The following is a 72089-nucleotide window of genomic DNA, read 5'->3' as shown; positions in this document are numbered from 1 at the left end:
AACAACGACAACCAAATTATTTTTCAGAGAAATTGTCCGTTTACATGGGGTACCTAAGACCATCATGTCGGACCGAGATACCGGGTTCCTAAGTCATTTTTGGATGACCTAATGGAGACTATTTGACTCATCCTTGAATTTCAGCAGTACAACTCATTTGCAGACTGATGGACAGACAGAAGTGGTAAATCGAACTCTGGGTAACCTGATCCGGAGCATTTGCAGAGAAAAGCCGAAGCAGTGGGACTTTGCCATAGCGCAAGCAGAGTTTGCCTACAACAACGCAGTTCATAGCTCTACAGGTAGATCCCCATTTTCTATTGTTTATATGAAGGTATCTAACCATGCGTTGGACTTGGTAAAGCTACGCAGGGTACTAGGCCTTAGTACAAAAGCAGAGCAGTTAGCAGGACAGATCCAATCAATACAAGAGGAAGTACAACAGAAACTTCAGAGGACCAATTCAAAATATAATCTTGCAGCTGATAGGCATCGCAGGTACCGGGTGTTTGACGCCGGTGATGACGTCATGGTGTTCTTAAGGAAGGAACGCATATCCATTGGGAAGCATAGCAAGTTGCAGCCGCGGAAATACGACCCATACAAGATCCTTAAGAAGATCAATGACAATGCTTACGTAGTGGATTTACCAGATCACATTGGTATTTCCAAAACCTTTAATGTTACTGATCTTCATCGTTATTTACCGGACGCGACACTTGCATATCCCGATCATGACTCAGGGTCGAGTTCTTTTCAAGTGGGGGAGAATGATGGAGGACCAGCTCAACAACCGACGACAGTCCACTTCTCTCACGCCTAGAGAGTCCTTACATGATCCAACAAGCCCAGGATAATGTCGACAGCTCACATATCCAACCTGCATTGGATGATGGTGGCTATCGGGCGGTGGACGCCAAGTCCAATTCCTAGTTGTTTTAGTTGTTTTACTTTCCTAGTTATTCTACAAGACTACCAGTATGTATTATAAATAGTTATGTTATGAGTTTAATGAGACACACAAGAATTTCTTTATTCTCTTCTCTCTCTTCTAAGGTTCTACGCCTAGTTCTTTTCGTGAGGCTTCAAGTCCGAAGCCGATTCGATCGTCCGGGTGCTTGTATAGTTAGCCCGGTCGAATGCGTCACGCTGCGTCACAAGGCAATAGCTGGGACGTTTAGCTTTGGCTGTGGAGCCAATAATGACGTCGCATATTGGGGCCACAGAGTGAGAGAGGTCGAATAGAGTTTGCATTCCTTATCACAATTCAACCACCCAATGAAAAACAAATAATCCAGCATTTATAATAAATTCAACTATTTTTTTCTTTATTTTATTTAAAACGCATTTGTGTTCGCATTTTATTGGAGGGTGGATGAATTATTCTAATATTTTAGCAATTTATTCCCAATTCACGGCGGGAATGGTGTTTATGGGAATGGAGTGGGAGGTGGACAGAACTCTTAAAAAGCCTAAATTATGTGCCCATTTGGGAGGGTGAAGTATAGTGGCTTCTGTTTTTCTGTTGTGGCTTCCATATAAAGAATCTATAAGCTCTGTTTGGTGGAATATAGCTCATTGAAAAATCTATAGAGAGCTTAGATTCGTTGTTACTCAATAATTTGAACTTCAAATGGCTGTCTGCTTCAGCTCTTGGAATAGCTTATCGGCACAACTCCAAAGCAACTGAACCAGCTAAGCTGAATCTTCAGCTCAACCCCTCAAATGAGTCATATGATGATCATTGGTAAAAAATCTTGGAGAGTCTAAATTGACCGTTAGTCAACCATTTGAAGGGCTAAGGTGGCACTTGATAAATCTAAACTCTCAAGTTTCAAAAAGTAAAAAATAAACTTTGAAAGTAATTCGCAGAAAGTTTGCCTTTATTGTTCCGCAATGTGAATGTTCTGTCATCTAAAAAATGTATAATGTTATAAAAATTATTAAAATTTTACAATGCTATAAAAAATTATAAAGTAACAAAAAGATTGAATATTATGAAATAATAAAATTAAAAAAAAATTATAAATTATAAATAAGATTAAAAATACTCATAAAAATATTAAAAAATTAAAATTATAATAATGCTATTTGTTACTTTTTAATTTGTCTTCCGAATATTAATAGTATAAAATAACTTTAATATTAACGTTAATTTAAAATATTAATATTAAATGTTAATATAAATAAGATTTATGAAATACTAATACTATTAATATTGTAGAAATGACCAAATGAGAAATTGTGTTCAACCTCTCGCACAACTGCACCACCACCGAACCGCAACAGTAGTTATTTTGCCTCTCTCTCTCTCTCTCCTTATTCATTTTTTTATTGTTGATTCGCCCTCTTTCCTCTTCCGCTGCCAACTAAACTAGAAATAGAGATACCGTCCCCTGTCTTTCCCCCTCTCTTCTTCTTATGCTTTTTCATTCATGGCTGCAGGAACCACCAGATTCTTCATCCAACCTCTGTTCACACATTGATTCTTCAGCCGAATTTGAAACACCCCTGTGCAAGCTAGCCTAAACCAATACCTCTGCTATCGACTCTCCATCACCATCACCAGCTCCATCAAACGTGCTGTTGAGGAGCATCGAACAAGTTACAACAGTGTTGAATACTTTTGGTTTTTCAACTTTATAAAGGGGTATTGGTGAAAAGCAAATTTCGTGTACTACATCCGAATGTGCTCGGAAGTAGTTCCATGTCTGAAAAAGCTCTAATATTTTCAACGTTCAGATGTCTGTTCAGCTATCGAAGTGCTTGGAAGCAGCCACCCAACTTAGCTGAATTTCAGCTCGCATTTCGGGATCCAATTCCAAACAACTTTCTACGGACCTAAAATCCAACACGCCAAAACCAAAATATGCAATTAGTGGCTTTTTTGTATGCGCTTATAAATATCCACCGTTCACTACATAGTACATACCATACCACACGTCTGCTAAACAATAACCGTCAGTACAATTGGGTCCCACATATTTGATAACAATACTTCCGATGAACGGTATAAGATGTATTTATTTTATAATGCAATGCTTAAAAGAAAGATTTGTGTTTTCGTTCTTGTGCTGGAAAACAACGAGTTTATGCTACTCTGGAATTCTTCGCTTTCCCGACAACGACAAGGTGGGATCTAGTCTACAAAAAGAGAACCATCATAAAAATGAGACCTATCTATTATGTATGAGATGTGGGAAGTTTGGAACGTTTTTTTTATTGGCAGGTGATCTCGATTCCTACCAAAAGCAATTAGGATCTTCTCTTCATATAGGGCGTTTCACAACAACTTCATAGATACATTTCACTGGAGACGGGGATCTGTTCCTCACAGAGAGCGTTTCACACGCACATCCTACCATGTATTGGAAACATCTCCCTTACTTTTAGGTTATTATTTACGGGAGATGTTTCCAATGCATGGTGGATGTGCATGCGAGGAGCAGATCCTCTCATTTAACTGTGTATTAAAATTATATATTTCAAATAAATTGTAAATCAGTGTGAGGCACCCCATACATGAGGAACAGATCTGATCTCTACCAATGGAATCTGCTCTCACAAATGGGTGCCTCACAGCCACATCCACCATGCATTGAGAACATCTTCCATGAATAATAATTAATAAGTACGAGAGATGTTCTCGGTGCATGATAGGATGTACATGTAAGAAGAAGATCCGGTCTCAAAGGCATTTCTATATGTTTCTTTCTTGGATCCGACCATGTTTGTAGGGCAAAGAACCCAGAGAATAGAGACTGGATCTCTTGCCCACGCTACATTATCCTCCGTGAATTAAGAATATCTCCCCCTTCATAAAATATGTAGAGGATGAGATATATATATAATTTCAATAAACGTTGACAAGACTCTCGTGGACAGCTCTACGTTAAGCTATTTTACTCACGTCCGGATCGGTTAAGATCCAACTTCCTAAAGTCTTAGGCTTACGGATACAGTTCTGTTGGGCTACCTCCCATTATTCATATAATCGGATCGGGCGGTTTAGGCAGCAATGGAGGAAGAATAAACTACTATTACATCAGTCAATAGTCGTAAGTCTGAAAATAGAATATAATAATGGTGGGAAAGTGGTCCCCCTCAAAATTATGCGGTGGGACCTACAACTTCCGTAGCGAGGCGGCAAACGGTATCGTTAACGAAGACGAGGGGGGCCCCACACGTTACTTTAATTTGGTTTTTATCCTATGGACTCATGGTTCCCTGATTCCAAGGGAAAGCGACATCTAATCAGAAATATCAAAAAAGAAAAAGAAAAAGAAAAAAACCGAAAATGGGGCCTCCTCCTTATTCCTTAAACTAGTAGTACGAGTGCTTGGCTGCTTGCTCGTGCCGTGGAATCGGATCGGATGGGTCATGGGGTGGTCTTTATTACAAGGTTGCTCCAACGCTAAAAGGGAAACAAACGGCTCACACTCATTTGCAACGTGGCAGCACTTTGGCCTCTTGACAAGTCTACCTTGAAAAGTCTTCGTCTAGACTCTAGAAGAGCTCTCTTCGTGAACATAATATGATAATAATGCAACTGAATGATACAGCGCCACCTACGACAGCCACGCGTGTGGCAGTTTTCACCTATCACCCTTTGGTCGACTCACACACTCTCTCTCGCTCTCTCTTTGTCATCTATTTATTATTTATTTATCTTTTTAGATGGTCTTTCAGATTTAATTATCTGACTTTTGCTCTTTTCTTATGTTATACACTTATACTGAAACTAATTTTCTCATTTATTAGCAAAGGTGAATCAGATACAAGTTCTGCGTGGTTTACTTTTGGTCAGGTGTGTCTGTCTATATCTCCATCCAATCTGTACAGGTGGAGTGGAGTTTCTTTGGTCCAAACCCTCTCAACTGGAAAAGCTGAGCTTGCAGCGGATGCATGCTTATTTTTGCTGCAACGACATTTTAGCCCAAGTGTCTTGTTTAAGTGTTTTTTTTTTTGCATGTTCATAGGGAAGGAAAGCAGATCTGTTACTCAATTAGGGGCCGGGTCTAAATGAATCTGGGTTTTTCATTGATGATGAGTATATCCATCCTGGATACATTCTCTTGTGGCCCAAGACTCGAATAGACCCCTAAATTAGTGTTTTATTGTTTGTTTTGTTCTCTTTCATCTGTTAAATCTATTTTTATTTATCAAACAGAAAAAATGTGCTGGGAACTTTTTTATTAACCCATATTTTAATGGTTACGAAACCTGTTTGTTTTGTTTTTTTAACTTCTGATCGAGAAGAGATAAATTTCATTGTAATCTTGTGATCATTTCCATTTTCCTACGAGTTTCTTAGAAATATATCATTTACTAAAAAGAAATATAACTTCATTTACAATCTGTAGCTTCCAACTATTTGTATTTGTATTTGTAGTCTTCCCTCAGTCTGGGAAGAAGACGAATACAAATATATACAATGTAAATAGATGGTTTAGAAATTTTGTACTGAACATATTCGTATTGCTACTCTTACCAAAGGGGAATAGTACAAATACAAATACATATTCAATGAAGCCAAAAGAATCAAATAGGGCCATCACTGATGAGGGATAATTTGGCCTGTCCAATGATATGATGATATGTGGAGCGACGGAATGATGTGGTGACACTTCAGCGATCCCAGCTACCTCGGGCACCTTGGGTAATCCAGTTAGACTGAGGCTCGGGTAGTTCAGCTATATGCATTGACTTGCCGAGGTGCCACGTAACCTCCTTCTAGAAGCAAGCCACTTGTCTCCGATCTCTTCAAGATCACGACATACGTTAACAGATCTTATCTTTCCCCCGCACGATTTGGTCGGACCTGGAATCAGCTTACATGAAGCCCATCTTCGGGTGCAAAAACTAACTCCGAACTAGATGGGCCAACAATATCACACATGCATCATGAGGCCTATGGCAACTTGCCTATATAAAGGCCTCGCCTCCAGCCTCACAAGGTACGCACGATTTAGCTATTGAATTCCCTTACAATTACACTCTCGGCTCTTTGAAATCCCCAAATCGCTAACTTAAGCATCAGAGTGCCCACATAGGATAAAGCACCCTAGATACTCTCATAGCCTTATTTTGCAGCTCGACTAGGCGACATCACTAGTCTGACGTCTGAGCTGTCCTCCAGTAGAGAGCTATCAAATCACGCTACATCAATTGGTGTTGTCTGTGGAAACACGCAACAAAAAGTCATATTCTCACTCTACTCTATTACTACAGATTTAATGGAATCATCAAGCAACCAACCCACCACCACCACCACCACCACCAACAACCAGGTCACAGGGGGGCAAGACAAGCCTGTAGCACATCTTGAAGTCCCCTCTATAACCATTGGGCAGTTCATAGTGCCCCTGACCTTGCTAGGCGTACCAGTAATGCCGAATCCAACCTTTCCCCTACACCAAGTGAATGCGCCTCTCCCACCAATCGAGCCATCCATGGTTCCTGCTGGGATTGATATGCGCCAGTTCAACGGATTGGTGTAGTACGTGCATGGCATGAACTTGCAGAAGAGGATGTGGGAGGAGAGATTTGCCGCCCTGGTAGGAATGCAACAACAACCACAACAACAACAACAACAGAATCAGAACTAGCAACCATGTAACCAACAATGCGACAACCAGAACTAGGACAAGGGTTCAGACCCTCCTCGTCACACTAACGACTGGAACGAAGTCCCAGTCGAAGAGCACAACCAATTCACGACACCTATCATAACTGAAGGAAATAGCTCAATCGAGGTGTCGAGGAGAAGGTGTCGCTAAAGTGTATGCCGCAACACTGGGAGAATCCACCTCTCTCCCACCAACAATGAGGAGGTAGAGAGAAAAGGAGAGGTGATCCAGGTCGCCGTCTAGCCAGCAGCATAGCAGGTGAACCGCACCTCCATGTTAGCACCTAAAATCCTTACGACCCCATGATCTAAGGACTTTAAAGCCCCGAGCCTAAAATCTTATGATGGAACCACATACCCAATCAACCACATAGACAGTTCCCAAGTCCTGATGCAGTTACATGGGGCGAATGACGTGAGCGTGTGTATGGCCTTCCCGACCATTTTCTGAAGTACAGCTCGGATGTGGTACTCGGGGTTGGCCATGGGCTCCATAAAAAGCTGGAACTAGTTCGCGAACCTCTTCACGACACACTTTGCCACCATCAAGAGATGTCTGAAGTTTGCGACCTGCCTTCTGAACGTGGTCCAACGACTAGATGAGACGCTCCAAGACTACATCAAGCGATTCAACTTGAAGTGCCTCCAGATCCCAAATCTCAACCCAACAGTTCAGCTCACTACAATAGTCAACGACATCGCCACCCCGACTTGCGTTGGGAAGTTGAGTTGAACCATCAATCTTCTATGGAAGAGTTCCTCCACTAGGCCGACAAGTTCACCAAGGTGGAGGAGGTGTCGGGGTCCCGGTTAGAGCAAAGTGGGAAGAAAAAACGAGTAGAAGAAGAAGCAGGGAGCAGCAAATAGAGGCGCAAGAGTAGGTCATTGAAGAAAAGCAGGTCACCCTACAATGGGCGAAGAAGGTCGCCTAGAAGGAGAAGCAGATCCCCTCACTGGAGTTCTAGATCGTCAAGATGGCGTTCAAGGACCCCTCCAATCCAAAACTAGAGTTATACCACCCTTAATGCAAAGAAAGGGGAAATAATGATGCACATCATGATGACCGAGTATGTTAAGTGGCCACCCAGGATGAGAGGCGACCCTGCCAACAGAAATCCAAACAATTATTGCCACTTCCATCGTGACATCGACCATGATACATAGAACTGTTGTAACCATAAGGATGAGATCGAAGAGCTAATCTGTCGTGGCTGCATAAAGCAGTTCGTTAAGCGGGATGATAAGAGCTAACCTGTTGACCAACCAAGAGAAGTGCCAAAGTCGAGTAGGAACCAGGATCGATATCAGCCACCTCAGGACCAACCACCATTAGAGCGGCCCATTCGCGGAGTAATCAATATGACCGCTAGAGGATTGATTGTGGTAGGATGCACCAGTGCGGCAGGGAAGAACTCAGTTTGGGCGCTTGAGGACGAGGACGAGAACCCACCAAAGTGCTCTCGTGTAGAGAAAATGCAGCTCAAGAGGAAGGATCTATAGCTAGCCAATGTCCCCTTCATCGGCTTCAGCGGAGATGTGCTGAGACCTCTAGGCCGGAATAAAGTCCCAGTCACAACAAACTCGGAGCTAAACTCAGTCCATTTTGAGCATAGCTTCCTAGTGGTCGCGATTCCGTCCCCCAACAATGCCATCTTAGGTCGGCCTATCCTACATGCACTTTGGGTGGTAGTGTCGACCTACTACTTGTCGATGAAATTCCCGACAAGGTACAAAGTAGGGGAAATACGAAGTGACCAACTACGTAATGGTGCTAATTTGAGAAGTAGACAAGGTGCAACGACCTATCTACTATATAAGAAAAATTTTGCATGTAGCTGAGACCAGGTACCTCGACATAGAAAAGCTGGCCTTTACCTTTGTATTGGCAGCTCGGAAGTTGCACCATACTTTCAAGCCCATACTGTCGTAGTCCTAACTGATCGACCTCTGAAGCGGAGAATGGGGCGTTAATAGTCGGGCTAACATTGACAAAGGAGGTCGGCGCAAAGCACCTCATGATATGCTGTGGTTCTCAACTAGTGGTGAACCGAGTGAATGGGCAGTATGAGGCCCGGGAGCTCACCATGTCGTCTTATTTGGACTAGGTGAGAGAGCTCCTGCCCAATTTCCATTCCTAGTATATTCAACAAATTCCAAGGATCGAGAACACAGAGGTCGACACTCTTTCAAAGCTAGCCAGTGCAACAAAAGTTACAAGAACGGTCTATGTTGAAGACCTGCAGCGACCTAGCTTAGAAAGGGCGATAGAAGAGGTTGCTCCTGTTCTGGTAGCAGAGCCAAGATGGATGGATCCCCTCATTGACTATTTGCTCCATAGGACCCTACCAATAGACTGCAACATAGCTCGAATGGTAGACTGGTAGTTAGCGCGCTACATCATTATCGACGAGTAGCTATACTATAGGTCTTTTACGGTCCCCTACCTACGTTGCTTGCATCCTACAAAGGTAAGCCAAGTGTTACATGAGATCCACAAGGGTCTCTGTGGAGGGCATATTGGGGGAGGGCACTTGCCTAGAAAGCGCTAAGGCAATGATACTACTGGCCTACGATGAAGGAAGATGCACTCGAGCTCATTCTGAGGTGTGATAACTGCCAGAGGCACGTAACATACCACACTAGCCCGTCATTGACCTATGGTACCTGACCAGCCCATGGCCGTTCGCTCAGTAGGGGATAGACATCCTCGGTCTTGGTCGTGGCAGTTGACTATTTCACAAAGTGGGTTGAAGCCAAGCAATTGGTGTCAATTATTGCCCAAAATGTACAAATTCTTTTTTGGAGGAATATAATTTGCAGATTTGTACTCCCCAAAGTGCTGATATCGGACAACAAGAAGTAGTTGGAGGACATCAAATTCCAGAATTGGTGTGCTAAGATGGGGATCTAATAGAATTTCTTCTCGGTAGCTCATCCCCAAGCAAACGGGCTGGCCGAGGTAATGAATAGGACAATCCTCCGTAGACTTAAAGCTCGGCTTTCCCGAGATAAGGCTTTGTGGGTAGACGAGCTGCCCAAGGTTCTTTGGGCCTAGCGGACTACAATCAAAATGGCAACTCGAGAGACCCTTTTAATTTGACATATGGAATAGAGGCTGTCATCCCTACCAAGATCGAGGTGCCCACCTTACGGTTTGAAGCATACGACGGGGAGACCAACGATGATGAGCTACGGACCTACCTCGACCTGGTAGAAGAAGTCCGTGACCTGGCCTATATCTGGACTATAATGCCTGAGTCAAGAGACACCACTTCCGACTTGGCGACCTAGTACTTTGGAATGTTATGGTACCTGAGCTCGGTGTAGGTAAGCTAGGACCGAACTAAGAAGTCCCTATAGAGTATAGGGTATTCTGTGAAGAAACGTACGAGCTCGAGACTTTGGAGGGGAGGCAGGTACCCCGTGCTTGGAACATGGATAATCTATGGAGATACTACATTTAAGCTCGGGAATTCAGCGTGTGCAACTTCAAAAGTTTTGCTATGTATAAAAAGAGACCACCCGCCTGGGCGACCTAGCTGAATCGACCTGCACTATGGAGCATATCGACTAAAATACATCTAAAAGGGGACGTTAAGTCACTCTCAGCCTAAAGGCCCCCTGTTCCGACCTGGTGATGACATTAGCAATTCGATATGCCTAGTCGCTTTGGCCCTAGGCACTTCGAGTCATTATCGCATACTATGCCTACTCGATTTGACACCTAGGAACCTCAGGTTATAATCTTATACTTAGTATATTTTTGTGAAGTTTCAGGTTTAAAAGAAGAAAAACATGAGATATGCAAAAGGGAAACTTCATTGAAGATAAACAATAGTTACGTCGTCATAAAAAAAGAGTTTTCTTAGACTGAGCACGAAGGCTTGGCACTTTACATATGTATAGTCCAAGAAAAGAGGCAAAGATGATTCATACGTCTCGGGGCTTCTCGCCCCCATCACCAACCACGTCGGCAACATCCACATTGGATCCAACTGTAGCTCCCTCGCCGACCTCATCTTCTTCGTCCTCAGAGTTAGGCTCCCGATCGACCCAATCTGTCATCTCATTTGTATAGGCCGAGGACTTGATTGGAGAAAGATTGAGCTCGGGGTACACCGACCCCACCAACATTTGGCAGAGTTTGAATCCTTGACGGAAAGCGCCGGTGCCAAACTCCTCCCTCTCCTATAGGAAGTCTGGCAAAACTTTGAATTCCTCGACAACTCAGACCTTGGAAGCCTAGACTTCGTTGGGGAGTTGTGCCTTGTGTTCGGCAAAGTGAGTGTCCTTCTCCTGCAGTTCTTGCTTGAGCTTCTTGACGTGAAGCTCCAACTCGTCGTTTCAGTTCCGCTCAGTGACCAACTTGTCTTTTAGCTCGTCGATGAAAGCCGCGACCCGTTCAACTTGAGACTGGTACTCGCTTGCCGCCGCCTTGACAGTTTTATCCCTCGCTAGATTCCGCTCAGATTGGTTGACAAGGGAGTGGGTTACGATGTTCGCCTACAAAGGAAAGCAAGAGCTAAATATAGAACATAGATCGGGAATAGCATGACGAAGAGATTGGGAACTTACTATCATGAGGAAGCAGATGATCTTACCACCAAGCTCGCTAGTATACGACTTAGAAAGATCAGCGACCTCATCAGGGAAGATGACCTCCTTGCTCTTGATGAGGGAGGTTCAAAAGTCTATGATGGTCTGCCTTCCCTTAAGGATGTCCTCCGCACCCGAACTACCGGTCATCGGGGCCCTGGGTGGTAGATGATGTAACTCGGATGTCCAGGCTGCCTGGGTCTCTAGTGAGGTCCTCTTCGCTTGATCTTCACCGACCAGGTCGACCACATGGACCTCCTTGGTGGCAGCTGGTGCTGTAAGCTCAGGAGTTGGTGTTCGAGGTGCCTCCTCGTGGACTACCTTTCTTTTATTCCTATTCCTCATGCTTTGAAGAAATCCGGTAGTTGGAATACTCGACATGTCTCCTACACAAGAAGCCCGATATTTATTTAAATTAAAACAAAGTAAAGAAAGAAAACACCCGAACCAGAGGCGACCTACCCGGAGGACTCAGCTCGGCCTAGATTAGCTTTTCCTTGGCCAAGAAGTCACTCAGCATCAGCTGCCAGTCCACAAGATTCCACACTCTGGCCTGCACTTGCTCATTCAGATCTTCCCTAATGTCTTTCACCCCCTCTCTCTAGTGCGTTGGGAAGGGCAACCACCGGACAACTCAAGGAAGAAGTACTAACTCTTCCAGGCCGAGACTTTAGAAGGAAAGCCATCCAAGAGCTTGTACCCGGGTCGGTAAGATAGATAGTAGCTAACCTTGCCCAAGGTGCTAGCAGGGTTTTGCTTTATTTGGCAGAGGCCAACAAAGGTCTTAATATCTAAAGGAAGACCTGTACGGAAGCAAAGGGGATTGTATCGACCAAGGTACAGATGGAGTTCAGGTGCAACTGATCAAGGTTGACATTATAGTATTTCAAGACCTCGGGAATGAAAGGATGGAGTGGGAATTGGAGACCTGCCTTCAGAGCTTTCTCAAAGACGGCAACCTCGTCCTCGTCATGCTCCCAAGGGGACCCCCAATAGGAAAGGAGTTGCCAAAGTGGTCAGGAATCCTATATCTTACCACGAGACCGTGGATCTCATCGGCAGTAAGTTCAGAAGAACCAAAGTGGTTTGACACTCTAGCCCTAGGTGGTCATCGGGAAGACGGAGCCCCTTTGTGGGAACCTCGTCAGTCTTGGACCGAGGACCCCTCCTTGGCTTGACCTAGCTACACTCTCTCCTCTCCGGACTCACTACTCGACATAATTGAAAAGAAGGGAAAAAGCAAAGGAAGACAACTCACCTAAGGGACAAAATGACTGACCTCGCCAACCTTATTGAAGACACCAATGACATCGTGCTCCATAACCTCAATATGCACTAAAGCTTAGAAGGGACAAAGGAAATGGGTCCCCAAGGGCCCTATTTATAACCACCTAAGTTGAGCATGGATGATCCAAATCTAACAGATCCGACAATTCCCAGAGGTGTGACTGTTTGTATTTCGAGGCAAAAATAGTTGAGTGTGTTTTTTACGTCCGTGGAAGTTAATCTTTGCGTGACGTTTGTGCGTGCCCGAGACGCGATCTTACCCCCCATGGTAAAGCTAGTTGAGTTGATCAAGTCTGAACCGTTGGTTGAATCATGAATGAACCCAAGACGTGGCCAAATCTATTCAGCACGACGATACTCCCAACCCGAGTTGACCACGTCGGGCTTTAGAGTGGGGGGCAATTGATGAGGGATAATTTGGCCCGTGCAATGATTTAATGACACATTGAGCGTCGGAATGATGTGGTAACACCTTAGCATCCTTGAACACCTCAGTGATCCCAATCACCTCGGGCACCTTGAGTAACCCAGTTAGACTGAGGCCCAGGTAATTTAGCTACATGCACCGACCTGTCGAGGTGCCACGTAACCTCCTAGAATCACGTCAGTTGTCTTCGATCTCCTCAGCATCACGACATACGTCAATGGATCTTATCTTTCCCCTGCCCAATTCAGATGGACCTTGATAAGCCTTATCAACTTATACGGAATCAATGTTCGGGTGCGAAACTAACTCTGGACTAGACAGGCCGACGATCTCGGACTTGCATCGTGAGGCCCATGGCAACTTGCCTATATAAAGGCCTTGCCTCCAACCTCACAAGGTATGTGCGATTTAGCTCTTAAATTCCCTTATAATTACACTCTCGGCTCTCTCAAATCTCCACATTGCAAACTTAAGTATTGGAGTGCCTACACCGGGTAAAGCACCCCAAATACTCTGACAGCCTTGTTTTGCAGGTCGACCAGGCAACATCACTGGCCCAATGCCCGAGCTATCCTCTAGCAAAAAGCTACCAGATTGCGCTACATCAGAAACAAAAGCTGTACAAATACAAAACTGTGCGGTGCAAATACATATAAAATACAAGGTTTTACACTTATACTCCTTCCAAACTGAGCGAAAGAGTCATACTAATTGGGCCTGGGTTGAACCACCTTGTGGAAGTCCGGTGAAGTGGCAGTTGGTCAAGTAGAGGACAGCATTGCATGTGTAGAGCCGGATGAGCCTGTGAACGATGTGGCGCGACTCCATATGGCTTGAGGGAGAATGTTGGTATATGCCACAACACTCGAACGAAGTGGTGATACGTGGCAAACACTGGAGGAAGTTATCCACGCCACCGAGGTCGGCACCAAAGCCGTTGAGTTCCTTGTGTGGAATGTATGGTGGACACCCCACGGACCTCAGTAGTTTACCGCTTCAAAAGCTAACGCATGTCGTATTCGCGAGGAGCACAACTCCCCAATAAGGCAATGGGTATTTATTATTCAAGGCAATGCTGCCCAAGATAATTTTATTCCTTTGGAGTTTTCTTCTCTCGGCTACCATCAACTCATCTTAAATAACTTGAATGTTAGAGTGCTTCTCCTTCTCCTTCTGTCAGTGTGCATATATCATCGGATCCAATCTAGCTAGTCAAATTCATTTGCTGCTCGTACTTGGACATCATCATATGTAAAACATCAAAGATAGGCCTAAGCCACTCATGCCCCCAATCAAAAGAAACAAAGGTATGAAAAACCAATACTAACTAGCTTGAATGAGAATGGACAAGGTCCTCAACATCATCATTTAATTTAATTGGTCCTAATTTTTAGTATTGTGGTTATCATCAATAGCCAAGTTATTGTAATTTTTTAACTGTAGTTGTTCCCAAGAGCAAAGCATAATATCGATAAGAATGTCCATACATCGAAGCTACATGACATGGATGACAGATCATGGTCAACAACATGCATGCCAATCCAAAATGTTGTGGTTGTGAATGGAGAATTATATTAAGACATCATACATCACACAAAATGGACTTAACAATAAGGGAATGCTGATTTGAAAATATGTAAACTAATTGATCAGTGGCACGTGCAATAAGAGAAGAGAGAATATAATAGAGACGAAAATAAATGGACCAAAGTAATTGTGGTCTAGATGTGATCGATGCCAAGGCAAAGCCAAGTATAGCTAACCTAGCTAGCAGCTTGTGTACAGTCTTTAGTTTGACAGGTCTTATCTAAGGTGTACATGGTACAGTCTTTAGGCGACATTGTCGCTATTACAATAACTGAGGATTTTCCTTGGTTGGCAATAAGTTAGGGTAGATTAATAATATATAAGAGACGAGTATTGATGCTGAGAACAATTTGATATTCTTGGTTTTTTTGGTATAATTTCTTTAGCGTATAAGTCTAATTAATAGTCCATCTGAAAATTGAAATTTCATTCATGTTCATGCCTAGCTTCTTATTCCTTCCATATTAACAATCCTTCCTTACCTTGTACTTATGATTCTGTCTGCAAAGAATAAAATACAAATATGTACAATCTAAATACAAAATTTAGAAATATCGTATACAAAACTGAGGATAGGGTTGTTCAGTTGTGATTGCCACCACGCCCAATCGTTTTCCATTGTAAACATATATAGCATTCATCATAAAGACGGGCATGGGTGATAGTGCTATGAACTGATATATGTTTCAATCTATAATAATTCCAATGTTTGTTTTTGCTTTATAGATGCTGCATTTGCTAGGGGTTTCAAGTCTGTTTGCTAAGAGAAAGAAAAAGAAACAGTAGTAATGCATGAGCACCCTTAAAAGAACCATGAAGGTTTCTGTGCTTTAATTTAGGCTCTATTTGGTATGTTTCTTTGTGCGGTCTGCCGGTTATTTACGAGCTTGGCAGACTGTATTTCTGTTTGGTTTGTAGTAGATCTAGCCACTAAAAGTCAATGTAAGAAGTATAAAATGGGCGATTTTCAGAAAGTTCCAAATGGAATTATTGCATTTTTTCTATTCATCTTCATGCGGAAAGACACACCTTAACCAAACTGACTTTAGGCTACTCAAATCTTAATGCAAAAGCTTAATGTGTCTTTTGACTGTCAGAACTATGAGAATATCTTCCCAAAAAGACTTGCCAAATGGCCCTTTAGTGAATACTACAATTCAAACCTATTTTAATTTGCTTCAAGTTAATCTGTGTTGCATTTTGCTATAAAGAATGGAGGGTTCCAGTTTTATTTCTTGTTAATTAACTAGTGATTCTCTTTTTTCCCAAAACTAAACTCCCTTGTTATGGTTGATTTCACTCATGAATGGAACCTAACCTATCCTAACAGTGCCGAGATTCTTAAAAGTTTCTATGATGTGATCCGTTTCAGTAGATCAATCCTATCTTTCCTTGAAATGAAGGACCATGAGCTCTTCATCTCAGTGCTGAAAGTAATTACCTTTAAAAAACACAATAATTCTTTTTTTTTCCAATTTTTGTGTCTTACCTTTTTTTTGTACAATTTCTTGTTTATCTTATTGGTCATTTCATAACTTAAAGCTGATAATGACGCGATGACTATGGTTCAACTAATCTTGATAATTTGTCATTAATATGTGAGGCTAATTTAATTGCATAAATGGTGAATAAAGTTAAATTGCAATTTGAAATAGTTATTCACTCGGAGCAATTTCGAAACCATGTGGATTGAAGTTATTTCATTTACATTTTTCCTAATATTAAATCTTAAATTCATCTACAATGGAATGTCTCTCTAAATATATATTAAGGCTATGTTTGGTTTGAAGGAAAAAATAGAGAAAGGACCTATATAAGGTATGTAAAGGTTTTCTTATCTTTTCTATCTTTTTCTTAATTTTTCCTTCAAACCAAATACAGTCTAAATATAAAATAAAACCAAGTCATTCTAGGATTTTAATAAATGAACTAGCGGAGGGGCCCTACTCCACAGGGGCTGGAATAAAACCATCGACCCGTTGATCCAATTCCTGACCAAAAACTGTTGAATCGGTTAACGATCCATTAATCTGAGCGGTTGACCCGTTGACCCGTTCAATGGTTTTTGACTGTTTTTTTTTTTTACTTTTTTTTTTAATTGGAAACCATCTAGGTAACTGGTTCCATTTTATCCTAATCTGGGTCCCTGGCAAAAAATCGTTGAATCGGTTAATGACCCATTGACCTGTTCAATGGTTTTTGGTCATTTTTTTTAATTTTTTAATTTTTGTTATCAAAACGGGCCATCCGTTCTAACTGAACAGTCGAACCATCGACCCAAAAACCGGTGGCCAAAATAGTTCCATTTTCAAGTTGTATGAGTCACACGCTCGAATGACATAATGCGTTTGGTACTGCTTAATGGACCACACACACTCAATTTTTTGTCTGTGCTTTTTTTTGTCAGAATGGGTCTTTCGTGTTTTTTTAATTAGGAACCGTCCAGGCAACCAGTTCCGTTTTACCCCAGTCTTGATCCCTGGCCAAAAACCGTTGAATCGATTAATGACCCATTGATCCAAGTGGTCGAACCGTTAACCCATTGACCCATTGAATGGTTTTTGGTCATTTTTTTTTTAATTTTTTTTGTTAGACGGGCCGCCCGTTCAAAACAGATGGTTGAACCGTAAACTCAAAAACCGGTGGTCAGAACGGTTCCTTTTTCGGGTCATATGAGTCACACGCTCGAATAACATAACACGTATGATACTGCTTATTATTGGACCTCACAGACTCGATTTTTTGCCTATAATTTTTGTTGACAGAATGGGTCATCCATTCGAATCGGACGATCGAACTGTCGACTAGAAAACCAGTGGTCAGAACAGTTCTGTAATTTTTTTGCTTCTGATTTTTTGTTGTCAGAATGGGTCGTCCGTTCGAACCAAACGGTCGAACCATCGACCCAAAAACTGGTGGCCAGAACAGTTTCATTTTCGGGTCGTATAAGTCACACACTCGAATGACATAACACGTATGATACTACTTAATGGACCTCACAAACTCAATTTTTTGCCTATAATTTTTGTTGTTATAACGGACTGTCCGTTCGAACCGGATGATCGGATCATCGACCCGAAAACCGGTGGCCAGAATGGTTCCATAATTTTTGCTTGTAATTTTTGTTGTCAGAACAGGCCATCCGTTCGAACCGAACAATCGAATCGTCAGTTGTTAGAACATTATTAACAACATTTATCAATAATAGTAAGTAACTATACTCTTTAATTAAATAATCATTAATGATAGTTTTAATAATATTATTTAGTTATTTTTAATATAACAGTAAATATTAAATTTATGAGTAGGATTTTATTAACAATAATCATTAAATTAATAATTACCAAAATTAAATTAAATTAATAGTATTTATCAGTAATAGTCAGTAATTATAATATTTTATTAAATAATCAATAACAATACTTTTAATAACATTTTTAATTATTTTTAATATAAAAATAATTACTAAATTTATTAATAACAATATTTATAATTTTAATTTAAAGTAAAATTAAAGTGAATATCTATTTATTAACAATATTTATAATAACATTAATTATTAATTATAATCACTAATTATATATTTATTAAATTAGTGTAATAATCAGTAATTTATTAACAGTACTTTTTAATAACAGTATTTATAATTTTAAAGTAAATATCTAGTTATTAACAATATTTATAATAACAGTAATTATTAATTATAATAACTAATTATATATTTATTAAATTACTGTAATAATCAGTAATTATTAAATTACAGTAATTTATAATAACTGTAATAATCAATAATTTATTAACAATAACAGTAATAATTATATTACAGTAATTAATTACTATAATAATCAGTAATTGCTGTTATTTATAAGGCAGTAATTACTGGATTGCTCTCACTATATATATATATATATAATGGATCTTAAATTTGTAAATTTTATTTGTAAGTTTACACATAATGGATCTTAAATTTTCAAGTATTAAGAGAAACTGGTATATACATATTTGTACATAATATGAAGCCTTCTTAACTTAGCCAAGCATTTTTCAAGCCAACTGAGTGGTGGCTCATGTAAAACAATTAAAAATGAAAATGATTAATTTTTTTACCATCTGGAAAAATTGATAGCAATATGGTGAATAAATCTTAAACTAACGAAAATAAACAATAATTCCACCAAAAGTCAAAGAGATTGGTCTACTAAAACTGAATAAAATTTTAAATCCTGTAAATCACATAGTAAAAGCCACATGTCTTATTTGCTAAACAAAAAGTGATTATTAAAGAATGGGTGGAGAGGGTTAACAACTACCAAAAAAATAAGACATGTATGATATGTTAGCATGGGTGTGGGGTGAAAGAGTAATTGTAGTCATCTTTTTTTATTTAAAAAAATTAAAAGAATTAAGTGGAGTAATGTGTCATGAGAAGGAAGCTTCAAAACTGCCCAAGCTGTTTTTTTTTTTTCAAACTATCAAGCATTTCTCATTATTTATTCTGAAACCTCCCCCATATATCTAAACTTGAACTAAGGTTATGTTTGTTTTGAAGAAATAAGGAAACCTATATAAGTTCCTTTAAACCAAACACAGCCTAAGGTGAAAAAACTCAACTACATAAATTCATAAACCAAAAAAGATAAATAAATAATAAGAAGTGACACGTGTACAACCGATTTTGCACGTGATAAGCGGATAAGATACTATATAGTAGGCAATGGCAGGCACAATATAATGTTATGACATGGGAAGATCATATAGTGGTCCTGTCCTATCGTGCGTGCGAGCGAGGGAGCGAGAGAGCGAGAGAGAGAGAGAGGGTGAGGTTCACGTGACATCACCAAAAAGGCGACAGATCAAAGAAGGTTGGGCTGTCAACTATCAATCCGGTTTGCAGTTGGGAAATTTTTATCTCTCCCTCAGTGAGTGGTATACAAGTATGAAGTTAATAGAGAGACATATTGAAGCACTTACAGAAACCAAAAAAAGGGGCGTACGGAGACCAGATCTATTCCTCACACAAGGCGCCTAATACGCGCCTTACAAGCACATCTTGTCATACATTGGGAATATCTCTCGTATTTTTAAATTATTATTTATGGGAGATGTTCCCAATCCATGGTGGATGTACATGTGAGGCGCCCGAGTGTGAGGAGCAAATTTCATCTCGTATTATTTTTAGGGGTATTTATTGTTGAAGAAAATAGCGCCTTAAATGGGTATGGACCAAAAACCCTAAAATTTTAATCAATGTCCAAAAGGCCCAAAACCCAGGAAACTAGTTACATTCTGAACCCGAAACATCAATTCAGAAGCGGTTTTAAGTGCCTTTCACAACTCACAGTCTCACTAATACCAAAAAAAAAAAGAAAAAAAGAAAAGCTCACAGTCTCACACAAGCCCAAACCAAACAGAGATTGCCTTCTCGAATATACTAACCCCATCTCCTGTGTATATTGATTTCTTCAATTTGTTGGTTTGATTACTTAAAAAAAAAAAAAAACCCTGAAAGAATCTGTGCATCATAATAAAATGTCAAAAATGACCACGTCAGTTACCTTTTATTAATATCTTCGATTCTTCTCCCTTGTGGTCTTCGGTGGTTTGATTCGATTGACATCTTAGCTGTTATAGAACTTGCCCCTTTCCCAATTTAAATTTTGCTAGTAGGTTGGTTAGTGAGTGAGGGGCATCTACAAAAACGCAATTTGTCGATGGCAGTTTGGCCATTTCCATATGATGGATGTTTGATTTCTAATTAATTCCTTAACCCAAATTAAAGGTAATAATAAATAGAAGAAGGTGACCATTGGTAGCTTTTGGCAAATTTTAAAGAGCAGTTGAGGTTGAGGGGCTTTATTTCAAAATTCTACTCGCACAAATGCCCTCCTTTTGTTCACATCTACATGACTTAGGTGGGGAATTTTCAGTCATTTACCACTTCATTTCTGTCATCCTTAGATAAAGCCAGGGACCTTATTTTTTTATTTTTTATTTTTTATTTTGGTGAATTGTCTTGGTTTATTTCTCTTTCTTCATCACTTTTTTCCCCTCCTCTCTGATATGTAATATATACATATACTGAAATAAATAATAAAATTTTAGTGTGTGATGATCAGGATTCAGGAAGTGGAAGAGGAAGAATATCGACCTTTTCTCTTCTCTTCTCTTCTCTTCTCTTCTCTCTCTTTCTCTTCTGGTTCCGCGTTGTCTGAGAGAGATCAATTCCGAGTCTGAATTTATTTTATATTTCTTATTTTCGTGATTCTTTCTTTTTTCTTTTCAGAAGCCGGTTATAAACCACTAACTGCAAAGAAAAACAAAGGGGGAAAAAGGAGGGAAAGAAAGAGAGCAGAATTCAGCAAGTATTCAATCCCACGGAAGGAAAGGAAAACGATGTCTGAGAGATTTGCATCGTTTCAATTCCTGCAACTCTAAGAGGTGAAATAAACAAACACTAAAAAATAGTGCCTGACTCCCTGTCTTTCTTCTTTCTGGTTCTTTTTTTTTCTCCCCCCACCCCCCTCTCTCTACTATTACTAGTACTACTACTACTACGACAACTACTCTTTAATTTAATCGTTGATTGCTTATATTTCATCTCCGTTCTCTCTGTGATTACACTTGTATCAACCTACTTATTCAAATCGATCTGTGGTAACAAGAGTAGCTAGCGGCGGCAACAGGAGAAAGCGGTACTGGTGGGCCGAAGAAGAAAGAGATGATGAAGAAGAACACACTGATATGGGAGTAGCAACACCACAGCCAGCGCCTCTCTTGTTTCACTTGAAGAATCACCTCCCAATTCTAGTTTCCAAGACTGCATCGGCCTCCCAAGACAAACCTAGTTGTGTAAATTCTATGTCCCAAAGCTTCCATCAGGGGATCTTTGGTTTCTCAAATGGTTTCGACAGATCGACGACGGCACAACAAGCGCAACACATCGCCCAGCAAAGCCGGAGGGATAAATTAAGGGTGCAAGGGTTCGAACCACCTTCGCCTTTAGTGGGCATAGAAGCGGAAGAGTCCGGGGGGCTGCCGGGTTATGAGACGGGCGGGATGTTGTCTGAGATGTTCAATTTCCAGCCGGATACCCCCGTGGCTGCGGAGCTCCTAGAAAATCAGATCGCGTCCAATTACCGACTGCCGCGACCACCGCCCACGGTGGCGGCATCGGCAGCGAATGAGTGGTACGGGAACAGACAAGGGATAGTGAGCGGGTTGGGTCATTGGGGAGATGCAAAGCACCCAAACAATAATAACCGTGACAGTCATGGAATAGGTGCTCAGCAGCATCAGATTTCAAGCATAAATGCGGACTCAGCAGCTGCCATGCAGCTTTTTCTTATGAACCCACAACCAAGGTCACCTTCTCCACCTTCTCCTCCTCCTCCTCCCCCATCGTCGTCTACTCCCCTTCATATGCTGCTTCCAAATCCAACTACTACAAGTACAAGCCATCTACAAGGATTTCACTCTTCGGGTTCCGGGGCTGCACCTGCAGCCGGAGTGGGCTTGGGTAGTAGCGCAATACATCCAGCTCAATTCACGTGGGTCCCAGGTAGCGGGGGAGGCGATAACACGGGCAAAATTGGGGGTATTGTGGAGAGTCAAGGGCTATCGTTGTCGTTGGCGTCGTCGTTGCAGCACTTGGAAGCGGCCAAGGCCGAGGAATTGAGGATGGGTGATGGTGGGATGTTCTATTACAGTAGTCATGGGGGAGGCGCTTCTTCGGCTGGTTCATACCCATGGAAGAATTTGGGGAGTCATCACCAACCGTTGCATTTACAAGGAGTGGGACAGAACCACCAGGTCCATGTTGGGTTCGGATCGTCCTTAGCGGCAGTGAATGTCTTGAGGCATTCCAAGTATGCCAAGGCTGCTCAAGAATTGTTGGAAGAGTTTTGCAGTGTCGGGAGGGGACAATTCAAGAATAACAGGCTTGGAAAGCATCATGGAACCAGCGCTAACCCTAATCACAGTAACAGTGCAGCTGGTGGTGGGTCTCCATCTTCTTCCAAGGAGCAACTTCCCTTATCAGCTACCGATAGGATTGATTACCAGAGGAGGAAGGTCAAGCTGATGTCCATGCTTGATGAGGCATGTAATCTCTCTCTCTCTCTCTCTCTCGTGCTGTGTGCCTGCTTTCATTTCTTTCTCTGATTCTCTCCTCTCCAAGCCTTTCTTTTCATTCAGTGTTCTCTCCCTCCGTGAGGCATGCATATCAGGCACGAACTATAAACACAGACCCGTCCCTTTTTTATCTTTTCTCCTGTCTGGAATTGATTTTTCAGACCACCGGAGAAAACAGAAATTCCGGCAAGTGTCTGGGATCTTTGAATTGTGGCTTCCAACGCTCCATGGAATAAGATGATTGAGTTTTGGAATTCTATGTTCTATTCTATTTTACTGATGAATTTGATTGATGGGTTGGGTGCTTCTGTACTTTGGACTTTTGTAATTGTAAGGAGAAAGAAAATGAAAGTTACTATTAAGGCGGATCTCTCCAATAAGAAAAGACATTCCTTGATTGGGAAGATCACCAATAGTCTATATAATACGTAGAAGTTGTTCAGAAGGCTTTTGCTCCAAGAGATCCATACCCATCATAGTAACTGCACAGAAAGCCATTGATTTCTTTCCCAGTTGACCTTAGATGATAAATTTTTTTCATCTTCTTTATTTTATTCCTCTTTAATTAGTATAAGAATACCCACCTATTGAAGATCGATAACAATCATTTTACTGTTTCAAGTTTTGATTCATCCATTCGTCAAGTCTATTTTTTGTCTTTCCATTAAGACAACAGCAAAGCTTCCGTTGCCCACTTTCCCCATTTTAAAATCTTGACTTCTTAAAGAAGAGAACCTCTCCTACCCTACATTGTCACCAACTTCTCTTTCTTCAGTTACCCACGCACCTTTTTATCAAAATTAAGATCAAATGCCATGATCCAAATTTTCTTTCTCTTCTTTCTTTTCCAAAAAAAAAAATCTTTCTTTTCTTTGTGTTGTCCATGTACTACATGGTTATTAGCTAAAATATGCTTGTGAGTTGTGAATATATATACTTTTTCTTTTTTTTTTCTCCTTCCCTCCTTTTGCTTCATTATCACCATCTTCTTATTCTTCTTCACCCAGTTCTTAGGGACAAAGAACCCCCTTTCACCATCTCTTACAGGCTACTTGTAGAATCATGATTATTGATCTCTTCTCTTCCTGTAATTCCATCTTTTGGTAATTTAACCTTGGACCTCGAACAGCGGAACAAACAAAAGTACTGCGGCTTTTCTATTTTACTATTCACATTTTTGACAGGCCTCGTGCACAAGGGTTTGATGAATTGGATTGAATAATTCTTCTAATACTTGTCCGTTATCAGGTTGATAGAAGATACAACCATTACTGCGAGCAAATGCAAATGGTCGTAAACTCCTTTGACTCAGTTATGGGTTTTGGGGCGGCAACTCCTTACACAGCGCTTGCCCAGAAAGCAATGTCGCGTCATTTCCGATGTTTAAAGGATGCAATAGCAGCACAATTGAAGCACATTTGTGAGCTACTGGGAGAGAAGGAAGCGGGGGCTTCAGGAATAACGAAAGGAGAGACTCCAAGACTTCGGTTGCTTGAACAAAGCCTCAGACAGCAAAGAGCCTTTCACCAGATGGGGATGATGGAGCAAGAAGCTTGGAGGCCTCAGAGGGGCTTGCCTGAACGCTCCGTCAACATTTTGAGATCTTGGCTTTTTGAGCATTTTCTTCACCCGTACGTTCTCTCTCTTGGTTGCATATTCATTTTCATATCTTCAACCAACAAAGATAAGCAGAAAGAAAAGACAACACTATTATTTATTACAAAATAATACTTTTATAATCCTTCACTCTCTGTGTCTCCCATAAATTATCAGATCTAATATATCTTGATCACCCTTTTCTGTTTTAGTGTTTAAGAAAACAGTAATGCAGTGTCCTTGTGTGTTGTCTCCACAGCAAAAAGCTGAAGAAAAGCTTCTTCCCATGCTCTTTTTGCATATTTTCTCTCTGAGACTTCACAGCTGAAAGTAGTCTCTCTCTCTCTATCTCTGACCTACCTGAAGTTAGTTATCAAATACATTGAAAAGAATTAACAAAAAGAAAGCCCATCTCCCTCTCTTTTTCTCATATTGATATTGTTTTAATCAATCAATACTCATTAAAAAAAGCAATACATGTAATAGGATAATAAAGCAGAGATCAGTAGGAGCAGTTTTTCTTCTGATGCTGCTTGTTCTGTTCTCCTCTCTTAGATTTCCACGCCTTAACAGGGAAAGAATCGTTCTATCCCATCTACCGGTACATAAAGCTCGCGGTCTCTTTATACGGTTTGGGTAGGGACGCTGATGTCATTTTCTGGTGTTTTCTGTCCAGGTACCCAAGTGATGCAGATAAGCATTTGTTGGCGCGGCAGACTGGTTTATCGAGAAATCAGGTTCGTCCTATTCTCTCTCGAATCCCCCATAAAACAGAAAGATGAACAGAAGAGGAAACAATGAAAGAGTCTTCATTTTTTGGGTCTCCATTCAAAAACCAGCAAGAGAATAGAAATCCCAGAAGACGAACAGCAAGTTCAGTTTTATGTGCATGGTTTAGGGTTTCATTTTTCACCTGCATTAACTTTTTATTATAAGTTAAAGGCCATTTCCTCCTTTTTCTCTTCCTTCCTTCCCGATAGAAATGGCAAAGGGGAAATAACTACTAAAATTACAGCAGAAACAAAGTACGGAAGAAATGGGACATGAGATACATTGCAGTTTTGAATTTATTTTCTTTCTTCTTTTTAGCTAAACTTCTCAGTTTGGTTACAACGTACAACACGGACACCGTGTTAAGAGCCTTACAATAGTAAATGCATTGTGTATTTATGCCTGGTCTTCATATTCCAAACTTAACATCTCTCTCTCTATCTCTCTATCTATCTATTTCTTTCATCTTCTTGATTAGAGAAGAGAACTATCCCAAGATTATGGACAACTTTAGTTTTGTATACTAGAATTTACTGGGTTATTTTTATTTCGAACTCTAACAGATCCACGTAACTTGAAAGCAAGAGAGAAGCAGAAGAAATATACATTACTTCTTTTGCATTAAGAAATGGAGTAGAGAACCGATGTAGGTTAGAAAAATACATTGAAGGGTAGGATAACTGCACCAAGCAAACAAAAAATAATAATAATAAAGGATATCAATTATATTTTTTGTATTCTTGTAATTTTATCATTTAACAGCCTTAACTGCAGCTTAATAGACACAATTAGTACTAACAATAATAGCATAGTGACAAAGAAGACTACAGTGCTTGCAGTAACGATCAAATTAATGCTTAAATAAAAGGAGGATTATGAAATGTGCATTAAATCAACCAATCAAATCAGTCAGAGAGATATGTAGATATATGTCTGGGCTTGTTTCTTTGCTTATTTTTTTCTTTCTCTGTGGAACGCAATGTCCACACAGATATTTAATATTTTATTGCTTCTATCCTTGTACAAGAGTCCAATCTAATCTTCTTACTTTTAACGTCTGTTTTATTTTTGTTTACGTTTCGAGCAGGTTTCGAACTGGTTCATTAATGCCAGGGTTCGATTGTGGAAACCCATGGTGGAAGAGATGTACCAACAAGAGGCCAAGGAAGAAGCAGAGGATAGAGATAAAGAAAGAAGCCAACAAGGCCAAAGTAGCGGCTCTGCACAAACACCAACGCCTACAACAGCAACAGCAGCAGCAGGTGCAGCAGCAGCTGCTGCAATAGCAACAACAACATCATCCCCAACAGCTACAACAGCAGGCAAAAGATCCGAAATCAATGCCATCGACAACGACCCCTCACTCAACGCAATCAATAGACAATGCTTCTCGGAAAACCAAGCAAGCCAATCCACCCAAACCATGGCCACCACCATCACCTCACACAACGATATGTCACCTCTCGTACCCCAACGTTTTCCGGCGACCCATGAACCCAATACGCATCACCGGTTGGCTGTTGATGACACGCGTCGATACAATGGTGGCATCATTTCTGCGGACTACGGGACCACCACTGCCAATACCAAATTAGGGGCCACACTTGTAAGGTTTGGGACCACCTCCGGCGACGTATCCCTCACACTGGGGCTTCAACACGCCGGAAACCTGCCAGAAAAGAGCCGGTTTTCCGTTAGAGACTTCGGGGGATGTTGAGATTTGAGGTTCCCATTCCTCACCCTCTCTGTCTCTCTTCTTTGTGTTTTTTTTTTTTTTCCTATTCTGATTTTTCTCGTTGAGAATATATATATATATATATATATATGCATGAGAAGCGTAGCGTGAAATTAGCTAGCTAGTTGTCCAAGATTAGTCTTAAACTTAATTGTATAGTAGATTGTTTTGCGTTTGCCTCATTTTCTTTCTTTTGTAAATTCAAGGTTTTGTACCTTATTACTCCTACCTTGTTAGAAAACTTGATATTTAAAAAGGAAGGAAAAGGGAGCAATAACACGAATATGATTTAATTGCGCTTGTTTACTTTTTTTTTTTTTTTGCATGATTCGCAGGAGAAGTCTATGGAACAACTATGTAACCCGTATGATCGCATATTAAAAACACCACTGAGACATAAGATAACACATTTTATGACATTCTCTTATTATGGCACATCCTACTAATAATGCAGAAAAACTGATCAATATATAACAGGTTCCAGCAAAAGGTTTGCTGCATGCTCTTAACACTGGTCTTGGACCTAACTGGGTGACACTGAAAACTGTTGCTTTTTACATAATACTAAAAATACAATTAAATATCATGTTGAATATGTTCTGCTCAGTAAGTATTTTACTTGTCAGGTTCTATTTGATGAAATGGTTAGTGCAGTGACATTTTAGCTGATTTATTGGGTGGATGGTGAAACATTGTTGTTATCCATGTTATATATATTCCATCGGTTTTATATGGTTTTTAATTAACCTCATACACCAATCTCTCTAGTGTTGCTTCAAGTCTAAAACAATATTGAGAAAGCCGTGTCGCTATCTTCCACCCAATTTTCTGCTTGAATTTGACAAAAAGAAAGAAAAAATTAAAATTGTAAGTTTGTGACCTACCAATAGAAGTGATACATTAAATTAAATTCTCTAAATGTAGAAAAGGTGTCCTACTTGTCAAACTTGTTTTACAACGTTTCAGTACAACTGTAGAAATAGAATTGGATGCTTGGGTCTTCCTTGATTACATGGTTTTACTCAGATTTTATTTCAGGAAGAAAATAAATAATACTATTATTAACGCTATTTTTGTTTCGATGTACAAGGGACTAAAAAATATTTGCTTTGAAATAATTTAGAATCTGTTTACCTTTAACGTTTATGAATACGGAGCCTAATTGAGTAGAAGGTAGATTTTCCTTTTTTTTTTATTTTTTTTACGAAGAAAAAAGTAGTGACAATATGTGGTATTGGTATTGACCCATTCTTGACATGGTAGTTCTTTTTTATGCTGTTTGCTGAATGCCACACCACAGGAAAGAAGAAAGATTCACAGCCACCAGAGAGAGAGAGAGAGAAATATAACAATTTCTTAGGAATAGAACTTTGAACTTTCTTGTTCCTCCTTGGAATATCAGCAGTTGCATGCATAATTAGGTTTTTGAGGACCAGACAAGTTGGAGAGTGAGTGTAAGCTAAGTAGGATGGAATGGGATTGTGAAATAATCCAAATTCCAAACTGGTTGTTTGGGTTTGCTTGCAACAATCTATAAGTAACAAATTAACAATACTGACGAGAAGAAACAAACAACAAAACCAACCAAAACGTCCTTCACCGCCATTTCACTGCGCTTAAACGCTTTAATAACGGGGGTGGAATTACTTTTCCTTGGTTTCCTCAACCTCTCTATGTGCTCTCACAACAGCGAGTGGCCCAGTCGTAGGTGGCTGTGGTTCCCACTTCCCACTCCCCACCTATTTGTTGAGGAAAGTCATCCCCGAAGTATACTCATATACTGTATGTCCGGGTCCGGCCGTTCTACCAAATATATAGCAGCTGCTCCGCCTTCACTGCTTATTGCCGGCCGGAGACGGGAGATCTCCTACCCTCCCTTTTGAGTTTTGTCCGGGTTTCTCCTGGGGGGTTCCACTGGGTCAAAGAATGGCCCAAGATGAGAGAATGAACTCCATATATGTTAATTGAACTGAACGAGGTTTTCCGGTTGAAATTGAGAAATAGTTTAAAAATAATCAAGAGAACCAAAAAGGCTTTTAGTTTCGTAGAGGCATTTAATTGTGTCGTAGACGAAATGGAGTTATACATCCTCAATTTCATTTACCATCGGTTAAATTTAAATCAACTTTGTAACGAATTGAATATTCTTCATTATTGATTTAATATGTATCTATTATATTTTGTAACATTTATTTTATGAATGCAGAGAGGTGTAATTTAAAACAAATATCAGGCAGATAAAGTGAAGGATGAGAAGATTAAGAAGAGTGACAAGAGTTGTTAAATGAGTACAGGTTCAGAACCTTTTTTTTTTTTTTTTTGTTTTTTGTTTTGGGGGGATGGGGTAATCAAGGATTCAAGGCTCAAAACTCTACTGAGGAAGAATTAGGTTGTTGAGTTAAAGAGTTTAAATACTATGCAAATTAACTTATTATGAAAAGTTGAAAACATGCAGGCAGTACTTATTAATAGAGCGATAAACATCGTGACACAGTAAAGAAGAAAAAGTGGGTAATTTGGCTCTATGATATGGGAATGAAAGCACTGAATCTGTTACTTACCGACATAGAGAAAACTTCTTTTGTTGGTGGGAACTGGGAAGGAAGGCGCTTACCAGTTACGCAGTTGGTTAGCAATCATTCGCCAAAGTGACTAGGTTTCCAGAGCAAATCTGCAACACTTTCATGGAAGACTGGGTCTGGGTCGGACTCGGACACGCTGATATCAAAATGACAAAATGGTCATCATTGGCAAAATCTTGATTGATGGGACTGAAGTACTAGGAGGAGATGCTTTATGTAATCAAAAGACTCAAAATATACTATATACTAGCAGAAGAAAATTTTTACTCTTTTCTCCATAAAGTTGGAGCGTTTCCAGTGGAGATGATAGAAGAACCCCTTTAATTATTACTCAAGTATTTTATGGCCTATGTCCTTCCTATGAATTCCAATTCCAATCTGCTGATTGTTAAACAAAACATACACCTACCTCATTAATTGTAGCTTTGTCTCTTCTAATTTCATATACGTTGCTTAACCCGAGTCCGGATTCAGTGATCCTTCCGTTTACGGGGCGCGTGAACCCTCGCACTATTCGGGGATTGTTATTTCTTATTCCGTTAATGTTGTCAGCCCGGTTCAACCGGTTAGATAAAAACAAAATCCGAGCCCTATCTTTTCCCCCTCATTCGTTTGAACTCTCTTTCCGCTGTTTCATTTTCACCAGAGCCCTAGCTCAGGAGCAAGAGGGTGGAGTGCAGCGATTTCAACGCCTGATGGCTTGGAGTCAACCGGCGGTAAACATCCATTCTCCTCATTTTCCTTCCAAACCTGTTATTCCTCTCCAATATAATATTCTTCCTTTCTACAAACTACTGATGGCGATTTCTCTATTTCATTGAGCTCTAACGGCATGGAATCAACCAGAGACAAGTGTAAACCAGCAGTTGGGTTGGAGCGTTTATCGCCGGCTATCCGACATCACAAGCTTTGACCCTATTGCATCCTTGTTTGGATCAATTTACGTGATGAACAACCCGCGCACAGCCACACCCAATATAAATTCAACCCTCATGGGGCGTGCTCAGGGGCTCTACGCCATGTCTTCACAACAGAACAAGTACTTCAGCCTTCTGATGACTCTCATCTATGTATTTGTCAGCTGACCAATCTTGAAATGAAGTAAGAGAGATGCCAATCATCGGAGGCACGGGAGTTTTCCGGATTGCATGCGGGTATTGCTTGGCAAAGACACACTCCACGGCAGTATTTGATGCAGTAATTAGATATAATGCGACCCTGATACATTAATTAATGGAGTTGTTATTTTTGTATTCACATTTTATTTGGATCGTCCGGCCTTCTATGAGATTTTCTATTGTGAATAAATAAAGAGTTTACTTTAATTACCCATGGAGTAATTTAGATGGTTTCTCTCTCTCTCTGAATCGGGAAACAATAATATAGTTTCGATTTCCAACTGTGTGTTAAGTTGTTCTTGCAATTCAAGTTCAAAGTTCCAACATACAGATTGCACTGGGATAGGAGTGGAAGTCTTGTGAGTTGTGAAGATGCCAGAATCAAATAACCCACATCTTGGGAAGAACAAGGTCCGATTTATGGGTCTTCACGTTGTCGTAGATTGATCAAAAGCTTGACATGTTCGGTCTATCTATCAAAACAAGTATTCCTATCCAATAATAGCTTCTTCTCTCAATTTTTTTTATCAAACGTTTTATCTTGGTGTTAAGGAAATACAGTTGAGACAAAAGTTATTAGATTTTCAATGTTAGAACTTATAACAATTAAGACTGACAGGTACAACCGGTTTACACTTGTTGCTGATTGATTTCACACGGTCGGAGCTCAGTGAAACAGAGAAATTTCCGCTAATGGTGGTCTGTACTCTGTAGAAAAGAAGAATATCATAGTAGGGAGGAATAACAGGTTTGAAAGGAAAATGAGGAGGGTGGATGCTTACCGCAGGTTGATTCTTTTCTACAGTGGTGGTCTGTATAAAAGAAGAATATCGCCGCTGGTGGCCTCTTGCTCTTGAGCTAGGGCTCGGGTGAAAATAAAACTAGGGAAAGAGAATTCAAACGAATGAGGGGGAAAGAAAGGGGCTCGGGTTTAATTTTTTCCTAACCGGTTGAACCGGACTGACAACCTTAACAGACTCATTACATTGATGCAATAGCAATCCCCGAATAGGGGCTAGGGCGACGTGCACGCCTCCTATCGGAGGGATTCACACGCCCGTGAACCGAAGGGTTCACTGAATCCGGACTCGTCTAACTAAGATCCGACCCAAAATGACTTCTCCTATTATGATATATATTTCAAACTCATAGACTGACCATGTGTCAAATTCAGACCAGCAGGGTACTTTCTAGCTAGCTAGACTGTTCGTGTGTTCAATGCCCTAGCTAGCTAGTACTAGATCTCCATTAGTTTTCAACTTCGCCTTGCAATATTGGTAATTAATATATAACATACAACCACTGAAATTTGATCCATGGAGAAAGCTTGAGTGGTTTACCAATTCATCTCAAGCCGGCCAGTTCAGCTGGATTGGGCTAGATGTGGTTGATTCTTTTTCCTTCTTTTTTGGTAATAATCAAGCTGATTCTCGGCTGGGTTTTAATTTCTTAATGTGAGAGGACTAATTTCTTGCAGCCATTGAAGGGGTTTAAAGAGGCAAGGAGATACAAATTAGAAAGCTAATTATTGAAGGAGATTCTGAAGTGGTGGTGAACTGGTTAAAAAAAAGAATTCAAAGATATGGAAGTACAGCAATGAAAAACGAAAATAAAGTGACTGGTTAAGGATATTGAAATTCAGTATAAATGGGTTAAGAGAATTGCAAACTTACTGGGAGATGGTTTAGCCAAGCAAGGGGGTTAATAGAAACCCTTTATTTTGGGCTTTATTGTAATTGTATTTGCTGCCCATAGACTGTTTTAATTCTTCTTAAATTTAATGAATACATTTCACAGTTACTGATAAATAAAAAAGAATGTGGGAGGACTAATACAATGTGTTGTGTAAGTTAGCAACTAACCAAATCTAAGAAAAAAAAAGTTGGAAGAAGAAAGTTTTATGTTGTGAAGGATAATATGATCATATTGGAGTATTATAGTTAATTTGTAAGACAACAACAAGTGCGCATATTGCTTTCGAAGGTTGTACTTGTAAGTAGTAACGTGATTAAAGCTGCAAGACGCCAATGCAGTTTCGTGAAACCACACCCCTCTATTTGCTGCAACTTTTTCTAGTCCACTGATTTTAAAGATCAGTGGAATATTGGAGCGAGGAGGAGGAGAAATTAATTAATCTACTAAACAACGAGTTTATGCAACTGTTAGCTGCAGAACCCCCTACAACCCCACCTCTCTCTCTCTCTCTCTCTCTGTCTGTCTGTCTGAAGCTCTGAATTGCAATATTATTAAAAAAAAAACTCGCTTAGTAGAGAAAAAGAGATATGTACTTTTCTGTAGTTAGAATTTAGAAATGCTCTTAACAAAGTTTGATCTCATTTGTTTATGCGACACTAGAGACTTCAGTGTACAGAAAGGGTGGGGCCAATGAAAGGACAGGGTACAAGATAAAGTTGGACATACATGTCTTTTAATGCATACCACCTTGTCTCCATGGCCAACAAATGGACGACGCGAGTTGCATATATTGAGACTCTTTTATTCGCCAGCACCCCTCCACTTTTTACTCAAGTCTAGAATTAGTTAATTCAATAAAAGGGGAACTAATGGGTCGGTTATTGGTTTATATTTGAACAAACTAATTTCAATTTAAACATATATAATTGCTTAAATTAGTTGATGAAGTCACTAAGACTTGTGAATTGCTTCTTTTGGGTCGATTCCCAAGTTGGATAGTAAAAATTAAGAACAAGGAATACTTTTATCAACCAATCAAATTAATATCCCTAGCTTGTATGAAGATCTGAAAAATCAAATAGAAAATTACCAAGGCTTACTCCCTAAATACCGAAACCACCAATAACTATTTCAAAATTAATGATCCGCTACAATAAGTATTTCAAAATCCTTAGTCAATAACGGTGATTGAGTGATTTTCCAAGGTGATCCACATAAATCTCATCTCCCTATTCTCTACAACTTGAGTGTTCATTATGACTCTGGATTCCCTGTTCACAAGAACTCTGTTCATGCCTACCTACAAAATACTCGTTCATTACACAGTTTAGTCTGCCGAACTGGGTTATCAATCATATTAAAATTGGCAGTTTGGTCTCATCTGGATTTAGAAACGGTCTTATTCGGTTTAGGATAATTTCAATTTTTGGTTTACAGTTTTGATTCAGTTTTCTAATTTAGAAATTACACCAAATTGTAAAGCAATATACTTTTATAAAATACGAGAGGAGGCCTGTGCGATGCACGAGCAAATGTTAAAAAGATGCTCATGTTACATTCAGTTTTTAAACTGAATTGGTTGTGGCCTTGTCGAATTAATGTTATGCTATTACTAGATACCAATCTCCTTTAGAACCCTTTTTAATCTTATATAATAATGCAATGGTGTTGCATGTGAGGTATATAATAATGTTTTGGTATTATTTAATCTAGTCTTACTAATCCGATTTTTTTTAGATTCTGCCCATCTTTAGACTCTTGTCAAAGCATACCAAATCTTCATAAAACATAATCATCATCCAATCCTTGTCCCAACTATACTCCTCACAATCCTACCTAGCTTATTAGTAGTTATATACAAATTATGAAATACAAACAAACTCTGAGGGAAAAAGTGTGATCAAAATAATTTTTTTAAATAGATCTTATTTTTTTAAGGAAAATATTGAAAACTGATGATGGCAGATTTGGCCCTCCACTGACATCATGACACGTGGCATCTTGGAACAAATAAGTGACACCCCAGAACCACCGAGGTGATAACTTTCCTTAGCCAAAATGATAGACTCCCAACTGGTGACCTAGGAACTTGCCTCCGTCGCTGACTTGACGACCTGCCTTTGCCGCCGACCTGGTGACTTGCCTCCGCCGCCGTCCTGGCGACCTGCCTCCACCGCTGACCTGGCGACCTGCCTCCTCCACCAACCTGGTGGAAACCTAACTGGCGACCTCGTCCACAACTTAGGGTGGCTAGAAGCACCTCGTCCAGGGATAACCTATGGTACCTCGTCAGTATCGGCCGAAGAGACCTTCACATGAGGAATAACCTACCTCGAGGGCTTGCCGACCTGATTGAGGTCCAGGTGGCAACTTGCGAGATGTGCTCGCCGACAAATTCTACATGCATCCCATCACTTCTGGATCTCTCGGAAGTCAACTCTCACACCGAATGTTTTGGAGGAAACCAAGTAAGGTGTAAATAATGGCCTAGGTGCATGACTACCTCCGAGGACTTTTCAGCAATTAGGCACGTCTTCCCGGAGATCCCGAATGCATTGCGTGATGCCCACACCAAACAATGCCTATATAAAGGTCTTACCTCCAACTTCAAAAGGGACATGCACAATTTAGTTCTCACAGCTCTCTAGCTCTCTTACAAAATCTCCACATTCGCTGACTTAAGCATTGGAGCGCCCACCCCGAGTAAGGCAACCCGAGCACTCTAACACTATTTCTTTGTAGGTCAAATCAGAGCAACCTCTCCAGGTCGTCACCGTTCAGGCAAGCATTAGAGTCACATCTCCAGCTCGTCACCATTCGGTTAAGCATCAAAACCACCTATGCAGCTTGTCACCATACAACCAAGCATCAGAGTCACCTCTCCAACTCATCACCGTTTAGTTAGGCATCTGAGTCACCTCTCCAGCTTGTCACCATTCAGTTAGGCATCAAAGTCACCTCTCCAGCTTATCACCATTCAGTTAGGCATTAGAACCACCTCTCCAGCTCGTCACCATTCAGTTAGGCATCAAAGTCACCTCTCCAGCTTATCACCATTCAGTTAGGCATTAGAGCCACCTCTCCAGCTCGTCACCATTCAGCTAGGCGTCCAAGCCACCTTCCAAGTAGGAACCATTCAGCTAGGCGTCCAAGGCACATTCCAGGTAGGGATTATTCAGCTAGGCATCTGAGCCACTAGCTAGCCGGGAGCTGTCAAAATGCCCATCATCAAAAACAATAGTTACAGATATAAATAATCAAAATATAGGGAAGAATTTATAATTATAGTTTCTAGACAAACTCCTCTTTGACAATGTTTGCACATGAACTTTATTAGTTAAATAGATCCGGTGAAATAATTTTCCCCTAGAAAACACCCTTTTTTTCTCCACTTAAGGTGAGAATGCTACCATGAACCCTTGAACACACTTAACCCAATTCGGATCACGTAGGCATTATATTGTAAGCACGTTCAATGATGATCTAATACGATATTCAGACCAACTGAATAAATATTTACAAAATTGGTTTTCAAAGACCCATCTTAGTACGTATAGGGGGATGGTGATGCATAAGGAAGCTAATAAGTCCTATGAAAATTGGGACTGCTATAAAACACGTAAGAAGCAGTGGTGACACCACCGACCCAACTTAGTAAATATTTACCAAGATAGAATCATTGCGGAATTTCTATCTGTATTCATAATTACCAAGTTAGTGTTACAACGGGATTTTCGAATTTGTATTCAATTAGGACTTTTTTTAAAAGATTTAGTAGGATTATAATAAGGAGTGTTTTATTAGATTAAGAAACTTCTTTGTATGAGGCATAAGGGTGTAAAGAAGTCTATATCAAGAGTAGATAGGGGAGTTTTTTGTTGATTTTCTCTTAAGTATTCAATGAAGAGTTGTTCTTCTTGTTTATTTTGGCTTTGGTCCTCTTCAAAGCTTCTCTGAATGTGATTTATTTTTCGAACTACACCATTTGGTATTAGAGCACAAGTTTGATCATTCTTTGGATTATAGCTCTTAAGAAGAAACTAGTGGCTCACACCGTGGACCAAAAACTCAACAACAAAACACAAAAAGATGTGGTGGAGTTGAGAAGACAAGTCAATGCACTTGCTCAAGAGTTGAGATCGCTATATTCTCATTCCAAAATAGGGAACAACGGCTCCAATGCAAGTGCCTCCACTTGTTCCTTTTCATCACCAAGGCAAGCATTTAGGTCGGCTGCAATTGCGGGTGGGGACCGGAAACAATGGAAAATGGGTTTCAATATTGAGATCCCAAAATTTTATAAAGGTTTCTCTACTCAACAAGCAACCAAAGTGGTTGTAGTTATGAGTAGTGAATAGAAGCAATGGGAAACTGATCTCAAGTTTGAGTTCTCTAAGTTTAGCTCTAAATAAATTCATGGAATGGAGTTCCATGGGGGAGTTATCAAGTTTAGAGTTTAAAGGTAAAATCAAATCTTATGACTTTATTGATTGCTTTGATATTGTTGATGATTGCAACGAAAATGTGTGGCCATTCTCCTCAACAATATCTATTGAAGAGAAACTTGTTGATTAGAACAAACCTCAAATCTTTGATGAAAAGCCAATTGCTGAGGAATCTTCCATCATTCATAGTGAATTTCAAAATGATGGGGACAATATTGATCATCTTGGGGGTTATGATCACATTGTTTTCATGCATGTCTATGAAGATCCTGATTGACAAACAATTTTGCAATGTTAAGAATAGTTATTAAAAAAAAAAAATACATCTTATGTGAAGTGCAAGGTATATATTTCAAAATATAAGATATATGGTGAAAATATTTCAATTTGTATTGGAGGTTTACATCACCAATTATCTATTAGAGGGTTAGAAACGAAGAAACATAGCAAAAGTGCAACGATATATTCTAGCAGCCTCTCAAATGGTAGCATGAATCCGATGTCGGATTCTCTCCAACTCGGGGAGGATGATACAATATGGGATTCGGACAAATAGAATAAATATTTACAAAGTTGATTTCTAAAACCCATCTTAGTACATATAGGGGGAAGATGATGCAAAATGATGCTAATAAGTTTTATACAAGTTGGAACCACTACAAGACAAGTAAAAAGTAGGGATGACGCCACCGAACCAACTTAGTAAATATTTACCGAGATAGCATCATCACAGAATTTCTATCTTAGTTCGCGTTTATTAAGCTGGCGTCAATTTCTATCTTAATTTGTAATTACCAAGTTAGCGTTACAGTGAGATTTTTGAATTTGTATTAAATTAGAACTTTTTTTAAGAGATTTAGTAAGATTATAATAAGGAGTGTTTTATTAACTTAAGAAACTTCTTTGTAGGAGGCATAAGGGTGTAAAGAATTTTATATAAAGAGTAGATAGGGGAAATTTTTTGTTGATTTTCTCTTAAGTATTCAGTGAAAAGTTGTTCTTACTGTTTATTTTGGGTTTGATTCTTTTCTTTGAAGCTTCTCTGAACATGATTTATTTTCCAAACTACACCAAATGAGCACTTAGAAAATCACCTGGAATAAACCCATTTCTTGTTGCCCAAAAAAGAATGTAATTGAATTGGTTTTAAGTTGTTGAAAAGTTGAATCACTCCAATGTTTTATTGTGTATCAAAAAATCAATGGCCAATGCTTCAGTTTTAGGTGTTGAACCAAAGCTATAAAATGCAAGAAAAAACACAATAAATCTATTTCATTTCTAGTGGAAACCCAAACATGTTACCAAGGGATGAGTAGGATGCAATCTTCCCAAAGTGCTAGGAGGTTTATTGGGTAAATTAATGCTGCAGGAACAAGAATTTTGCCATCTGCAAAAATTTTGGTATTGAATTCTGTCATCTGTTGTAGAGGAAGAATTTACATTGAATGGCATACGCTCACGGGATCCCCAAAAAATTAACAGATGCTGAAGCCAGACCTATCCTAGTTGCACCCAGAGTGTCAGTCTTATCAAATGAATCAATGACAAGCAAAGGACAATCCTGAGTTCTCTTCTCAGATGCATCTCATAACGACCCAATGAAAACTACCAGCAGACAATCCTGGGTATCGGACTGGCTCTTGGGGTTCCACTTGATATTGCTTTTCTAGGGTTCTAGCATGTTTTTTGTGGACTGCACCGTTTCTGTAGTACGTACGTTGAGACTGCAACTAGCAAAGCTGCTTACTAGCAATCCTATTCCTATCCCTATAGAAGAAGATAGTGATGGTAAACATCGAGTTTAATCACCTCTTGAAAACTTCAATCCTAGCTAGCTACATTCATGGCGGGACCCGTGAAACGACACTAAAAGACAAAGTGGAACATGTCTTTTCTTGGGTCCCATCTTATCTGTGTTGAGCGAATAAACCCAAGAATAGCTATTTTACTAGCGAGTTATAATAACTGGGGCCGACTGATAACGGCTGAACTGGGTGACTGAATAATTTTTTACTTGCACCTAAAGACAAAGAATTATTAAGTCATTCAGTTTAACTTCAGCTATTATCAAACAATACGCCCTTAATCTAATCTAGTACAGAGCAAAAGGAAATCAAGAGATTGGCAATGCTACATTACCAATGCTTTCAGAAACTATGGCAATATAAAGGCAGGCTCTCCCACAACAGAGGGAAGGGAGTTACATTAATTTGAACGAGGAAAGCCCAACTGTTTAATTTACTCTTTATGTGTTCCATGGAACGACCTTGGTATCTCATCAGCGACATCCAGTGGTGACCCCAGAGATTTTCTTCCCTCCTTTGCATGGCAACATTTTATCTCAATTAAATAATATATAATGAGCTCCATGGAATGGACCATATATATGGTTTCTCAAACAATGGAGCGTACGTAATTAATTCTCTCTAGTTCATCTACTGGATTTGTCGGAGGGCATATGATCACTCGGGTATCAATATTTGTGACCGACGACCATTAATAAAATTCTTCAACAAAGATCGATCCAGTGCTTAAAACATGACTTTGGTCCTAAGTCTCCATTTATTGGTTACGTACGTAGGAATTGCAGAGAAGAGAAATGATTCTTTCTAATCTTAGCTTCATGATATGAGTGTTTCCTGAAAATGGATGGCCATGCCTTTTGATTCAGATCTTCATGACATCTGCATGTGTCTCAACCATCTAAGTATATATACTTTCCAAATTACACCAAAATACCAGCAACCAATTCAAAAAATAAAAAATAAAAACTCTAATGGTCTACTCTCATTAATTGTAGGTGTTCACATGGCATAACTGTAAAGCCTCTGATCGCTTAGAAAAATCATTTATTGAATATTGCCACTTTGAAAGTTGGCCTTTCGATTGAGGACAACCTTCAATGGATAGAAAGCGCATGTGTCGTTCTCTTCCTACAGCTATGCAGCTCAGGAACTGCTTAAATGGATCCCAGCAGGCAGCAGCGCTGAGGGAAATCCTTTGGTAGTCAGTTTAAAGCAGCAGTCTTTTATCTCTGTATAAACTTCATCTGGTTGTGTAGTCAATTGCACTTGCCTGTACGGTTGTTAGAGGAGATCCAGTGATTTTTTTTTTTTAATTTTTTTTGGTAAAAGAGCTCCAGTGATAGATGTGAACGAAAGCCTTCAAAATTAACTTTATTCTTTGCAATGGCCATGCATCCTTGGAAGTTGGAAAAGCAATATTTCAGATATCCATTGGTAAAATAGATGCAAGCTTTGATCATGAAGGTCGCTGCTTCCCTGGTTCTAAGATTGTCTCCTCTTGTCTTAAAAGTTGTCCATTTGATTTTCCTACTTGTCCGTTGCCATTTCTCCTCTCATTTTACCACCCTACCAGCCACCAAGTCCAGGTGGTTTAAAATTTTAATTAAATCTCAGTATTGGTTTGATAATGGTGATGGTTAATTAGTTGTCATAATCTCCATTAACTGTTATTTATCGTACCATTCAAGAATTACACACTGAACTCAACCTCTCAGACTCTTCTTAATCCCAACTTCTCAAGAAATTGTATAATTCTGATAATGTTCTGTCATTTTGTTCTCAAATAGAATACCAAATAAATTCTGATAATAAATTAAGGAACTAATTCAATGATATAAGGAACTTTACATGGGTAACGAAGCCTTTCTTTTTTGGTGTACATTTGATAATCATCAGATGAGCAAATTACAGGGGGGGAACACAAATAGACTATTTACAATAAAAACAAAAGTTCAATAACCAAGGGTCAGCTCGATTGGACAGAGCATCAAGGAAAATTTGTTGCCCTTGCTTCCTGTGGTACAATGGATCATATATGGAGAGAGAGAGAGAGAGAAGACATATTCATCTCTTCGTCAGCAGTTAGAGAACCGGTTAGCTAGGGGTAGATTGTTCTAGTTTTTGAACCTTTAAACAGAGATGAGCTTTCACTGGTTTATGATCTGAACTATGGATGTTGTCCATTGACTCATAAGAGTGTAAAGATGCATCAACGTTTCCAAACTCCTCTATCTTGAACAAGATCCTATCAGTCCAAGAAGGTACTCGTACCTGAGAAAAAAGAAAACTTACAATAACTCAAAAGGGAATTTACATTAAAAAAAAGTGAAGAGTATATAAGAATCTTGAAGAACATGATATTGATACCTTGTAACTTGTATCATAGTTGTTAGTTCCGATATTATATTTATAAGTTGGCTTGAATGCCAGGGTCCCCTCGCTGTATCCATTGAATATTTGTCCCCTTTCAGCCTCTTGTAGCAGTTGATCTTTGCTAGTAAGCATCTGTATTTGTTACAGAAAAATGCAACAATAGTCTCATCAATTAATTTTCAATATAAAATCAATGTTTGTAAAATTAGTAACCGAGATTAATGTAGAGCACATTACAAATGGTTGCACTGATGTAGAAACTATCCTGTATTTATGTATTTATGTACAGATTTTGTGACATGAGGTCTCCGCCGCCTATGAGTAGGTAGGATAACTTTTGTACAGAAGAAAAGAGATAACATAAACACAGTTTCAACTGTTCATATCTGCTCAAAACTAAAATGTTTTAACAAGATTTAATTTTTTTCTCTATTGTTGTTATTGGATTTAAACTTGAATGGTTTCAAATGAATCTAACTGTTATCTTTCACCATTTTACTATAATGGCTGCATGGAATACATATTTTTTTATTTTCTTGTTGGAATAAATGTCTACGGCAGAGTTTTTATTTATCAGGATGGAGGTTTGCAATGGTTGCATCCTCCAAAATAGCAGTAACAACACAAGCATGAGATTAAGTAAACCAGGATTGATTTAGAGACATTGTTTCTGCTTCTCTTGCTAGAGGATGAGTTACACGAGTAGTAATTTTGGAGAGTATTTTGCATCCTCCAAAATAGCAGTAACAACACAAGCATGAGATTAAGTTTTGGAGGTTTCTGCTGTCACCTGAACCGGCCGGTGACATAGGTTCAACTACTGTGACTTGGGGGTTGAATCCTAATTGACAAGTATAGTACATGATATCTTTCTATTATGGAGTATATGTTAATTGAAATTCTTTGAGATATCCAGACAATATGTCTTATGGGTTATTAAAAGCCATAGGTTATATCTCATAGACCTTTCAATTACTTCTCAAAAGGAGGCTTTTCTGGGTCAATCAGAACAGCCAAACCTCTATGCAATATGAAGTGTGATTATTACCAAGTGGGTTTGTCTAAGAATCATTAATGGTGGTAGATTTTAGATTTTTCATTGTATTTTTTTTCCTATTGGATTCTGTAAAAGTTATATGAAAGATGATATGTAACACAAGTTACAAGTGCATTATTTTCCTCTGATATGTAAAGCCATATTGAGGGATGAGTTTTGGGAGAACAGAAGAGAATGGGTTCCTGATAAGTCTTCATTGTTGTTTAACTCAATCTGTATCCATAAGATGCTCTTTCTGGACCTAAACTGAACACAAAGTGAGAGGGTTTTGGTGTCCCAAATGGAGGTCTAAATTTTCCCGCCAAGTACACCGGCAATAGCATTTAGGTTGGCTACAAGAAAGAGGAGGAATAACTAAAGCGTCCTTTTACCAATACTCAATACAAATTTGTCATAACATATCAGAATGTGTCTATATGGTAAATATTATCTGCCGTTAGTTTGGACTTCGTATTTAAAACTAGAAAAAGATGCCAATTGATCCATTAACAATAAAGCAAAAGTATGGCATATGAACTTACACCATGAAGATTCTTTTTTATCAATCTTTTTGCTGGAAGCATGTCAATCCCATGTATTCTGTAGTTGAGATCCCCCAGCCACACTGTAATGTGAGATGGTCTTGCATAAGGATTCTGATTCTTGGAGAAGAGGGAGTGTGATATGTGCCTGAACTGAGAATTCCTCACCTCCACATTATGTGCATGAGCTGCATACACATACAATACATGGTGTCACTGCAACAAAAATGCTACTTAAAAGGAAAATTTTCCATACAATTGAAGACTCTGGTGCTTAATGCATGGCATCACTTCTCAGTGTTCCTACATGTTAGAGGGATTGAATCCTAGCTCAAAAATCACAATCACCAAAAGAAAAGGGGGGTACTGATGGTCTATGTCAATAATTAAGTGCATTGATTGAGTGTTTAGGATGCACTGATGAAGACAGGAGAGGAATCAACAGTCCTCTGGCTGTAGTGTGTTGATTGGACTGTTAGCATGGTCTGTAGGATATACAGAGCAATAAGGGTTACAATATGGGCCAGACCAAAGGCAAGCTCAATCTCAGCACTTCCTAATCATGGTTTTGGGCTGGCTCCATTGCAACATTACAATATATAAACATTGCAGAGTTTACAGCAGTGGCACTTCCTACTCCTAGCATTTGGGCTTATATTGGACAAACAAGCACATGCAGGTGGAAATGGTGAAAGAGAATTTTGCCAAAAAAAATGTATGGGCCGGACACACAAGGTGGAGATGGTGAAAGAGAATTCACATATGGGGCCATTAATGAAGAAAGCTAGGTAGTTTCTGGTAGTTTGATTCATTTGAAGCAGACCCAGTTCAGGGCAGATATATACCAGCAACTTTGTAAAACATCCGTTGGACTGGCTTGGGACTTTGTCGCCATCATTGGTCGAGCACAAATTGGGCCAAGTGCCAAAATTTTGCCGGCCGTCGCTATTGACGGCCCTATTAAGTAAGCCATAATTCATTAAATATGTTCTAATTTGTTCAAACAACAACAGAACTCAATGAAGGGAAATACAAATTAAAGCAGACCTGAAAGATGGCAGGATATGAAAACCATGCGGATTCCTTTGTAGCTCAAACTGACTGCTACTGCCCCCTTCTTTCGCCTGATCAATCCTCCAAATCCCCCAAGAGCATGCTTATCAACCTTTATGCCTACATCTTGAAACAAAAACAAAAGAAACAAATGTAAGTCTCAAGATTTGGATCAAAATGGACGGAGATTGTGGAAACGCAACTCACCATTGATGAAGTGCTCGGAATTCTTAGGCCCAAACACAAATAGTTGCAGAGATTGCATAATGGCTTTTCCTAGAATACTTTATGGTTTCATGAGATAATAACAATTAACAACAGTTGGTAACAGTAGGGACAAGAACCAAACAATATTATATATAGCCTAATCAACCTGACGAAGTTGAGAGAGATCTGCGAGGAAACAAGTATATAAAGGTGGTCTGGTATACCTGTGTGTTTCAGCCAAAGTTTCTTGCAGTAATTGAGCAACATTGCATCGTGGTACTTCTTGCAGGCCAACCACAAGAAGATCAAACTTCCTGTTATCACCCACGAGCTCTGCTAAATCCTCGTCGGAGACCTTCGTCACACAAGAACATCAAAATAAGCACCACCAATTCTCACTAGCTAAGAGCAGATAGTACTACTGTCTTATCTTCTTTAAGAAAATTAAGAGAAAAAAAAAGGAAAAGTGATGAAATAAAAACTAGCCGAAATAATTCTTGCTTATTCGTCTCTGAAGACATGAAATCTATTTGCACCTTCCCGTTCATGTTCCAAGTCACTATGCTCATGCAAAGAACTGAATTACCCGAGAAGTCGCAAAGCTGCTCTACCCCAACTGTCTTTATTCCTCCATGCATTGCAACTTGGGTGGTGTCCATGGCCTCGTCTACTCTTTCCTTCACCACGGAACGTCCTCTGCACAGTCAAAAGAACCTTCATACTATCACCTCCATGATTCTACTACTAATTATAGAAGCAACATAATTACTGGTTGATGCGGTTGGTCAGTGCATTCTGCATTTTAATTAAGTTTTCAACAACTGATTATTTGTATTAATAAAATAACTAGAGATGGAAGAGGATTAAATAAACAAACAAAACCCATTTAAAAATTAGAAAAAGAAAGAAGAAATTGATTAAAAATACCTTCTACCACCATCACCAACAACAGTGCTCATGTTTCCCATTTTGCTATCGATCTTATTATTGTTTATCTTGTTTACGATATCAGCAGCTCCTTTATCTGTCTAAACGGAAACCGACTAATGTCAGGGGAAGACTAGACCAATCTCTTTAAGCTTACAAGGAAACCAAAGCAGACTTGAGAATGATTTAAATTAACGTGTATCTTTTGACGGGTGTCACCAATGGCTGCGCTTTGAAATCTTTTTGGTTGCCCTCATCTCCCTCCTTTGGGTGTTACGTGTAGGGTTAAAACCGTGGCCAACAGCGCTCTGACGTGCTACCCTTTTGAACAGTCGTCAAACTTCCACGTGTCAACTGCTACAAAGCCGGCGACTGTAACCATGCAAGAGTCAAAATGCCACGTCAGGAGTGGGGAAACTTGTGCATTTTGGCGGTGAAGCAACCCCAAGGAAAAGTCAACCCACAAAAGAGGCCTATTTCTAATTTCTGTTAGTGTTAGGTTTGAACATTGACACGGGACAAAGGATTTTGGATCGATGTTGAAAATTACCACCTCATCCATAACCATTAACTTCGCCATCGACTCCATGGATGGATGACTTGCTTTACGAGGCTTGATGAATATGAGTGAGATAGAAAGAGAAAGAGGTGCATTGTCTTAGATACAAGTAGTTCGCTCAAATATGCAATTACTAGAATTTGTTAACTTTTAATTTTGATTTGAGTCGGGCTTTAGAAGTTGAGTGAAAATCTTATTTATCCCAGTACAGCTCGTTTGTCTCAGAAACACTTTCGGATGAAATCCGATCCACTGATACTTTCATGTAGTTTAGGTAGGTGTAGGTCGATCGTAGGCAGATTATCTTGCGTGGTTTGATTCGATACTGACGTACTGTCTAAGAGTATGGAGGAGAAGACAGATATCGCAAGCCTCCCCGGATCATCGATCCCACCAGCGTTTTCTCATAACTTGTTCACATCAAATTGTTCATGGCAACTCGCCAGGTCAATCCTCAATTTCATGTTCTCAAGGCAAAGCAGACTCCATCGTCTCTGTCTTGATTTCATTCACACTTCATGTTTACACAAGAAGAAAGAAGAGGTTTCGGGCCGGCTTGTGATTGTAAAGGAAGATTTCTAAGAGTTCTTAATCAAGTGTCATAATCTCTAACAAAAAATTTCTTGATAAGGCCTCCTTTTCAGTGGGGACCCAATTGATGTTTCACTTCCAACAATGTGATATGTCTGTCCCGCCTTCCTTACATTACATCAATCCTTTGTCATTTTATTTATTTATTTATTTATTTTGAACAATCTTAATATGCCCGATTCAGAAGTGTGCATCAGAAAAAGGCAGGCACCACATATTAAAGACGAACTTTTCTTTTGGTTTTTAATAATCAACCAAAAAGAGGTTTCTTGGACCAAGGAGAAGAAGGAACCACTCCACATAAATGCTCCAGAACCAGTAGGTTGCTACAATAGTCACCATCTAAGACAAGAAACCTCAATAGAAAATCGAAATTAAAAAACCCACCAAGCTTTCTAAAATGCTTAATTTGCAGATGGTTGGAATTTATTTTATTTAGTCTGTCTTTGTTAACTATTTTACTCTATCCTTTCACGCTGAGTAGGCCAAGGCTGGATTCTGGAATTATTGTATACATATTTGAATGAAACCCATGTGTTAAAAAAAAAAAAAAAAAATTGCAGTAGCATGCCTAGAATGGGAGATGTTGACCAGTAACTGCAAAACATTTGGCAGATTCTACAACGGGGACCAACTTGACCTGGGACACGCTACATTATTAGCACCCAGCATCATCATCATCATCATCATCGGAAAGAAACGCAAGGCTGACAACTTCCCATTAATGGATGAGATATTTGCAGTTTGCTCGTGAACATTGAGCTGTATCAAAAGAGAGAAAAGACCAACCATGTGCAATTGAGCAGTGCACCATGGACCATTTTGGTTTTATGGTGCAAATCTGAAGAAACGGCGAGATTCCTAAGGCAAGAGATTTTTTTCAATTTTCAGTCATGCAGGGAGAGCCCTGTTGGTAGCCCAGGCTGTCCAAGTTCGACAGTCAAAATTTTCATGGAAAAGAAACCAGAAACCAATCAATCTTACAGGATTACATGTTTCATTGTGATAAAGGTGTTTTCTTCACACACTGTTTTGTCGGCGTATAAAATAGTAGATACCCTGATGCCTGTTTGGAAAGCTCATACAACATTTACTCAAGAAAAAAATAACATTTTATATATAAGCAATTCCAATGAAGAATTCACAGATCAATTTCACGAAAGACACACGTTGAAGATGCATACATGGCTACAGTTAGCACCAATCCACAAGAAATTACACAAGAAGGAAGCACCCACCCAATATTAGTCCTAGAAGAAGTTCCTGAAGAAGCAACCAACCCAGAATTAGATCTTTGTCCTTTACTTTCACACTGTAAGACAATCTCTTGGAAATTTACATACGTCAGTGCCCCCATGACCACCACAGATTTTTATGATAAAACGTCCGTATTTGATGCCACTGAGTTTTCTGACTGAACAAGGTCTCCTTGCGTTTCTGTGAATGGCTTGATGAAAGTCCGCCTCCACCAGACCTCAAAGGCCCTCTGAAGATTGGGGCAACTATCCCCTGCTTTGAGGAAACTTCCCAACCATGAAAGTAAGATACTCTGCTGGTCTTCTAGTGGCAGTGTCAGTATTGTCCGCCCCATTCCTTCCTCCACCACTTTCCTATCAAATGACCTGCAACCATGCTGTAACCAGCTGTAGTCATCAATCAATGGCTGTAACCATGTCTGTAGCAACAGCAGTCTAGTATCCTTAGATGGAAGGATCTCCCCTCTTCCAATTCCAACAAATAACCTTGCCGTGATGCAGCTAATAAGGTGGCGAGACACTGTTGGCAGCCTTGAATGCAAGGTTGCCAATTCTTGCTGGCTGGCCCATATCAATGCAAATTCATCGGCCGCTTGCCTATCAGCTAATATTTCAAGCAACCATAGAAGATTATCAGCCTCTAGAGCTATCTGCTTCACAACAGAACCTTTCCCATCCATGGATTTATCAGTAAATCCTGGATCTGCAGCTTGCCTAAAAAGAAGCAACAAAGAATCTAAGCAGTTTCGGCATGAATTATATATATTTACGTTGCAAATGTCAGCTATACCACCACTATTAACAGGAAGCTTGTTATTCTCCCTGAGGAGCCTTAATACTAAGGATTTCATCTCACGCCGACCTCTCTCCTCATTGCTTTTGAGAACAAGTTCCATTATGTGTGCTAGTGTATCATTAGGGGGGTTGGAGATATCAGAAGACACCCTTTTCAATACTGGGGTGACTTTGATACCATCACTGCAGAGTCGTAAGACTGATGAGACCACCTTTTCCTCTTCTTCTTCTCCAATCCAAGGAACAGCTTCCAAGTATTCCAAACATGACTTTACGCACATGTGGAAACCAAGGAATTCTGCAACCTGCAAAATTTATTCATGAATGGTAATCTAATGGCAAGTTTGTTAACATTTCCGATGCCTCATAAGCATCCAATTTTAGCAGTGTAGAAAAGAAACGTTGTCTGATTATACAAAAGCAAAATAAAGAAAGCTCTCCTTGGTTATTACCTACAAAGGACTAAAGAACTGGCTCATTGTGACTTCTCTCATTAATAATCCTTAAGATTGGTTAAGAGATTAGGCAATAAGCACTCAGGAAATTTCTGCAGTGCATGTGTAATCATCCATCAAAAATATTTCACTCAATCAGGGGAGGGATGCAAGACAGGTTGCCTGATTTGAAGAAATTCAATTATATTGGGCTTGGACCCATTGGCATTTTGACAAATGTCCAACCTAACCTGAACCAGGTTGCACCCGAACATTCTTAACAAGTGAGTGGATCAAGGTACAACATCATCATCATCCATGCCTTGTCCCAACCATATGCAGTTGGCTACATGAATCCTGTTTCACCACTCCGTTCTATTTAAAACCATATTCACTGTTAAACTGTTAGTGCTTAAATCATTTCTTACTACTACTTCTACCCATGTCCTTTTCGGGTACAGCTTATAAAGTTTAAAACTATAATACCTAGATAACTGTGCATTCCTGGAGTACTGGAATCCGATAAAATGCATACTATATCACACTGGATACTACATGCACACTTTCTAGACTCTAGAGTAGAGTTTATAGCATTAATACTTCTAAAATATGTCAAATGGTATATATTAACACATTACATAAAAATCAGTATGAGTTAGCAGTTTAATTAACTCTGTCAAGATATAGATATTAAGAAATGATACTTGCTTCAAATACTAGCAAGGTTTTTAAAACGGACTGGACAAGGAACCATTCTGGGGTCCGGTTCCAGGGTCGAACAGTCCGAACGGATGGCCTGCTCTGACAAAAAAATAAAAATAAAATAAAAGACAAAAAAAGGCCAAAAACCGTTTTCCAAGTCGACGGTTCGACCACCCGGGTTGGCAGTTTGCTGACCAAATCAACGGTTTTTGGCCAAAAAACGGTTTTGGGGTGAAACGGAACCAGTCACCTGACCGGTTCCCAGTTTTTCCAGTCCGACCGTCCGGTCCAGTTTTGAAAACACTGAATACTAGATATAAAATCCTGATATAATCATACTAATTGGGAACACATACCCATATCAGAATAGAGGATTCTAGAAAATGGAGATTCATATCTTGTTTCCTGTATCTGTAACCTGTCAATTTCCATATCTGGCCATCATAGGTTTAAAATTCTCAGGGGTGACCATTCAATCTTTCACAGAACTCTTGGGAGAGGTCAATTATTTTGCTCAGTTCTTGTTCATCCAAACTTGTAACATGATTCCATAACTAAATATCCCAACTTCTAGGAAAGAGCATCATCCCTCAGTATAATAAAAAAAGAACACAAAGCAAGCCCAGATGCAGAAGTGCAGAAAGGTACAGTAGCAAATGTCAGGGTGATACTGATGAGGCACTAATTACCATGATCCGGCATGTTATACAATGCATTCCGCAGGTTAACTTACCATGATCTTTTTTTTTTTCATATTTATAATCCATGCACACTTTGCACTTATAGATTTTAATTTATGTAGGTTTACTTGGTTGTTATTTTGTTAAAAATATAAATATCAAATAGATGGGTTGAACACAATAGCCCTCCATGACCTTGCACCCCATTCTAAAAGCATAAACAACTATAAAATGAAGAAGCATATCCAGGAAATGAATTTACAAACTAAAACCATCTTGTTATTAGCACAATGCTTTAGCCCAATTCCTTTGTCATCTCAGGTATTTCTCAAATTACCCTTTAGACAAAAAATATAATTATGCTTCCATTAAGAGTAACTCCTAGTTTTGTTGCTCTTCAAGCCTTGGGCAACAAGAGGGTCCACCATGTTGGGTACACTTTGCAACTGTACTGTATCCTGGTTGACATTACTTGATCTCCAGACAAAGTTCATTCGCCTTAACTAAGAAATTTTATAGGTAATTCTAATAAGTGGATCCTGTATTCTTAACTGGACAAAGTAACAGGGCTTCCAGAAAATTGTTCTGAAGTAATAATAGTGCAACTCTGCACAGTGCATGTAAGCAGGCACACGTGTGAGTATATGAGTTATGCAACTTTTGGGTGGGAAAGTTATGCCAAGTGTCATAATGATAAAAAATATTTTAATCGGAACTCACGAAAGAGCTTCACCATGACCTAAGACTCCAAAGGAACTAAAAATTATGAATGTTATCTTAATCAGAATTCTGTTAAACTTCTATTGCATTCTCTATATAAATTTATAAACTTCTACAAATACATAATCATTTTTTCTTTCTTTTCATGTTTTTAATTCCGATCATCTATAAGCATGTATGGTTACTCCATTAAGACTTCAATGCCCACAACCTGTTATGCCTAGAGACCTAGAGTTTGCCTCATCAAGCCCAACAGCCTTGATTACAAATTTATCCTTCAGAGGGATAGTTAGAAAGCTACATAATATTACCTGTATGCTATGTATGCATAAAAAGATAATTGAGGGATAGAAAGATAATTTATATTTCCATCAGGAGGGGGGGACTTTTATGGTAAAGCAGCTTCGTTTACATTCCAAATTAGCCTTGACTTTGCTTTTTAATCACTGATTAAATTCTATATCGTTGGCAGTATTCATCATTCCCCAAATAACAAAATAACATGTGTCTGATCCTTTTACTAATTCATAAGTTAATACTTCCAGGAAGGTAAAAAGCTGCTGCAGTTCTCTTAAAATGATAAGAATATTTAAGGTCCTCTAAGCATGCTTCAAAAATTTTAGTTTGGATTGATAATTCTACAGAATCATCAAATATATGATATTATGCTTCATGGGTCCCCCAGCATCATCTATCAGTCCAGAAACACCACTAAATGGTCCTGGCTCCATTTCCGTTAACCTTGATCCACTCACCATTCACTCAGGGGCTCATAGTTGTGTATAGGAAACTCATCTCTTCAAAATTCAAAAGAAAAAAAAAAAAAAAAAAACTATAACTTTCCTCACCCCAATGCATACACATGTGCACAGGTGGTATTGCTGGTTAGTTTTGGAAACTTCATAGAAAGTTCGAATTGAACTATAACTTTCTTCCCCCATCCTCAACCCAATGCATACACATGTGCAGGTGGTATTGTTGGTTAGCTTTGGAAACTTCTTAGAAAGACTTGTTAGAAAAACAACCAATTTTACCTTTTCAGGCTTGAGTTTCCAGTGTAGATTTGATCAATTTAGAGAATTGATGCTTCTAATCATCTAATACACTTTTACCATATAGGAAAGAAAAATATTTCAAATTTAATAGATGTATAGATATGCACTAGCACTGTTGAGATGATGTATGATTAGAAATGAAGCCAAAGAGGGTGAAAAGATAATCATAGTTGTTCCAGTAACAGACCCATACATGTACTTCCAGAAGATATATCACATGAAATGTTGAATTTCTCTTGCAAAATCCTAATCTAACAGCTTCATACATGTTGAATTTATCTTCCAATAACTAATCTTTTTTTCTTTTATCCTTTTTGCTGATCATTAATACACAGATTTCTTCAGTATAAGAATGATAAAATGTCCTATATAAAAAGGAGTTAATAGAAGTATACTACTACAAGCAGATGCCCTTCAAGGATTTTATTAGTTTTTGTTTCCATTAAAAGATCCAGTGCACTCATTTTAACAGAACAGAAGCACTTAAAATTTCAAAAGTGAATAGTGGTGGTAACAGGTCAATCAACAATAACTTTTCCAAAATTATGGTATTTCACTTGAACTCAAAAAACAGAAGAAAGATTAAATGAACTTTGGTTATGGAAAGGAAGATAATAGCATGAAAGCTCAAATTTTTATGCAAAGATAGAAAGAGGATTCACTGAAAGGTTTGTTTGTAGAATACCTTGAGAATACGGAGTACTCGTGAAACGCTTTGCTTGATTAACCTCTGTTTCATTTCTTTGCAGTACATCAACCCCACAGTCTCCACATAGATCTCCACATCTTCACAGTCACCAAGTTCAAGGCAGGTCAAAGGAGACTCTTGTTGAGACAACTTCTCAGCAAAGAAACTGCTATTTTCCACAAGCACATTCTTGTGAACACTCATTTTCACAGAAAATCCCTGCTTCCCAGATAAAACCACCTTCAAATCACTGGTTGCAGGTTCACCAAACTCAACTGCTACCTTCCGTTGCAAATTCTCGGTATTGGGTTTTGGCACTCTCTCAATAACCACAGGTGGACTAGCAACAGCAGTATCGGAGCTTACAGTTCTTTGATCATCAGAAACTGTTTTTGATCTTGATGGAGTAGCCGATTTTCTCTCGGTAAGAGGCGTTTGTTTCTTCTGAACAGAGGTTTTGGGTGGTTGAGGGGAGGGTTTGGGTTTGTTTTGAGGATTTTGTGCTTTGAGGGTCTTCTGGAACACGACGGGAGAAGGGCAGCACCAAAAACCTTCTGGTGTTACGGCAATGGGGACGTTCCTAATCTTGGCATGACCTTGTTCAACTCTTGCAACTCTAAATTCGGCCATATTCAACAAGTGTTTATGACAGCGTAGACGACAAACAACATTAAGAATGAAATCAAGGATATCGAACCCAAAATTACTCGACTTCCCTTGTAACCATCACTTAGTTTCCTCACTATGTGTAATTTGTAAATATCAAGATTCAGAGCTCACAAGCAATGTCGTCTCCTCTCTAATCCCCAATTGGGTGCCTCACAAAATGGCAGAAACCTACAGAAACTTTAAAAGAGACCAAGTCTAAACTGGGTTGCCATTAAAAGCATAAAAGATATCAAAACCAGAAGACCCAAATCCAAAATGCACTAATATCTCTGCAACAAGAAAGCGAAGATGAAAATTATGAACTTTGCCGAAAGATAAAACAGTGCAGTTTCAAAAATTAAAAAAAAAAAAAAATCTAAAAAGTTCTACGAAACCTTTCACCCACTGTCTAAGACTGCAACTTGGACATTCAAAAAACGGTAGAGAAGGCATTCAAATTCAGAAACAACTTATTTCCTCTCTTCCCCATAATCGACTTTAATAGGGTATCTCACAAAATCTCAGGAAAAGAGAATGACAGAGAGAAGGAACCGAGACGCAGATATGTAGAACCAGTTAACTATGAAATGGGTCTTCTAAATACCCGAACCAAGGATCTGGAAACCCATAGCAACAACAGCTTAAGAAATTCCATCCATTATATTCTCCACGAGTGTCTCTAATGATTGAATCGAGCTCCGATGTCAAGCATCAAGGAAACCAAGAATGGAGATTTTACAGAGATACATTGATGAGTGCTGTTTTATTTTTTATTTTTAATTCTTGTAAAAAGCAAAATGGAGAAAAAGTAAAGGCGGGTTGTGGGGGTGGTTTTAACTTTACCAGCTTGGAATGTTTCTGCTTTATTGGGGCGAGTCTTCAAAAAAGTCCCTCGCTCCGCACAAAATTCTCCTCTCACTCATCTATCCAGTATCCACGCCCTCTCTGTCTCTCTCAGATTCCTCATTTTTCGGTTTTTCGCTATTTACAGTTTAGTTTGTTTTTTCCACCTCCCTTCCCAGCTTCAGAAGCTTCCTGTTTCATCCGTGATGCCGTGATTGGCGTCCAAGTCCAACCGAGAATAAAGTAGTTTTAGGCCGTAAGATTGGAATCTTACAGTTTACTAATGCAAGCAGAAATATACACGATTCAAATGACAAAAATACCCTCAATCTTTACCAAATTAGGTTTGAAGTTAAAAAGATGGTGGTTGGGACTTGGGATGTTCATATCATATCTTAAGAATTCAGATGTTTTTGTTTTTGGGCACATACTACAGCCCACAGGGATAACTTTGGCTGTTGGGGGCCAACCGACCAACAGCATATGCTGTTACGGTGTTACTTGTTAGAGAGCGTTTTTGGGTTTTGGTCAAAAAGAAATAAGGGCAATTACTATTTTCCTCACTCTTATGGTAATATTCCAGAAACGCTCTCAATAGTATAGCCTTATTTTTTTTGGGAGAATGACCAATCACCCTAGATCAGAATTTTATAGCCTCAAAGTACAGGGGGAATGGGGAATGGGGAATGCATCCTGACTATGAAAAGGAAGAGTCGTATAGGGCTATTCATGGTTCGGTTAACTAAATCGTCGACCTATTTTTTAAATCAAATCGGTAGTACTAGTTTTTGAATAAACAATAACCAAAACTGAATCAAAGTCAATTGGTTAACTGGCTGATTATTTCGGTTCATTGATTTTTTGGTTTTTTTATTTTTATAATATATTATAAATAAATAATAAAAATGAGAAATATATATAATATTATATTTATAAATAAATAAATAATATATTGTATATTATAAATATATTTATATATAATATATATGTATTCATTTATAATATATAAATAATGTAATATATATATAATATACATAAATATATATATACATGTATATATATATATATATATATATATATACCTGTCAGTTTTCGATTAACCATTGGTTTTTTATATTGGTTAACCGAACCAAACTAGTACCTTTGGTTTTTCAAAAATACTGAACTGATCGATTCAATTAACCGGAATTTTTAATTCAGTCTCATCGATGAGAGAGAGAGAGATATTTTATTAAAGTGATGCAGTTTTCTTTTTTTTTTTATCTTTTCACTTTTAAGTTTTTAGAAGGCTCCATTTCGTTGCACCTAAAATGAAGGAAAACAAAACAAATGATATGGTGAAATTTGCTATTTTTATGGTGTTTGGTTGTCCTTAACATAGATATGGGAAAAGATTTTAAAAAAAGTAAGTACCAATTATGGAAAAATGAGATTTTTATTTCCACTTTTTTCATAAGTCATTTTTAGAATAGTGAGGTTGGTCCTCTTGACTTATAAATTGCAACAATCAAACATTTCTTAACTATTGAGGTTTATTTTTCAAGTAATTAAGCAAGACTTTTTTTTTTTTGATAAGACCAACAGGGGCTACACAAGACGGGGGGGAGTAGCAAGGAAGATACAGAAATATTCAAGAACTCTGAATCCGATGCGAGAGCCTTGTGCGCTAACCATTCCGCTGCTTGATTTGCTTTGCAAAAGGTCTGATGGTAAGCAACGTCTCCCTACATGGGGGCTCCACCTTCTTTTTTAAACAAGAAATAATCACCTGAGTCTCCTTCGATGATGATCGGGAATTCTTTGGAATTCAAAGCCAAATTGTGGGCTTCCCACGCTTCCACTAGATGAGGAATTTCCTAATTTGTAGGCTTTATAATCCAACACTCTCTCAATATAATCTTTAGCAATGGCAGCAACCGAGCACATTTTATTCGAGTTATAAGTAGCATCAATACCCGAATTTGGAGGTATATAATATCTAACATATGATTTGTTTCCACTCTTTTGAAGTAGGATCAGTACTCTTTATTTCTTGGAGGCTTTCTTTTAAGTTAGAAAACAAGCTGAGCGCTCTTTCAAGAATAATGGGAGGGCGCTCCTCTATTATCAAAAACCTTACTGTTTCTATTTTTCTAGATTGTTCTGTAAAGATATACGATTTTTTTTTTATTCTGCATTTGATAATAATGCAAATAGAGTGTAAATACCGATTCAGGATAAATTTATACTTTCGTTCACTTTTGTCTGTATTTGACAACATTACATTTATGTTACATACCAATACATAGGTCATGATTTACCCTTCTAATTCTGCAACTTTTTGAGCAAGACATTGAAAAAGTTAGTAAAAATCAATCTTTTTGAAATCTGACCCAGATGTTAAACCATTAATCTTCTTCATCTAGGTTAAATGGGTCAATTCATAAACGTCAGAACTCTCAAGTAGTGTTGGTTTTAAAATGGAGGAACAATCAAGACATCCACACAACAACTCCAGAATTTCAAATGCTTGACAACTCATGTTGCCGAATTCCCCCCTTACTACTATATATTTTCTAGGTACAAAAATATAAGTCGGTTAGGATTGATTAAATACATTATATAGGCCATTGGGTTATGACTTATGAATGAATTAATGTAGCGTTGTTAGGTATCTCCATGAATTTATATTTATATTTCTATAGGCTTGCGTTGGCAGAAATTAATGAAACTGTATAAAATATAACCTATTATATGTAGATTAAAAAAAATAGAAAAGGAGAAAATAGAAAAATTGAAGGGGTGCAGCCCAGATTTAGGAACAAAGATGCAGCTGCGCTAGTGGAGGAGCTAAAAAGGCGCACATGGGGTGCAATAAACAAGTGATCGAATAGAATCATGCAAATGAATTGAAAGAGGGGACATTCAAACTGTTTTTTATTTTATTTGAAAAATTTGCTTCCAATAGATCAACCCTATCTTGTAGGAGTGTCAATTGGACCGGATTTGGTCCAATATAAGTCCATTGTAGATGGATCAGGTCTAATTCAATCTGATGATGAATACTTAGGACCATTGTGAACCGTTCAATCTGTTCAAATTGATTTCAACCCAAACCCAATACATTGACACTTGTATTCTTATCTTCTATCAATGAATTAGATATCAGTTCAATCCGACCCAACCCAATATAAATCCATTAAAGATGAACCATGTTTGATCCAATCTATTAAATTAAATACTTTGGACCATTAAGCTGAACTGATCCAATTCAATATCTTATTTTGATTTAAATGGATCTAACCCAAAACTGGTCCATTTCCTGTTTAGTGTTTACATATGACACAGCTAGTTGGCTGGCTAAGTCCCGCTTCCATTTTCCTCCGGATTGCACAAGGCCACAACTTCCTGGTTTAGTTTCAAAACCCCCCATCATGATACATGCACGCACTCACTGGTCACTAGTCACTACTACTTTGAAAAGAAGGCTGAGGCGTGCACCCATCTCATCATAACATAAACCTTCTTCACCTCGATCCCCTTCTCTTCAGTCTGCACTAAAACCGAGTGCTCCACCCACTGGCTATTACTTCCCCATCCATTACCAATTGAAAGGAACCCGAGAAAACTGGGCCAATTATGATATACCACGTCAGATTGATACATGGGACCCACTTCCACATGTACGTACGTAAAGAGCTGACGCAAAGATGATTCAAACCTCTTTCCCATGGTATATATGGTTATATTCAGGTAGCTATCTAGTCTTGCCGGCCTGAGGGATGGATGATCCTAAATCATTCCATCTCATAAACAGTCGACGTCGTCGAGATCAATAAGCTCATTTCAAACCCATATGTGTATGTCGGGGAGTATAGGTTTAGGGAGCATCTGCATCAGCTCACCTCGTCCTCGTGGACCTCGTCTCTCTCTCTCTGCACGGGGCACCACCGCTAATGTTATGAAGTAGCAACTAACTAGTAAAGGGAAAGCATCGAAATTCTTTTGACTTATTGCTTTTCTTTAATGATGAATGCTGGTTGCTGGGTAGTGTGAGTTGGTCCCAATAACAGGCCCTGCTAATGATACTTCCATGGAAGGCAGTAAACAACTCTGTAATCTAAATTCCATATATTTTCATGGTACGAACCAGAAAAGGAGGAGGGTGGTGCTGGAAGTTAAAAGGTAAAAAAGCAAAGCAAAGCAAAGCAGAAACAGTTGAAAGTGTCTAAAACGTGTCGTCATCGAATTGAAATGCAATTCTAAGAGGTAAGCAGTTCTTAATTTCTAGCTAGCAGTTGGCAGTGCAGCAGCCTTTGTTTTTACCGTATAGATGGATCAAAGCTAGATAGCTGAGACAAAGGCTAATATAATTTCAATTGTCACTAGCTCGATCCCACTTTGAAAGGTGTGGTGTGTCTCAATTAATGGACAGTAGTAGTCCTTTCTTCCACCTTCACCTCCACTTGGGTTTAGCGAGAGATCTTTATTCTATCCTTACGGTTAGAGGCCTGCAAAACTGCAAAGCCCAGTACCGGCCGACAGGTCTTTTTGGAATTAGGCTTTACAGTTTACACAGGACCCCCCTTGGCCCCTTTAGCTAGTTTTTACCAAAAGCACGGCATGATGGATTGATGGGATGTCTATTAGCCTTGGCCTTCTGCTCGAGTTTTAGTTCCCCCACACCCAGTGAATGCAGTCATTCAACGATGGCTGAGTCAAGATGGGTTGTCATTCAACTCTAACGGGTCCCGGTCATCAGAAAATGAGACTCACACTCGACAGTTGTAGGACCCAAAGTTCATATCATCCAAGACCCAAACAGTACATGACTACGGTGTAAATATTAAAACATGCACACATATACTAGGAAATTTCAAATGCATTAATAATATCTACAGTTTTGGGTTTGATGGTACTTTCTTTGTGAAATGTTGGGATATTGTCCATAACGATGTTTGCAATGCTATCTCAGAGATTTTCTGTTATACTTCTACCTTTATTGTTTTGATTCCGAAGAAAGAGAACCCCCAAGGTCTTTCTCTGATTTTCGGCCTATCAATTTATGTAATTTCTGCTATAAGATTTTTTCGAAATTATTAACAGAGACACTCTCAATTATTTTACCAAAATTGATTTCATCTGAACAAGGTGCTTATGTTAAAGGTAGAAATATAAGTGACAATATTATATTGGGGTAGTTCAAGAAATGGCGATTGATCTAAAGAGAAAAGTTAAAGGAGGAAATGTAAAATTTAAACAGGATATATGACTAAGGCCTGCGACAAAATGAACTGAATTTCATGCATGTGTAATTGTTGGTTCTCTGTGATGGTTGACAGTTCTCGATCCCTCAGGCTATTTTCATTCAACAAACAAGAGGTTTAAGACAACGAGACTCCCTCTCACGAGGGCTGAAAGCTATTCTCAACAATGGTTATGTCTCTTACTATGCCCTCTCTCAAGGGTGTTTGAAAGTTATCCATAGTCTTTATGCAGATGATACAGTCATTTTTGCTAAAGGAGATAAGAGAGGTGATGAGAGGCATTTTGGTCAATCCACTTAACGGTGGACATGTAGACGTTGTCAACAACACAGCGTCCAACTCAGCAAAACAACTCGCCAGATCAGCACGTTGCAGCTTATAACAAGAGCACGGCCGAGCTGAGGTGAGCTCGGCCCACCAACAATGACAGCTTGCTGAAACCGTCCCACGCACCATCTAGCACCATTACCGAAATTACAGAAACAGTTCACTGAACCATGCACCACGAGACCCACGGGCGATCTGTAACCACCGTGCGAATTTAGCGACTAACGGCCCAACATTCCCTCAAACTACGGAAACAACTCCACAGAAAGCTCAAAAGCGTTGGTCAATGATACCTGAATGCCCAGTAACTATAAAAAGAACCCAGGGACACTCTGAAAGGTATGTGCACTAGAGCTCTTGAACTCCCTCAAAGATTCTAATTAAATCCCCTCTCTGACTTAAGCATCAGAGTGTTTTCCTGGGTAAAATATACCCAAGTACTCTAACATTTCTCTCTTTACAAAATTTCTCAGCTCAAACTCTCAGTTCGGCACCATAGCTCGCCGTTGTCAGACCTGGACTCAGTTCGAGACACCTCATCAGACACGAGAGAGTGAGTGAATTGTGCATCATCAATTCGCATTGTCTGTGGGAAACACAACAAAAAGCTAGTGTTTCCTTTCATTCATCTCTTCATCTCTTTCAATTTTCCTCAAAGAAACCTTTCAATGGCATCTTCCGGCAATGCTTCTGCCAACAACATCAACGGCCAAATGCCAACAATCACAATAGGCCAAATCGATGTTCCTTTACTACCAACCGATGTACAAAACAATGTGAACATGCCACCCCCCACCTCCTGTGGCACCTCCCGCAGTAGTAGACGTACAACAGTTTAATGATTTTGTACGATACGTCCACAACATGACAGAACAAATGCGATCGTAGGAAAACAAATTTGTAATCATTACTGGACAACAATAGCAACCAATCCAGCAACGACAGCGATCGCAAGCTCAACAGCAACAACAACAGCAACCTCTTCAACAGCAACAACAACAGCGCCAACAACCACATCCTGTAGTACCAGATCAACCGGTTCAGCAGGACAATCAACAAATACTGCGAGGAAGTCAACCTCGCGACAACCAACAACCTTCTTGTCATAACTCAAATCATGAAAACCCACCTCCCCAGCAAATGCGAAGCCAAAATTAGGTCCCCGATAAAGAAGAAGCGATGGTCTGAAATGAACAAGTACCAACAGAGAGTCAAGCAGATGCACCGGCTAGGTCCAATGCAACTAGTTCCATCGAGTATACCAAGAAAAAGAAATGGACCCACCGTACGGGAAAGAAAGTACAGCTCGCTCAGGCAAAAAGTATGATACCACTTGGAGAATGCAACATTGCAACTGGTAAAACGGTCTCCCTCTCAGAACAGCATAGCTTAACCCGTGAGACTCCCCTGGCGGCCAAAATTCTCAAAGCACCACGACCCAAAAACTTCTAGGACCCCGCCCTCGATTCCTACCGGGGAAAGATAGACCCTGTAGAGCATGCAAATAGCTTTCAAGCCCTTTTGCTCCTCCATGGAGAAAATGATGCCAATATGTGCATTGTGTTTCCCACCACTTTGAAGGAAGAAGCATGGCTCTGGTATTTTGGATTGGCCTCGGGGTCTATTAAGAACTGGGACTAGTTCGCCAGACTCTTTATCAATTAGTTTGTCACCAGCAAGCGGCATTCAAAATCGGCTACATGTCTATTCAACATCGTGTAGAAACCCAATGAGACATCGAGGGACAACATTTGACAATTCAACATGGAACGACTGCAGATTTCGGACCTGGATCCCTCTGTACAGCTCATTACGGCCAAGAAAGGAGTTAAACACCGTGAGTTGAAGTGGGAAATTGAATTGCTTCCCCCGACTACCATAGGCACAGAATCTAAGACAACCAAAAGGACGTGAGCTGACGAAGAAGCAAGCACAAGCAGAACTAGGCGAAGAAGCAGGTCACCCAGAAAGAGCAAGTCCCCGAGGAGAAGACATAGCAGCTCGCCATGCCGAAAAAGCAAGTCGCCGATTAGAAGGACGGGGCAACGAGCAGCAACACCATCGGCTTACATGAGGGTGTTTACCCCGTTGAACACCAGAAGGAAGGAAATCCTAATGCAAATTCAGTCCCATAATTACGTAAAGTGGCCTCCCAAGATGAGGGGAGACCCCAACACCCGGAACCCAAATAAATATTGTCATTTTCACAAGGATTTTGGATATAACACAGAGCATTGTTGGAATTTAAAGAACGAAATAGAAGACCTCATCAGACGAGGTTACCTGAAACGCTTCATTAAGGATGAACGACAGCCCGAAGTAGGAACCAGCAAGGAGGCACCTCAGGACACTAGGCAGTAGGATCAAACTACGCAAAGCAAGCAAACACAAGAAAGGATGGTCCGAGGGACCATAAATGTAATTACTAGGGGCTCAATAATAGCAGGCTTGTACCACATCAGCCAGGAAGAACGCAGTGCAAGAATTGAAGCAAGAGGATATCCAGCCATGTAAGTGCCCATGAAAGGAGGAAGTCATCTATTTTATAGAAGACGATATGCAAGGGGTTCAGTACCCCCATGATGATGCCATAGTGGTGAAACTACTCATCAATGATTTCAAGGTGAAAAGGATCCTGGTGGACTCAAGCAGATAGGCAAATGTTTTATTCGTAGAAACTTTTAACAAGATGGAACTTAGCAAAGGTGACCTACAGCCCGCCGACGTACCCTTAGTAGGATTCAATGGCAAGGTGGTTTGCCCAATTGGCAAAGTTAGACTACTAGTTGAGGCAGGCTCGCCACCCCACACGGTACGTTTTGAACATGATTTTCTGGTAGTGGTTGTCGCATCACCATACAACGCAATCCTAGGACGATCAATATTGCATGCACTGTGAGTTGTGGTCTCAGCATACCACCTCGCACTAAAGTTTCCAACAGATACGAGGGTAGTAGTGTTACTAGGCGACCAATTGGAATCATGAAAATGTTATGTGGCTTTGTTGAAAGCTAAAGGCAAAATGATAGTTGATATAGATTTGGAGCCACCACCGGAGGAGGAAGAAAGAGCTTGCCCAATCGAAGAAATGGTAGTGGTACAGATCTCCAAAACCGAGCTTGAGAAAGTACTCTAGATAGGAGCCCTCCTGAAGGAGCTATTACGATTTGAATTGGTAAGTTTTCTATTAAATAATTTAAACGTTTTCACCTGGTCAGCTATTGAAATGCCTGGTATAGACCCTAGTTTGATAACTCATAAGCTTAATGTGGACCCTACAGCCAAACCAGTCCGACAGAGGAAGAGAAACCTTGCCCCGAAAAGGTGGAACATAATAAACGAGGAAATGGGGAAGCTATTAGCAGCTGACTTCATTAAGGAAGTCTAGTACCCAAGCTAGGTTTCCAACCCGGTCTTAGTAAAGAAAGCAAGCGGCAAATGGCAGATGTGCATAGATTTTACAGACCTGAACCGAGCCTACCCAAAAGATAGCTCCCCCCTACCCAGTATAGATCACTTGGTAGATGCGACCTCAGGCTATGAACTACTTAGTTTCATGGATGTCTATTTATGCTACATCAAATTCTAATGGACCCAAAAGACCGCGAAAAGACCGCTTTCACCACCAAGACAAGCTTGTACTGTTGGGGCGACTTATCAGCATTTAGTAAAGTTTGTTTTTTCTGAGTTGATTGGCAATAAAGTCGAATATTATGTCGACGACATGGTTGTAAAAATGCTTTTTTCAAAAGATCTAGTTTCCGATTTAAAACTTGTGTTTGATGTTCTACGTAAACATAACTTAAAATTAAACCCGAACAAGTGCGCTTTTGGTGTAACCTCTAGCAAATTCCTGGGTTACATCGTCAGCCAACGTTAGAAGCCAACCCCAAGAAGATTCAAGCTATCCTAGACATGAGACCACCTAGTTCGGTTAAAGAAACCCAGAGACTAACAGGACAAATAGCAACCTTGAACCGATTTATGTCTAAATCGGCTGGGAAGTGCCTTCCCTTTTCAAGGCCATAAAAAAGAACCAAGCCTTTGAATGGACTGAAGAGTGTCAGCTCGCCTTCGACGAGCTGAAACGATACCTTATCTCGCCCCCCTGTTGACCAAGCCAGAGGAAGGAGACGAGCTCAAGCTCTACCTCTCTACAAGTGACGAGGTGATAAACTTAGTCCTTGTGAGGGAGGTAGACAAAGTACAACGACCTGTGTATTATGTCAATAGGGTTCTCCATGCCGTTGAGACAAGGTACCCCAATATAGAGAAGCTCGCCTTTGCATTGGTACTAGTCGCGCAAAAGTTAAGGCCCTATTTCCAAGCCCACATCATAGTGGTGCAAACTGACCAACCCCTGAAGCAAGTCCTCCTGAAGCTTGAGGTCTCAGGAAGGCTCACTAAATGGTCAATCGAGCAAGTCCTCCTGGAGCTTCATCCAGCTTGGTACCCCCACCTCGTGAGATAGCGAGCTGGGATACAGAGCCCTGGATACTTTATGTAGACAACTCATCCAACTAAGGTGGGAGGGGAGCTGGATTAATGCTATACGGACCTTGCAAGACAAAGCTAGAATACGCGCTCCGATTTCAATTCTGAGCATCGAATAACGAGGCTGAATATGAGGCCCTACTAGCAGGCTTAGCACTGGCAAAAGAAGTGAAAGCTTGACACATAATTATATGTAGCGATTCATTGCTTGTTGTAAACCAGGTAAATGGGGATTACGAAGCACAGGAACCCTCCATGGAAGCATACCTAGCCAAAAGTAAGAGAGCTACTCCCCGATTTCAACTCTTGGTATCTCCAACATGTTCCGAGATCGGAAAACACAGGGGCTGATGCCCTTTCTAAACTTGCGAGCACAATTGACTCGACAAAACGAACTATCTACAAAGAAGAATTACCTCACCCTTCAATAGAAAGGATAGGTGAGGAAATCACCAGCATCGCAGACGCAGAGCCGAGCTGGATCGACCCAATCTACAACTACCTAAAACACGGAACACTACCAACAGAAAGAAATGCAGCTCGGTGAATAGAGCAACAGGCAGCCCGCTACGTGATAGTAGGCAAGCTGCTCTATAGGAGATCCTTCACATTGCCCTACTTGTGATGCCTAAGGCGAGTGAGGCGAGCCAAGTTCTACACAAGATCCATGAGAACCTTTGCGGAGGACACCTAGTGAGCAGGGCCCTCGGCCAAAAAGACTTACGACAAGGATACTACTGGCCCACCATGAAAGTTGACGTAGCTGAGCTGGTCCAACGGTGCGATAAATGTCACTGACACGCGAACATCCTACATCAACCCGCTGCCGACCTAAGATACCTGACCAACCCGTGATCATTCGTGCAATGGGGCATAGATTTGCTGGGGCCCTTTCCACCAGCTAAAGGATAGAAGAAGTTTTTTGGTAGTAGTTGTGGATTACCTCACCAAATGGGTGGAAGTGGAACCTTTAGTAACAATAACAGCTTGCAGCGTTCAAAATTTTTTCTAGCGGAGTATAGTGTGCCGGTTTGGCTTACCAAGAGTACTAGTCTCTGACAATGAAAACAGTTTGAAGACATTAAGTTTCAAGATTGGTGCGAACAAATGGGAATAATGCAGAAGTTCACGTCGGTAGCACACCCCCAAGCCAATGGGCAAGCTGAAGTCACCAATAGAGCAATACTATGAGGACTTAAGGCTTGGTTGTCTCGAGCCAAAGGATTGTGGGTGGACGAGCTACCCAACGTGCTATGGGCCTACAAGACCATTGCCAAAACAACAACCAGTGAAATGTCATTCAATCTAACCTATGGAACCGAAGTTGTGATACAAACAAAAATAGAAACTCCAACCTTGCAATCTGCGGTATACACCAAAAAATCAAATGAAAAAGAGCTACGAGCTAACCTCGACCTATTAAAAGAAACCAGAGAACTCGCTAACATTTGGACGGCAGCATACCAACAGCGTATTGCGCGATACTATAACGCTAAAGTTAGAAAGCGTAACTTCATAGTTGGCGACCTAGTACTCAGGAAAATCATGATGCCTGAACAGACCAAGTGGCCGCCTAAAAAAAAAAGGTTTCATGAGTTTGAACAATACGGAGCACACAGGCCCCAAGATCTTAACAGGAGTGTAAAGCCCCCGGAACAACTAAGAAGAATCACTAAAGACTACTACAGATTCATCGGCCGAGCTGAGAAGCAGGCTACTCGTCACCACCAACATCATCTTAAGCCTCCTCGCCAGCATCTCCCCCTTCCAACCCCTCTTCGTCGTCTTCCTCTTCCTCTGACAGGGTCAGTGGCTCCATGTCCACCTAAGTGACAAGCTCGAGTGACACCTTTCGAGAAGTAACGGAGCCGACGTCGAGGTCGGGAAAAAGAGACAAGATAGCAGCGACACAGCTTGAAACCCCTTTTCATCAAAGGGATACTATCCAATGCCCGCTAGTTCTCTTTGCCTACTACGTAGTGACTCGAGAGTGGGGGGCAATTGATGAGGGGCATTTTGGTCAGCCCACTTGATGGTGGACACGTGGACACTGGTAGCAACACAACGTCCAATTCAGTAAAACAACTCGCCAAATCAGCACATGGCGGCTTATAACAGGAGCACGGCCGAGCTGAGAAAAGCTCGTCCCACCGATAATGACAGCGATAGCTTGCCCGAAATCGTCCCGCACGCCATCTAGCATCGTTACCAAAACTATAGAAACAGCTAACCGAACCATGCGCCATGAGACCCACAGGAGACCTGTAACCGCCGCGCGAATTTAACAATTAACGGCCCAACATTCCCTCAAACTGCGGAAATAGCTCCGTAGAAAGCTCAAAGACGTTGGCCAATGATACCTAAATACGCAGTAACTATAAAAAGAACCCAAGGACACTCTGAAAGGTATGTGCACCAGAGCTCTTGAACTCCCTCAAAAATTCTCATCAAATCCCCTCTTTGACTTAAGCATCGGAGTGTTTTCCTGGGTAAAGTATACCTAGGCACTCTAACCTTTCTCTCTTCACAGAATTTCTCAGCTCGGCACCACAGCTCGCCGTTGTCAGACCTGGACTCAGTTCGAGCCACCTCATCAGAGACAAGAGAGTGAGCGAATTGTGCATCATCAAGAGGCATCACAAATCTCATGGCTTTCCTGAATGTGTATAAAAGAGCGTCCGACCAGCTAATGAGCAAAGAGAAGTCCTTTATTGTTCATCATAAAGTGCAGGTTTCTACGGTAAATATGATCAAGAACATTACTAGTTTTAAACAGAAACATCCTCATTTTACTTATTTAGGAGATCCAATTGGTGTGGGTAAACTGAAAATTGCTGATTTTGGACCCATCATTGCAAAAATTCAAAAGAGGATAGAAGGTTGGAAAGCTAAACTTCTCTCCATAAGTGGCAGGTCGATGCTTATAAGGCACGTTCTTCAATCCATACCAATACATATTCTAAGTGTCATTTGCCCTCCTAAAGCAGTGATTAATAGAATTGATCAGTTGTTTACAAATTTCTTTAGGGGTTCTACTGAATTTGGCAAGAGAACCATTGGATTGGTTGGCATAAAATTTGCATGCCTTGAAATGAAGGAGGTTTGGGCATTAGATCTCTTTTTGACATTTCAAAAGTTTCAAATTAAAGAACCGGTTCAAACTTCTCCAAAAGAGTTGTTTTTGGGTTGAGTTGATGAATTCAAAATATGTAAAACAATCACCATTTGCTTTGTTAGAAAAGAAAAGAAATGGATCCAAAAATTAGAATGAATTGTGGGAGGTTAAAGAAATGGCGATGCAACATTGTGTTTGGGTTGTGGGGAAAGGTGACAACTCGTTTCGGGATGATTCTCAATCTCACCAGCTTATTAAAAACCACCCCTTGTAAATTATTGTGGATGATTTGGAAAGAACGATGCGAGGATGCTCTCGAAGGTCTGAAAGGAAGGAAAGGGTTTCTCTACTTTGACTCTTATAAAGAAAATTGAGAGGTGGTTGCGGGAAATTAATTAATCTGGATTATGGTAAGGCTTCATATCTAGATAGCACTCCTCTAATTTTACAGGCCAGTTTTGAATATTCCTACTTTGCCAATCAAAGGAAAAGAAAATCTATTGGCACTTCCCTTCTCAATTCCAGATTAAAATTAATGTTGACAGAGCATGTCACGGCAACCCAAGAGGCAGCGTTGGTGGAGGGATTGTTAGAGATTGTAATGGTATTTTCTACAATTTCTATGGTCATGGCACCTCTCTTAGAGCCGAATGCATGGCTATCCCACGAAGGGCTTAAGCTTTGTTTTGAAAATGGTATAAAGGATGTGGAAGTGGATTGTGATCGATAATCAAGGTTTGGTAAATATTCTTCTTGGTAATTCCTCAGTGCCTTTTTAAGAGAGATTACAAGTCTGTTTAACTTTATGAGAATCAAATTTTCTCATACGCTTCGGGAAAGGAACAGATGTGCAAACTTCCTTGCTAATTTAGGAATTATGCAAAGAAGTATACATGTGTTTAACTCTTCTCAGGATCTTCCTCGGGATCTCTTGAACTTCATGAAGGAAGACTATATGCGGCTCCCAGTCCCTCGGTTAGATTGATGCTTTATCTGATTTGTGCTTTTTTCTTTACTTTGTTTTTCTAGGGGTTTCTATGGTTCAGCTAGGATTTCTAGGGGTGGTGGACTGAATCCTGCCCTGGATTGATGCTAAGTTCACGAATTAATATAATTTTTGTTAATATTTATTTTAACGGTTAATTAATTTTTGAAAAAAGAAATTGATGGAGATGCATTGAAATTTGAGAAGAGAACTTTTCTAAAATTTAAAATTTATAAACAATGAAATTATAATAGTTAAGTGAAGCATGGTGTAACTGTAGGCTTGCTGATTCAACTTGTATGCATAGGTTTGAACCATCTTATTTGCAGTTTTTTTATAACAAAAAATTTGGGATCCCACAAGTACACTTTTGGACATATCTCTAATATTATATAATATATATTAATCATATTAAATAAAAATAAATGTGATGTTAAATAAGAATTATTTTTATTAATAAAGTACAAAATTAAAAATGGTTAAATAATTGTTTTTCTATCTAGGTTGTGTGCCAACGGTCCAAACTTTTGGATCAAATTGGTCCACCTAGGGATGTCAACAGGTTGGATTTGGTATGGGTTTGCCTCAGTCCTAACTCAACCCTCCAGTGTCCCAACCCGAATCCAAACTAGTCCAAATCAAAATGTATAATAAACAAACCCAACATGATCCTATAGGATCTAACATGACACCAACCTGACATGATCCGTAGCATTTCAATTGTATTTTTTAACATGTTTTAAAAACCTAAAATCCATTAATTTATATTAGGAATTTAGTTTTAAAGATTCTAAGGTGTCATTTTCTCCATTTAAAAAAAAAAGAGTAGAAAACCAAAATCAACATACAAAAAAAATCCTAAAATTTAAGGCCATGGAGTTAGAAGTCAAAAAGTTACAAGAATACAATGTATATACGCATGGGTATCATGACCTAGTAGAGCGGGTAATCCAAAACCTGAATCCAGCTCGGGTCAAAGAATCAAAAACCCTAACCCGACCATAAAGTTGAACATGCCTGACCCTAACCCGATAGTATCAAGTCAAGCTAGTTTTACCATTTAACCCATGTCATAATTAAATAATGAAAATTTAAATTAGATAAAAATATAAAAAGTTATAATAAATATAAAAATTATAAAAATTGCTACATCTCTAATGTTACATATTCAATATATTAAAAAGTAACTTGAAAAATAAAAATTATTTCTATTAATAATGAAAATGAAATACAAAATTTAAGAGAAAAAAGAGAATTAAGATCTAACTTGTGACCCCATTGACCAAGTAAAGTGGTCCAGTGGTTAAATTAGCTAGGTCACCATATTAATCAATGGAATTTTTGCAAATAAGCATTTTTCTACTAAATGGACCCCAGAATCCTTTAAGGTGATAGATTGACTTGTCAAACCACTTGATTTGACCATGGGATAAAATACTAACAAAAACCAATGTTCTAAAAATCAGTTGTAACAATATTTCCCTCCCAATCAAACAAGTTAATTTGTGATGCCATAAATCAATAAAAAATAAAAAAGAATGTGAGAATGTCTTTAACATTATATATTTATTGTGTTGAACAAAAAAAGTGTGAAAATTGATAATTATTCTTCTTAATAGAAATAGGGCCTGCGTGGTTCACAGGCCCTATTAAAAGAATAGGGCCTGCGTGGTTCACAAGAATAAAGGTTTGGAATTAGAATTGGAATAGGTTATTATGTTTCAGCTGTTTGGTTGGGCATAATCGGAATCTCATTCCCATTCCTACTGGAATGGTCATTCTCTCACCCTCTCTTGTCCATTTTATTTCAATTCCGATTCCGATTCGTTTTTTAACCAAATAGACTATGGAAATAGAACATTCTAATTTCAATTCCAAGGGATTTTGATTCCAATTCCCATGGTTTTAAAACCATCATTGACCTGGATGGCCGGATTGTTCAGCTCGGAAACGGGTCAAGGTACCAGTTCCATTTAAGTGTTGAACTATTATTTTTATTAAAAAACATTGAATTGGTCAACAAACTATTGACCCGAACGGTCTAACCACTGAACTATTCGACCCAGGCAACAATTTGCAGTCTGAAATACTTTATTTAAAATTTTCCAAAAAAACAAAAAAATAGAGAAAAAAAAACAAAGAGAATCAATGATCGATCTCAGATATCCCATACATGAGATATGAGAGAGAGAGAGAGATTCAATGCCACTGCAGGTCACCGTTGTCATTGCCGCTAAAGGTCATTGTCGCCCTTGCCGTCGCTGCTACAGGTCACCCACACGTCTTCTTCTTCTTCTTTTTCTTCTTCCATTCTCTTTCTTTCTCTCAACCTTCCTTTTTTTCCTTTCTCTGAAATAACAGACTCTCCTCTCACTCTCATTCTTATCCCCTTTTCTCATAACATTTATATCCATCGTACCCTAATATTCTAATCCAAAGGATAGGACGAGATGTCTTATCCATGACTCGTTGACCTAGTCAAATAAGTTAACAATTAAACCAATAAGATCATCTAGCTAGTTAACCAAGCCAGTGGTTTATTGCAACCAAGTGTTAAAATCATATCCCCTCTATTCAACATGACATCGGATTGGATGAATGACTTTTTTTTTTGGTAAATAGACAGATGATTTTGTTGAGAAGCTAACAAATAGTAAAAATAATTATTGATAAGATCTTAATTGTTCACCACTAAGCCCCATAATTATTTGTTGTTTTTTCTAAGGCTCCATTAGACAGATTCCAAGCTTTTAAAACTTGATCGAGAAATGGAACCACCACACTGGCCACTGGTTTCCAGGTCAATCGTTTAGTTGTCCAACAGCCCATGACATTTTAAAATAAAAATTGATCTAAAAATCATTCATTGGGTTGAATTGTTTAATGGTTGAACCATTCGAGTTAGCACTTCAGTAACCAAGTCAATGGTTTTTGAAAACCACGCGAAGTGCAAAATACAACCATAGATGACCAATTCTCTGGTCAAATAATTCAATTACCTAGATCAACAACTGTTTTACAACAATGATTGGTTCTAATTTGGAAGAGCAAAGATTTTTTTTTTATTTTTTACTCCAAGATTGTACAACACAACCTAAGCAAGAAGTCCCAAACCTGTCCTTTATGGTGTGTTTGATTTCCGAGAAATGGATGGAAAGGAAAGCATCTTTGGGGAATATTCGGTTTTGTGTGTATTTGTTTCAAAGGAAAACCTAGGAAAGAAAGGGGAACACTAGGGATGTGTGTTCCCAAAAATCAATAAGCGGGGTGCACTAAAATGGTGAGACCCTGCTAAGAAAAGAAAAAATAGGCAAGTGGTGAGAAAATATTGTCGAGAGCCACTTTCATAGACATCGTCTCCTTCCTTCAAGTTGTCCAATGTTAACATCTCCGACGCCATCTCCAGCGTTCTCGTTGAATGGTAAGCTTAGATCCAGCACTATCTCGGCATTTTCGTTCATTTTTATACCATTCTTGACCTGTTCTATTGGATAGGTTCCCCTTGAAATCTCACCGCCGGCTCCCTTCGTCCTTGGTTATCCAGATCTAGCTCCTGGCATGTTTTGATCTAGATCTAGCTTCTATACTGACACCCATTTGAGTTTGTTCGCCCCGAGCTCCAAATTTAGCTTTTGGAATATGTTTGTTCCAGATCTGGAGTTCCTCTTATCACCAAATTTGATATTTTTGTGTCGAGCTTTTGATTCAAACCTTTTTTTTTAGTTCGGTTGATCTTAGATATGATATTTTTGTGTCCAACTTTTGATTCAAACCTTTTTTTTTGTTCGGTTGATCTCAAGTCATCACAAACAACAAACTTGGTTTAATATGTTTCCTTTTAAATTTTCTTAAAAAACAAACACAGGAAAATGAATTTTGATCATACTATTTCTTAAGAAACAAACACTTAATACAAAAATGGGAAAAATATATATTCCTTTCTCATCCCATCCTTTATCGGAATCCAAACGAACCATTAAAGCTCAATATGAAAAGAGTACAAATATAAATATACACAATATAAATACATACAAAATAATACAAATATAAGGTTTTGCATTCTACATGTTTATATTTATACTCCTTTTAGTTTGATAAGAATACAAATACAAAATACATATATATATATATAATACAAATAAGGTTTAAGAAAACAAAATATTTAATTTCCCAAAAGAATGATATTACAATGAAGGGATATATATAACTAACCAAATAAAATATAGCCATAGGCTTTATGATTATTTTATTTGAAAAATTGAAGGCGACCGACCAAATCCATAACCTAGGCTTTTATATGTCCACCGAAGGTGCTGAGACTTCACTATGCATCTGTAGATATACCCAAAATGGATAAAGAACTATATTGTCAATGGTCTGGATCGACCAGACAGGCCTTTCCCATCAAACC

At 39.4% G+C, this 72089-nt stretch overlaps 3 protein-coding genes across 4 annotated transcripts; 1 reads left to right on the top strand and 2 right to left on the bottom strand.

The window, feature by feature from the left end:
• The first annotated feature begins 20617 nt into the window (after positions 1–20617).
• On the top strand, positions 20618–27050 carry LOC104587389 (BEL1-like homeodomain protein 2). Its single transcript, XM_010244985.3, has 5 exons — positions 20618–20963; positions 21193–22622; positions 23904–24286; positions 24928–24988; positions 26110–27050. The coding sequence occupies exons 2-5, from the start codon at positions 21267–21269 to the stop codon at positions 26737–26739; spliced, it is 2430 nt and encodes an 809-aa protein (XP_010243287.1). The 5' UTR covers positions 20618–20963; positions 21193–21266; the 3' UTR covers positions 26740–27050.
• Positions 27051–40215: 13165 nt separating this feature from the next.
• On the bottom strand, positions 40216–44747 carry 5PTASE11 (inositol polyphosphate 5-phosphatase 11). The gene is made up of 8 exons (XM_088896584.1): positions 44541–44747; positions 44150–44309; positions 43838–43968; positions 43614–43690; positions 43401–43532; positions 42354–42541; positions 40770–40907; positions 40216–40673 (listed from the first exon to the last, which is right to left on the bottom strand). The coding sequence occupies exons 1-8, from the start codon at positions 44579–44581 to the stop codon at positions 40497–40499; spliced, it is 1044 nt and encodes a 347-aa protein (XP_088752710.1). The 5' UTR covers positions 44582–44747; the 3' UTR covers positions 40216–40496.
• A 2032-nt stretch (positions 44748–46779) lies between these two features.
• Positions 46780–53527, bottom strand: LOC104587390 (BTB/POZ domain-containing protein At3g50780-like). 2 transcript variants are annotated; one of them, XM_088892595.1, is made up of 3 exons: positions 53512–53527; positions 52018–52958; positions 46780–48046 (listed from the first exon to the last, which is right to left on the bottom strand). In XM_088892595.1, exons 2-3 carry the CDS (start codon positions 52648–52650, stop codon positions 47063–47065), a joined length of 1617 nt encoding a protein of 538 aa, XP_088748721.1. In that variant the 5' UTR covers positions 52651–52958; positions 53512–53527; the 3' UTR covers positions 46780–47062. The 2 variants fall into 2 exon arrangements, with proteins under 2 accessions (XP_088748721.1, XP_010243289.1); XM_010244987.3 differs by lacking the exon at positions 53512–53527 and adding an exon at positions 53064–53492.
• Positions 53528–72089: the final 18562 nt, after the last annotated feature.

This window comes from Nelumbo nucifera, chromosome 1 (assembly GCF_055504915.1).
Source record: "Nelumbo nucifera cultivar China Antique chromosome 1, China Antique-T2T, whole genome shotgun sequence".
In the NCBI taxonomy this organism is placed as follows: Eukaryota; Viridiplantae; Streptophyta; class Magnoliopsida; order Proteales; family Nelumbonaceae; genus Nelumbo; species Nelumbo nucifera.
Note: the sequence above shows the minus strand (reverse complement) of the source record. Positions and strands in the feature narration are given on the sequence as shown.

What these genes read in the sequence shown, in the direction of transcription:
- LOC104587389 (XM_010244985.3), top strand. Translation starts at nt 21,267, where the DNA reads ATGGGAGTAGCAACACCACAGCCAGCGCCTCTCTTGTTTCACTTGAAG. An exon ending in TGATGTCCATGCTTGATGAG is followed by an intron (nt 22,623 to 23,903) that starts GCATGTAATCTC and finishes GTCCGTTATCAG; the next exon opens with GTTGATAGAAGATACAACCA. An exon ending in TTTGAGCATTTTCTTCACCC is followed by an intron (nt 24,287 to 24,927) that starts GTACGTTCTCTC and finishes TTTTCTGTCCAG; the next exon opens with GTACCCAAGTGATGCAGATA.
- 5PTASE11 (XM_088896584.1), bottom strand. Translation starts at nt 44,581, where the DNA reads ATGGGAAACATGAGCACTGTTGTTGGTGATGGTGGTAGAAG. An exon ending in GTTGGTGATGGTGGTAGAAG is followed by an intron (nt 44,310 to 44,540) that starts GTATTTTTAATC and finishes TTGACTGTGCAG; the next exon opens with AGGACGTTCCGTGGTGAAGG. An exon ending in CATATCCTGCCATCTTTCAG is followed by an intron (nt 42,542 to 43,400) that starts GTCTGCTTTAAT and finishes ATGTGTATGCAG; the next exon opens with CTCATGCACATAATGTGGAG.
- LOC104587390 (XM_088892595.1), bottom strand. Translation starts at nt 52,650, where the DNA reads ATGGCCGAATTTAGAGTTGCAAGAGTTGAACAAGGTCATGCCAAGATT. An exon ending in GAGTACTCCGTATTCTCAAG is followed by an intron (nt 48,047 to 52,017) that starts GTATTCTACAAA and finishes TAAATTTTGCAG; the next exon opens with GTTGCAGAATTCCTTGGTTT.